A 72,089-nucleotide genomic window follows, 5' to 3' on the forward strand; every position below is an offset into this window, starting at 1 on the left:
GTAAATTCAAAAACACATGCAAAAGTCCAAAACATATTAAAACGCGCTGCAAATAAAAAAACCTGCTGCAAAAAGCAAAAAACAAATACATTAACATCAAACGCGCTGCAAATACAGAAACGATGCAAAGTCAAAAACACACAAACCCAGAAAACACATGCAAAAGAAAAACGCTGCAAATACAGCCCTCACGACGGAAGTGCTCCAGGCCTGTAGGGGGCGCTCGGTGTGAGAGGTTTATTATTAACGGGAGAGAGAGGGAGACGAGACAGTGAATGTATTACTTCTCAGACTTTCTGTTAGATGCTGCTGGAGTAGAGTGTCTCTGTTGGTCATGTACTACTGACAACTTTAAAGAGCAAAGAATTCACAACTTTTGTTGAGACACGGCCCCTGATCAACTGATAGCTTTGCTAAAGTAACCGCTGCTATTGTAGCTTCTGTTAGCCGTGCAGCTAGCGGTCGTTTCTGTATTTGCAGCGCGTTTGATGTTAATATATTTGTTTTGGCTTTTTGCAGCAGGTTTGCAGCGCGTGTCTGTCGCTGCATTTGTTTTGTACTTTTGCATGTGTTTTTTAATTTACATCATTTCTGAATTTCCAGCTCGTTTCTTCTAATCAAATTCGTTTGGGCTGTTGCAGCGCGTTTGCCCTTGCCGGCCACCTTAATTTTCAACTGCTGTGGCGGGGTCGGTGTCAGACAAGGAGATTAACAGCTTGTGGGTGAAATACAAAAATGCCCAATTAGTGATGTTTAAATGATAAAATAAAGCAGGAGATTTTTTTTAACCAGAAAACACAACTTACACATGTACAGGACACGATCAACGAAGAGATAATAGGTCCTTCTTTGTCCACAGGGGGCGCCAAAATCGACTTAAGCTGAAAGGTGCTCATAGGAGCTTTGATTAATTATCAATTATTATTATGTGTATGTTTAGGATAAACAAGGTTATTGCTTGCCTCAAGGGCCCCTTGTTGTTCAGCAGGTCATGTTTTACCCTGATACATTACCCAGTCATGAAAACTCTCTCCACACGTCCCCTTGTACCTATGTTGATGTACTTCTACATGTTCTAGGGGTACACCAGCAATACTAAAGCCGATGCGGTACCTTGCAGACCATGGTCTGAAGAGGTTCTGTAAATAGTAAACCTACACATTAGGTAGCCTATATTCACATGATGCCTGTTACCTTGTGTTTATGCAGTTTTACATAGCTTTACTTATTGATGTGTTTCTACCTATGGACCGACTGTGTCAACTTCTCTTTAGGAACATATCATTAAATCACCACTTTGGCTCACAACAACACTTGCACGAGAGGCAAGAATGATGCTCCAAACAACAAAAGCAAAGGAGTTTAGTGGGGCGGCTGGAAGAAACAGGCCCTAATCTGCATGATCATCACTATGGCACGCGCCAGTGATCAAATACGGAGGGGGCTAAATAATAGATCACAATGGGGCTGTCACTGCCTTTTGTTTTGATGTGTGCACTGTGATGAGGCAGAGAATGTGCCTTGCAGTTTAACTTACAGACTGCTGCTCATCTACAGTAGTGCGGCACATTTGCCCTGTCACCCAGCGCACATGACTCGATTTGAGAAGAGAAAGGAGCGGGATAAGAGAGAGCTGTCACACCGAGAGAGGATGTGATCGCTACTAAAATTAGAGAGTGATAACATTTTCTGGAAAGAGACTGAATGAAAGTGAGCAAACTGAGGCAAAGGTTGTCTCACCCCATCGCAACTGGTAAGACGACTTTGAAACGGTGACTATGATGTGCACGGAAATGAAAGAGACAAAAATACAGGAGGGAGCAAACGGCTGCTGATTACAATGTTGAGGAAGAAAGAAAGAGGAGGGGAGGGGGGGGGACAAACTCGAGTCATCATCGCTAATCGTGTTATCATACTTTGATGTGTCACTGGCATACACAATGTGTTTCTATCATTTATGACTTTTAGTGCACACATGATGGCAGAGGATTACATTTGTCAGTAGGGGAGGGGGCTTTGAAAAAGATATGCTAATTTAGCCAAGGAGCAAAAGAACAACATCAAATATGTACCAACGAATAGCCAAAGGACTTTCAAGTCTTAATATCCTTCAGAAGTGCTTTATCTTCGCACCACAACCTGCATTTACAGCACAAACAGGAAAAGAGCCAGTTGTAGCTTCAAAGCGCCGCTGGTCCACGAGTTTAATTCCTGATCAGGCTCAATAAAGGTTATCAGCTGGACTGCTAATAAAACAAAGGCGAGTGCACATATGCAAACGTTGTTAGCATGTTTCACACCGCCCCCTCTTTCTCTTCTCCTCTCCCTCTCTTCTCCTTTTCCTCTCTCCTTCTTTCATGCGAGACGTTTGATTTATTTTTTTGCCAGCGTTTTAAGTTCTGCATCAAAGTGACTGGAAACAATACGCGACCCGCCTGACTCTGACTCTCTTCTTGCTCTCCCGCAGTCAGCGTTTGGAATCATAGCAGGGTGGTGCTTGTTTGATAGCTTGATAGTCATTTGTTTTGATCTGCGACTCCTTTGTCTCTGTTTGGGTCTGAAACAATAAGAGATTAGAACCCTAGACTGAGGGTGCAAGCGCAGAAAAAGAACAAATGCTTTCTTTGTTGTTTTACTTTCAAGTTTGCTTCTTTTTTCGCCACGAATCTTGCAATCTTTTCTTGCCTCCGAGTGACTTGCTGTGCTCTTAAAGCCCCCCAAAAAGCCTCTGTCAGAAGGTTGTTATGCGCTCAAGCAATAATTTGAGCTGTTGCATACGCAAAAGGTTTCCTCGCTAACTTTCTAGCACACGCTGACACCAGGCACAATTGGTTCCTGTGGTTCAGTGATGGTATCCCAATTATGAAACCATGAACACAGAGAGAAAGGATGCATGACGGGAGCATCACAGTGAGTAGAGTGGTAATCGAATTGGGACCATATTAAAGATCTTTTTCTCCGTCTTCACCATCAAACATCAAGGCAAGAGACAAAGAAGAAGAGGAGGAGAGAAAGTGCAGTCTACCAGTAGAGGCCTTGACTGAAGATGAAAGCTTTCGAGAAATCAAAGAAGCCCCACCACTCATTATACCTTGGTGGGATGCCTCAATCCCCATTCGCCACAGTCACAGCGAGGGATGCTACACTAGAGGTGGACCAAGGATTCGAGGTGAAGGTCAAAACTTATCTTGATTTCTTGGTCAAACAGAAAGCCTGGACATTTCAAAGATGTTGTTTTTCCAATTTAAAAATACCAGGAATTCCATCCTCACTGGGATGGGAATGGCCGGAATTTGAATCACAATTTCCTAAAGTAACTAAAAATTACTTAATGCGAGAGATTGTCGGCCGCAGCGAGGCTAAAGAGGCACCTTTCTCTCATATAAAAGAATTCAGACACAGATATCTTTGTCTCTTCGAAAGATAAGGCTGTTCGCAGAGACAGAGATCCGCAGTGAGGACAGCAGGAGTTATGGCGGGGTTGGGAGGGAGGTCAGAGATTTTAATAAGCAGGCACACAATCTGATAAGATGCGACTCCACGTTGACACACTTTGTCTCTCCGACAGTCACCTACTCTGCCTCATTTCCTCCCATCATGCCTTCTCTCCCCCTCCCCCCCCCCCCCCCCCCTTGTCCCCTCCCATCCCTCTGTTGTTTCGTTTTATCTCTGTGAAAAATAATGAAAGCAAGCACTTGCAATCGCGTCTCCATTGATGTTCGAATACACAACCAGCAGATTCAAAAACACATTCTGGGATCAAAGTAAAACGGGGGGGGGGGGGGGGGGGTCTTCTTCTTTCCAATGAAATTAGGAGCGCAGTAGAGTCTCGGGTGCAGAGCTCATTTGCTAAGACTGTGAGGCAAATAGTCGTTAAAGAATGGCCCATAAGTAGGCATTAAATGGAAATGCCTGTGATTCCTGTGGATTAGCATAAGAACCTTTTCTTGCCAGGCCAGCTAATAATATTCATTTAAAATAAATACATGAGAAACGAATCTGTTTGAAAAGCGGGGCGATTGCACATATTTACTGAAGGGGCCGTCGGAATGAAAGAATGGAGATTCACCGAGTGCTCGGAGGGATGTGGACTTGCGAATCGTCAGTTCTTTGAAGTTCCAGAGACTGGAAAATTAAAGTCTTTACAAAAAATTAGGGGAGGAGAAAGGTTTCCATTCAGTCAGCGTGTGAGGGAACACAGGGCTAAAGATGTCAAGTACTTAAAGTAATGTTAAATTAACTTATTAATCTTGTTCGTCATAATTCTGCCAAACAGTAACCTTTCATCTATTACCTATGGCAGGAGTGACTTCCTGTTGAACTATGAGGAACTCCACTAACACTGCTGTGAGTTTTGTCCCTGATTCAGCACGCAGCAGTAACAAGAGATGTGAAAGTTTTATTTTGTTAGCAAAGTCTTTAATGTCTGACTTGAAAAAGGGAGTTCTCAGTAGTCCAAACACATCAGGCCTCTGTTGCTCATAGGTTCTCTGTTGCTCGTAAGTTCGTAGGCCAAGCCAATTAAAATGACCTCCCTACCCCCCAAAAAACAAACACACACACACACTCAGGCAGGGCCTTGTTTATATACACTGTGTCAGCAAATGTGTCAATGTGTGTCCTGTGTGTGCCGCCTTCTAATGATGCCGGCCCATCACGATGGCCCAGTCAGACACTGACAGCCAAGCGCTAAAGTGGAGGAACTCCAGCCGTTTCTATAGCTACTGTGGAGTTCAAAGGCAGCCATCTTTTTCTGAGCATAACAAAAGAAGAAAGAGGCCATCACAGAGCAAGAGACCAAAGACGACCTCCAGGGTTACACGTCAAACCTAGCCCCCTCGACCCGCAGACCCTCGCAGCCCCCTTACCCCATGGTGTGCAGGCTTGGTCCCAGGATCTGTAGCTGGACTGTCAGAAGCCTCAGACGAGGTCAACAGAGCCAGGTAAAGATTCTCCTATCAGTATTATATTAGCCCACTTTCTTAAAGTCAAGGCTTTGAAGTGACACCAAAGTCTGTTGCAAGTATCTCTCATCTTATGTCCTTTTTTCTAAAACACTGCAGTGTCGACATTTCAAGCATCTTTCAGCGTTTAATGTTGAGCCTTTGATTTTTTTTAAGACACTAATTTTAACATCTTCAAGGGAGAAGTGAAGTCTCTGCATTTGGGTTCTTTTGTCTGCTGTCTTCTGCCCTTTCTCTCTTTACAATATGAAAAGATCTTAAAAGGAGAACTTGTTAAAAGGCGGATCTCCATCAAAAGTAATGCGGAACGTGCTTTTTGGTGACATCTTTGCTATTTGGCCATTTTAACATGATGCCTGTCATCACACGGCTTCTTCTTCTGCTCTTTAAAGACATTTTTACAAAGCACACAGACAAAGACTGCATTTCAAGAGGCAAACAAACTTAGATTGGGAAACCTTTTATATATTATCCTACAAAGTTCAGCAGCAACCAACGCAGACTAACAACAAATAGCTCAATTGTGTTGTGAAATCTCGGGTATTCAGCATTCTGTTTGAAACATCTGCCACACATCTGGTGGAGAAATTGTTTCAGTGTCTGCTGGGTGAAACTGAAGACATGCTTATTGACGAGGGATGGAGGAGTGAAAACTGGACGAGGGAAAAGGAAAAAAAACTTTCCATCACTCTATCCTTTTACAAAGGAATAACTGGATAAAGGAAAGGTTTAGATTTTAGTTTAGTGTTATTAAAAGAGACATAATCACATGTATGCTGAAATGATGACAGCATATTAGGGCCATTGTGGGTAAATAAAGAGAACGTTACATGGCCTGAATAGGAGAGAGAAACAGTCTCTCTTTAGATTTTAGTGCCAAGTAAAACAGCAGTCTCTGAGATTAAAGTCACAAATTTACGAAACCAAAATGTAAAACAGAGAATAAAACAATGCATCTCCATCTGCTCCCATTGTACGAAAGTGATGCCAAAATAGCCCCTGTGATAGGTGCTGCTATCTTGCGATGGTGACGTCATTTGAAGCCAGAGATTGCGCAGTAGAAATTGACGGGTGCCACTGCCGTAGCCACTTCCGCTAACCCAAACATACACTTACTTACTGAACTTACTGAAAAAACAGCAAGGATCCCGCACGGCGGCGTGTTTAACAGCAGAACAGGTTCTTTGTGTTGGTCTGAGGTTAACGTTCACAGGTATGGAGCTTCAATGACTGTAGTGATTGTTTTTGTTACGTTTCCTCGCCGTTCGTCCTTTGCTCTGCTCACCCTGAACTGATTGGCTGCAGGAGCCGAATTTGTCAACAGAGTTGTCAATCATCATTTTGACAGCATCAAATAACTAATTAAAAGTTACACTTGGATGTTAATCAGCATGCTTATACCTAGCTATAATGACAGAAACCATGTTTGAGAAAAATATATGTGCCGTGTATTTTGATTTTATAGTTAGACTCATGTCCCATCTGTTAACATGGAGGAAGAGGGCTTTATAACCTGTACTGCAGCCAGTCAGCAGGGGGCGCTCGAAATGTTTTGGCTTCACTTTTAGGGAGCTGTCATGTCGTCCATCTTTTATACAGTCTGTGGTACAGCCCCATGTTAATCAAATATATTAACAGTGTGGTTTTAAATAAAGTTTTCTTGTTTTGTATGTAAGCAGTAAGGAGAAAGTTTCAGTGTCTGCACACTGAGCTTAGCTTGTTAGCTCGTCCGAAGGAAGACTGCCATTGTATTTACAAGAAGACGGGTTCTTTCGGTTTGTTTCGTTTGCACACTTCTGTCGGATTACTTTAGAGGTTGAACTCAATATTTCCAAAACATATAAAGTTATTATAATTGGAACCATGATCACTATCCAGAGTTGTAAATTTCTGTCTCAAAGTATTATAAATCACTCTGCAGCTATTTGTCATCTCAAAGACTTCAAAGCAATGGACCTGTTACGCAGACTGGACTTCCTGGCTCGTGTTTCATTGTCACGCTCCGACCAAAGCCTCTGCCTTGTTCAACACAGGGGTATTTTCAATCGGAAACTGATCCTAAGGGAGATCATAACTCATGATATTCATGAGATGTAGCCTTTTTAGTACAAAAATCTGTTTGTCAGTTACTGAGAGATACTCCCCTGTAGTCAGATGTGGGTTTGGTGCAATAAACTACACATGTAAGAATGAAGTCACACTTGATTCGTCTTTGTCAGAGAGCTGAAGACACATATTGAACTTTAAAAAGAAATGTATAAGGGTTGTGTGCCCTTTTCTTCCATGTATTACAGGATCATTTCCAGCCTAGTGTGGACAGAAAGACAAATTCAGGCAACAAAGAACTCTTTCAACATACATCTATCTTTAAGTGTTGTATCTATAGACTTGAAAACATCAAAACCTTTTCATGAATACCTGTTTGCCTTCCTCTCTTGGCTCAACATTAACAACACAGCCTGTAACAGGTGTGTTGCAGTTATAACATCAATCCTGTCCCCTCTACACCTTCCCTTCCCCTCTCTGCTCCTTTCCTCACTCTTTTCCAGCCAAGGGTAGTGGTTTGTATCTATGTATGGAATCATCAAACAAACGTGAGCTTCACATCACATCAGGTAAAGAAGGCATGCCCGGGCACTTCTAACAGCCTCCCTAAGATGCCTGTTTTAAGTCCTCACAAGAAAGTCTGCCTCTCATTGAAGTTCAAATGGATAGCTCTCGGGCACAAGCTTTCCAGGGGGGGAGGGAGGGAAGCTTGCTCACCTCTGTACCAAACTCACACATCCTACCAGGCAGCTACGTGAGGGGAAAAAAGAATTAAAAGTGCAGCTCATGGGCAAAGCAACTGATTCCTTCTTCTCTGTCTCTCAAGTAGCCCCCATCCCCTTTTATCACCCTGCCGCCCCTCACTGCCCCCATCCCCTCGAGCTGCTATTGCAATGTCAACAAAATTGGGGCCGGGAATGTGGCCGTCTGATGAAAATCAGCTTGCTCAATGGGATCCTCACATGAAAAGAACGGCGCCTCAGCGCAGATTTCCGTATCTATCATTACGAGCCTCGTCTATAGTGAAAATGAACCAATTGTCTGGTTATTGGTGCCTTGTTATCCTCAGTATGCCCCAGCTGAATGCTCTTTCGCCACGAGGACCTGCCATTGAATAAAGACAATTAAACTACAAAGGGCTTGATTACAACTCCGCCACTTTGATGATGGAACAATAATTCCTCCAATACCAACCCTTATGAGCTCCTCAGGGTTCAACATTTTGGGAGAAACAGTACTAAGCTGTATCAAATTAAGTCAAAGGGGGGAAGTTCATTTAATAGCTTGGAAGTCCCGATCTCAGACTAAATATCTTTTCCCATGAGCCTTTGCCTGCTGTGCCCCTCCTCCTTCCCTGCGGAGAGGCCTAATTTTCCTGTTTTCACCGAGAAGATTTCACGGTTCACAAGATCAAAAGCTTGCATAAGCTCTGCGTTTGTTTACATCAGCCTACACCCAGGCAAATAAAGCAGTGCTGACTATCTGTCTCTTTCTGGCTTTCGCTCGTCCGCCATCACACATGACCTCCCACCTCCACTCACTGCAAATGTACCACTCTCCTCTTCTTTATAAACTCCCAGGTGGATGACAGGATCCAGAAGCAGGTTACCTTCCTTTGGTCCATATTCATGAAGTGATTACAAAGAGTTTACAACTCAAGTTAATGCCTCACTTGAATCCTCTTAAACTCCCGTCTCAGTCTGAGCGAGCAGACGACTTCTGTCTCCACGTGGTGAATTTTGACACAGCCCAAATGAGGTCCTTTGACATTTGAAATGGAAGTGTGACAAGAGGGACAAAAACAAGCAGCAAATCAACACATGAATAAATAATCTGTTTGCTTTTTCAGTGTCCCATTTCGACAAACCACAGGCCATCCTTCCTGAAAGATGTCTGTGACTCATTTAGTGCTCAACTGTTTTTACTGAGCGTGTCTCTTTGATGTTGGGCTGAGGTTTGACATGTCTTTATAGTTCTATTGTTTCATAATTTTACACTGATTCCCTTGGACAATAAAAATCAAATATCATGTGAGCAAACATCTTGAACAAACTGTTTCAATTTTACATTCTGCAATGATTCGATTGTGTAAAAATACCTTTCAGCACATTATCAACCTCTTCCCTCTTACGGTGGAGTTTTTGCAACCTTTTCGGTTATTATGTCAAACTTTGTTTTTTTTACTTAATGCAATTGTGGAATTTGTGAAGGTCCAAAGAAAGATTTGTTCCACATCGGCCGTGTTTGCCTGCACAAACACAATAAATGCAGAGAATCAAGGAATTGACACAACCAAGTGAATAACAGATGATGGACTCACACGACTCACACTGAGCAGAGTTTAATGTCCAGTCCAAGTTCGGTACACAAGTTATCCAAAGGGGAAGGCAAAAAGGCCGAATCAAAAAACAAGGCTGGTCCGAGGTGACACGAAGGGACACCCAACGAACTGGCAACGAGAGGGAAGACACACAGGGAATAAAAACACAGACAATCAGGGGAAGACGAGACAGGTGAGGCCAATTAGGGCGGGGCTGACTCAGGTGGCAAGAAAACACAGGAAGCAGGAATCTAGGAGAAGCAGTGTCGCAACTCAGGGGCTGCAACCTTCAAAAGACGTATTTCAAGGCTGATGGCGTCGCAAGGGTAGGGGTGGTGACACAAACAGGTAATCCTTTGTAGACCAGACCGTCTCACTTCAGTTTGGCCTTAGCAGCCTACGCAGGCTACAAATGACTCATCCTCTGTACACGGCATCCTTCAAAGGACGCAGCCCCTGAATTAAGACCCTAGTGTTGTGACGTTCGTGAACGATTCTGAACGTTCTTTTTATAGTTGTGCTCAAATTTAACTGCCTGCCCTAGATCCATTCCCCTTTATGCTGGATTACCAAAGGCAGTTTTTTTCAACTGCAACTCCGCTATACTAGGTCATGAAAACATGACCTCAGGTAACCTGACAGAGTGTGTCAGGAATGTAATGAGGAGGACTAAATGTAACCTGCTTACAAAGAGCAAAAAGTCTTTCACTGTCCAGTCGCCAAACCTCATTGGGACTTTGCGTGTTCATGGTTAACAAGTTGTCACTTCCAACTGGTCAAATAAGGCAGCTTGTTCAATGGCCCTGTGCTTCAAATTATGATGATCGAGGTATCCCTCGAGCAGGCCTCCATCATCAATGTCAAGCTTTCCAAATAAAGCTTGTTGAGTAAGAAAAAAAAGACAATTGTTTTCAAGGGAACTGAGCCCTTGTTTCCTGGATGAAAGTTTTGACCCATCCATCACCCCAGACCATCACCCCATGCAGACTTTCACGCTCTTCATACTACGTCACCTGACTTCAAAAACAAAACAAGAGGCTGGAGGAGAGCATCCAAAAGTGATGGTAGAGGAAACCCTATTGTGTCATTATTTGATTGCATTGGGCCATGGTCCAGGAAGCTGCATTTTATCAATGACCCTACGGCAGTGCTACTTTTTGACCTTGTGATGTATGTTTTACCTTGACACAGGGAGAAGGAGATATCAATTTCAATTAAAAAAAAACAATAATGCAAAACACTCTCAGGAGAGGTTTTATTCTAACAGGTTTGGTTTGCTTCACTGGTCTTCAAGCTTAAACCATGACCCAACGACTCGTACTGTGCCGCCACTCCCACCTCCACAAGTGAATTTGACTATCACTGGCTCATGTGGGCATAGGGATGGCACACCTCAGTGACAGAAAAGGAAGAGGGGAGAGCGAAGTACCTGGTTCTGGTTCTCATGAAGGCTTTTTAATGGCCAGAGCAGTGCCAGCAGTGGAGGTGCCGAAGGCGCACAGAGTGAAAGAGTTACAGCAGGGGAGTGTGCACCACTGAGCCTCAGCCAGAGAGAGAGAGACAGAGAATGTGGAAGTTTGAATGCAATTTTTATGAGCAAAGATGTTCACTTTGCAAAACCTTCAATCAATCTAACATGTAAAGCTGATGTCCTTCAGAAGACATTCACTGCAATGCTTCAGCATCAAACGTGAGAGGTTTATATTTCTGTACATGTAAACACTGTATTGTGTATTATGTATGTTTTAATGTAAACAATTCATTTGAACCACTTCACGAAGGGGAGTCAAATTCAATGATGATTACAGAAACGTATTTCCCTCTGCTCATCGCAGGAAACAAACAGTCCGACTCTGAATTTAACTCAACAAACAAGAACCATATGCTTGTCTTTCCTCTCCCGTCATCCCCTTCCACCACCCTCTTTTCCATGAGAAACATGTAAATACAAAGACCCAGAAACACATGTGGTTACTCATAAAGCTGCAAATGTTACCCCCCCCAGCCCCTCCTCGTTTTTCTTCTTCTCTCTGTTCCGCCCCCAGCCTCGACCTCCTCACCCGAGAAACAAACCCACAAGAAGGAGGGAGAGAGGGAGAAGAGCTGAGGAACAGGAAAACAACAAAAAACAAGAACAAAGAATGTTGGAGGGGATCACAGCATTGGGAAACTGACTTAATTGCCTGTGTGTGAAAAGCAAAGGAGAAGAGGGACAAGCTGGCGACAAGGAGCCAGTAGAAAAAAAAAGACTGAGCTGCTGTGGGCTCCTGCAGACTGCAAAGCCATTTCCTCACAATGGTGGCCTCTTGTCATGCCAGGGGGGACACGTTGGCCCATCAGTAAGTGGCATGTGAGATGAGGAACACAAACAAAGAGAGACAGTGCCACTACAGTCCTCAATGAGAGACAATTGAATTATGTAGTTGTCTGCTTGTTTGAAGATGCACAGATTCCCTCGGAGAAAGACGTCCTTCATCCACAACTTTCTACCGTCTCATCCAACTTAGTCCCTTCCCATCATCGAGGCCGATTAGCCTAATCATTTGCGCTTCAGGGGTAGTTATCTTCTTGGGTGTTTGATGAAAATGGCTTGCAGCTGGGTTGTGTACAGCTCAATCTCTAACAGGTGCTGGGCTCTGTGGGTAAAGAGTAAACAATGGCGGCTAAGCCCCGAGCTTTGTCAGGCAGAGCGTCTGCAATGGGAAACAGTCAGGCTTGAGGGCTTACAAACCCACAACCCAGGTGGTTTTTGGAGGTTCACTTAGGCATGTGTAATGTCTTGGTGTTATTAAATGGTGAAAAGTGAAGACACCAACTGATGATGTGATTTCAATCTTAGCTGCAAGCTAAAGACATGAAATAGAAGGCTGTGGTGTTATTGAATCATCCACTAATAGTAGAATAACTCATATATCATTATTCTATAAAAATCAGCTGATCCCCTTTGCCTCTCCTCTCCATAAGACACCAGTTCAGTGAGAGTCACATGACTGCATCACATGACGGAGGCTAGTTTTTATCCCTGTGGTGCCGGGGAGGCCTCCAAACCCAGAGTGGCCTCACCACATTTCCCACAGCCGTCTGGGGAATGGACTGCGGACCTGAAGGTATGTGTGAGGCACAACACTGAAGCACCAAGGCTGTCTTATGTCTAAGGATAAAAGGGAAGAAATTCCCCAGTTTCTAAAAGGGAGCTCAGTTCAATATTGTCTGCGGCAGCCACACCCAAACAAGACAACATGAATGGATGACAATGTCTGATCGCTGCTGCAGGTCCTTTGTGGTTCATGTTGGGGTCTGGGAACATAAACTTCTCTTTGAATCAGCTTGAGCTGTCATTTAGTACATACTGTATACATAAACATGCCACTTTACTAATGCTCTTTTTGTACTGTGCTACTTATTGAAACAGTCTGCTCATCTTAAACAGCTCAACAAAACAAAGAAAAGGGAAAATTGGTGAACATGTGCACAGCAAGAGCAATAGTGATCTACTAAAGTGACAATAATAAAAGTAAATCACAGATTGCATAGCCAGCTCCGTGTTATACATCCAAACCCAGCAGAAGTAAGAACAACCGCAGTAAAAACAATTTAACAAGCCCTGTTCTGCCAGCAATAATCCAACGTCTCCTTCATTTTGGGTTGGTGGTAGCTCAGTCTATGTGAAGTACAGTTCCCAGTTCAAGTCCAAGAGTAGTTAGTATTGAGAGCTTTGACTTTCCTCCATACACTGATGCATGTGTATAGGTCCTGTTTGGGCATGTGTGTACTCAGACCTGTAAGTGTAAAACAACAACGTAGTGAAAAAGCAGAATTTCTCCTAGAGGGAATAATAAAGTTTGTCTTCTTCCTAATTTTGACAAAACATACTTCTTGACACCTGAATGAGAACTATGTTCTACCTTCGCTGCGATCGTCTTTTCAAGTTAGCTCTTGCCCTACTGACAACAACATTTATTCTTTTAAAGGAACTAATCGGCCAGTTTTAACCAGAGGCGACCAAAATGGCAGAAAAGGCCTATATCTTTGTGAATTGTAGTTTCCCCTGCCTGTCTGTGGCACCAACTCATGACTGGACTTTCATGGCTTCAGTGTGGTGCTGGTTTATTGGTCTCATCCATCCCAGATATAACTTTACGACCAGAGTATGTTTAGCTTCAAAGCCTTTTCTGACCCCAAACTCCAAACCAGCTCTGTGTTTGCATACCATGCTGCCCGCAATGTAATGTGGGCCAACGTGTTAACAAGACTCAATGTTGCCATATCTTGACACATTAACATACTTTGTGTGTGTACAATATCCCAAAGGGAGTTTGGTTCGAGCATTCATGTGAAAAACCACAACGCCTTAATCACTGTATTTTTAGAAATGCCTCTCCCAATATTCAGGATCGAGCAAGAAAAGACGAGTCTGATGGATTCAGAATACACCGCACACCCTCCGAACTGAGGCCACAGGCGAAGCCTTTCGAAGGACTGCATTCCATCGGGTCACTGAGGAATGTGGACGAAGTTTCGTGCTTGTGTTATCGAATCATTTGGCTGGTCTGAAGATCTAAACAATGGCGGCCCAAGCGGTCGGCGGCATAGACCAACTTTGGGCCACATGGCATACTTCTATCTCTGTTGCTCCTCTTGAGATCTGAGACAGATACTGTCCTGTGGTGTTTACTGACGAAAGAACACTGCTAAATGGAGCTGTGGTTCACCGATCTGTAAATATGGCCCTTGCCAGCCAAATTGTTCCCCTTGTTGACAGTGGTTTGGGCCCGAAGTTCTATCTTGCCCAAAGAACACAGGCTTCCCTTGGGGGTGGTTTGAGACCCGACAGGGGGTAGTTAGACAAAATAGATAATGCCTATCCACTGCTGACACAGAGCTGGCAAAGGTAGAGAGAAAAGGAAAGAGAGACGGATGGATGCTCTCAAAATAAATGAACAAAAAGGGTCCAAAAAGAGTGCTTCCAAATCAGAGCAGAGAGGGCCGAAAGCTTCTATATGCTTTTTCTCATTTGAGTTTGTGTGGGTAGTCATATAGTTTGGTATTACTGGAGGCAAAGAACTACAATATATGCTACACCATCACTGTCCAATCAGAATTTCTTAATAGAGTAGCTTAGCTAATTCTTTACAAGGAAAAAAATCACGACTCACCTATGATATCTTTTGAGAGCGTTCTAGAGGTGCAAAAAGCAATCTTCAAACAGAGACAGGGGTTGTGCCCTAAGGCTTTAACCACATGTATATGTTTCCATTTTAAAATGCAAAACTTGTCTATCATTTAAGGTGTCATCCACACTTCTCCTGTGTGGTACAGGCCCTAAAAAGGAGACTTTTGGAAATGCTGCTGACCCAGTTTTAGACTGAAACTCCAGGGCTGCGTTTTAGTGTAAGAGCAGAAACTAAAACCTTTGAAAAAGATCATGCAGACACCCACATCTGATTTCTGATTGAGTCTTCAGACGTCGCAACTATGGTCCGGGTATGTGAGAGGTTCTGGAATAGCTGTTTAACTGCTGAATAGTGTGGACAGTGATTAGTTCTTAAATGGCGCTAAGACATTTGTCTGAATGGGGAGCATTAAACATCCTGGGAGCCGACAACATATTTCTCTGAGGTCTCTGTAGTTTCCTAGAAATGTGTATATTTCAGTTGCATTATGGATCATCACTCAATAGCAGGACTTCATTTGGTTGTCAATTTAACATGCACACATCATCGGCAGTTTGATTGAAGTATTGATTGTTACCTGCAGTAAAGTCAAAGTCCTTTTGTCTGTTTTTAACCTCATATCTCGTGAACATAATCTTACAATGCCAGACTTTTTCTGGGTAAAGCCAGTCAAAGGAGGAAAGTTATGTACCTGCTGAACAGGCATGCATGCTAGTCAAGGTTATGTTGAATCTAGATGTTCCCTCCAGATAACAGATACCCCCACAACTCCCTCACACCCACATACACATCACCCCCACAGCAGAATGACAGAGAAACAAGATAGTTCAGGGAAGCTGGAGAGATAAGTAAACTTGACAACACAAGAGAAGGGGAGAGTGGATGAGCGAGCGAGACAGCCAGAATGGAGAGGAGAGAGAGAGAGATATCCAGCAGTGCCAGCCGAAAGAGGATCAAGGTGGTTTTGGATGAGTTTCAGAGGTAAGCTGCAGTTAAAGCCCCCAGCTTGGACCGCTCACACGCAAATGCCAAGCCCCACCGCACACATCATGAAACACGAGACAACATTCAGGTGTTTGGTGACAGGAGAGGGGACAGCATCCTCTGTTTGGGGTTCGCTTGGAGAATGTTAATGCTGTATCAAATGCAGCATCCTTCTGTCCTGTGGAGGAAATATTCTCACATTGCACTTTGTGTCTCTTTCCTCTTGTTGATACTCAAACTGCCTGCTCAGTCAGCGGCATCTAGCTTAGTGATTTCCATTGCCAAAATGTTTCTATGAGAAGAACATGATGGTAATATACTGTACGTGTCAAGACAGGGGACATGGTTGGGATGTTTTTGCACTGGGTATGTATATGTGGAAAAAATGTATTGTTGTACATGAAAATCTTGTTTATTGAGTCCAAACTGTATGTTTACATTTTAATAATATAAAACTCTGTCTCTTCACATATTAATACTGGATGCATTCCTGAAGTGTCATGATAGCAAGATAATGCTGTTTCCTTTTAATCGCAGTGTAAACGTAGGGACGATTGTCTTTTTAAATATGAGGTAAATCTTTTTTGTGAAAGTTAATACATGTAGGAGAACCTTTAAGGGCCCGATCAGACAGAGCGCGTTTCGCAGGCTGTAAAACACAAGGCGCACCACACTGCCTTTTTGTTGAAGCCTACGGTTAAAAAAAGAGCAGCTTGCTGCGCCTTTTTTTTTTTTTGCAACCACCGAATCATAGCTGTCATTAACCTAACCGTTATATTGTCAACTGACAGAAGGCCCGCCTCTCCCTTCATCCGATTGGACAATCACAAAAATCACCAATGATGTCGGGCACCTTTCTGCTTTGAGTTGAAGTTTTTTCAACTCGAGGCGCTCAGACTGTTTCCTCAAAAACGCGAGGCGCACAGAAGACAATGACAAAAAAGCCGCCCCCAGCCGCTGAAACGTGTTCTGTCTGATCGGGTCCTAAGTCTGCTATTAGTCATATTTTTAGTTTACGTTGCTTACAACATGTTTAATTTCACAGGTTTGCTCATCTTGATGAACCCAAACAGAAAAATCTCCCAATTGTGGAGTTTTCTTCAGCTCGACAGAGCATTTTTATCATCTTTAAATTGCCTGCAACTCTCACTGTCTCATCACCCTTGTTTCCAGCTCCAAACACCAGGCCAGTGGTAGCTTGTGACCATAGTTGGGTATTTAGCAGCTAACAAACCAGGTATCTCCATCAGGGACTGGGAGAGGCCCAAACGGAGGTTAAAGGAGACGTTATATTGGACAAGAAACAGGAGTCAGAATGAACGCTACTGATGACAATGAATGGGTAACTGTTTATTGGCATGTGCAAATTTTATAAAATCACTTGTGAATAAGTTATTGTGCTGCCCCTATGTAGCCAAAAGTCAGCCCAGGCTTTTCTTACGTCGTCGATAACAAACTACACATAACACAAGAATTTCAAATTCTCTTCGCTGCTTCCTCAGAAGATTGCCTGCATGTACAGTGTTGTAAAATCAGTTCATGCTGATAATTGTAGCTAATAGTCTGACGTATTGTTCTTTGATGTCTTACAGCTTCAGACATGTTAACACACATTGAATCTTTAAATCTTTAGGACTTTTAACCCAAATGTTTAACATGGCGATGGCTTCCTAATCACTGCCAGCCTCAAACCAGCCGTTTGACCCGTCCGTCTCTGTTACTCGCCCTTCGGTCATTACAGGAAATGAAAGTGAACAATCCAACTAGCTCCTCTCGCTCACACTTTCTTTCTCTCTGTTTGAGCCTCTATCTGGCACCGGGTTCCAATGTTTATGCATTTACTGAGATTGCTGGCGGGATTGTCAGAGAAAAAGGAGGGTTTATTTTTTTTCTTTTCTCTTTTTCTTTTTTTTCCTGTGCAATCTCTTGCCTTCAGAAACCATTAATGCCCATTCAACATCAACATCAAGGCACAGCTTTGATGTCTATTCTGGCAACAGACCTCTTTCTTTCTCTGCTGCCTGCTGCTCTCTCTCTGTCTCTCTCCTTCTCTCTATCCCCCTTTATCCCTTCCTCTTCCCTCCGCTCACTCTTTACGCTTTCTGTACAATCAAATAATTAAACGGATTGTCGACAAAATGATTTTACCTGGCAATTAAATATGCAAAGCAAGTCGGCGAGCGGTGTATGAGAAGGCGATTAAAAAGGGGCCCACTGCAAATCTACAAAGGCTTCAGCAGCACAATAGGCAGCAGCCCCTGCCTGCCTCGCACACTAGCTTAGCCTGGGGAGTGACTGGTGCCTCTTTATACCAGTCTCACACAGCCATGTTTACAATAGCCCAAGCCGTGCTATGCCAATTACCACAATGCAAGGAGAAATGAATGCCAATGTTTGGGGAAAAGACAGGGATGAAGGTAGCGGCGTATGAGACATATGGGGCGTACAAGGTAGTGGGAAAGAAAAGCTGCCAATGAAATCAAAGTTACGCCTCAGAAATGTTCTCCATTGATGAAACGGTTCAGTGAAACAATCGTTTGCTTTGGATTCAAATTTAAGTTTAAGGTGTTGAAAGTCAAGTTTCCGTGAAAGCTGGAACTTCAGAACCAGTGTATAACCTGCATTGCACTTCAACAAAGCACCTATTAGGACTGGAATGCTTCAGAAAGGCTGAGGAGATAGCGGGGGGGCAGGAGAAGCCCAAGCTCCTGATGTGCAAGAGAGGGAATGCAACATTCAATGTCCATCTATCAACGCTTTGGTGGGGAAAAATGCAAGCAATTTTCCTGGATAGGTTTCCCTTCAAAGCCGGAGCCCCAAGAGGCTGTAAAAATAGAGTTGGGGAGAGGCGGGGAAGGTGGGGGTGGAAGGGTGGAGGGTTACACCTGCCCCGTTCCAGACAGTTCAGCAGAAACTAGCTGGTTCAGCCTGATTAAACCCTCCTCATTGTGAAGTTAAAACCATGCAGGAATTGATTTTTCGGGTCTGGGAGTATGCAATGCATTGATTATGTGTTGAAGTTACTGCACTGTGCCTTTGATGAAAAGAGTTCTGGAAATTAATCTGCTATTTGTGGTGTTAAAATACAAACTGTTCAGGGATGACTGCAGTAAAGTTATTAGTGTGTTTATGTGATTTAAAACAGAGAAAACCTACAGGATCTCATAGATGTGACAAGCACTGGCGGCTTGTCTGTTTTTATTCCTTTTTTTTTTTTGCCATATTGCCAGGAACAGCTAGCAGGGGAGAAAGAAATGAGAAAATCATTTTGTGGGAAGTGAAAGCTTGTCAGTAATGACTGTTGTTATCTTTGTTATGTGGCTACCTCTGCTTTTTGCCAATTGCAAGTCTCTTTTTATGTCAACAATTTGAATTGAGCTGCTCAAGCAAGTGTGCGTGCAGCAGACAGCATGCTCCCCCCTACTAAATTATTTCCTTGTATTAACCCCCCCCCCCAACTCACACACACACACACACACTGCTGAAATGAAGCCAGTTAATTGAGGTAAACATGGCTCGGCCCTCTGATAGGGGATGCAGGGTGCTTCATTAATGTTTGTGTTGACTGTCAGAGAGTAGCGCTGGTCCTCATTGCTCTTTAATAGGGCCAATTAGCCCATGCCCCCATTTCCATGCTTAATGTCTCCCATTTAAGTGCTGAATACAGAACGCGCACATTTAACCACCGAGGGGCTGTAACGCATCAAAAGGTTATAGGCTTTTAGTGATTCCTGTTTACGCAGTGAATTAACAGCCTGCATTAATGAATTTAAGCTTCAATTACTTCTCAGCAACAAGACTTGTCAGTGTGAAAGTCCTGGCTGTATCCGCATGACGAGTCTATGAGAATGAATCTATTAAACATTTGGTTCAGAGGAATAGTTACCTCTCCACCCTCAATCTGCACTGTGATGTGATCACAGCTCTGCGCTACTGCGACTCTTTAATGGTGACGACTATAACAACATTTTATGTTCTTCATTACTGAGAGAGACATGAAGGTTATACAGAGGCAGGTAACTGTCAAGAATAATTCTTGCCAGTATTTAACAACAGGTTCCATAGACCTGTCCTGTCATTTCCAGTAAATATCACTGCACTATAGCATGGTGCATTAAATATTTCTTATATTTTAGTCCAAGTGTTGTATTTCTATTGCAACAGCTATGCAGATGTTTTCTTTGTGAGTCTTAACTAACTTTACATTTGCTTAGAAACCTGATATTCTAATGATTTTTCGGCAGCTGCTTAGCAAGAGGGGTATGACATGCAACATAGGCTTCTGTCTAATCATGACAATACTTATATGGTACGTTTTGCACCACACCTCACTGGTTAAATAAATCTGTAGGTGCTACGTTTAAGGTTTTTGACTTTCTATTTTTGCACAACAACAAAAATCTTTGGCTCTAACATATTTGTACATTACAAGACGACCAAGAACCACATATTTGTCAGTTCCCTTAAGTGGAAAAAATATGCTAGTCTACTTTTGTTGCCTTTAAATCACAGTTAGAAAAAAACATTGTCTGTCCTAATGCTCAGACGTTCGCTGTGCAGTATAAACTAACAGTTTTATATAAAATATAAACCTGAACATAAAACATGAAATATATTTTCTTCTGGACAATCAAAAAAGAAGCAGTTCCAGGCACAACAGGTTTCATTTGAAAAATATAAAACTTTAATAAAGGCTACATCTCTCAATAATTACAATAATTATAGGTCCATGTAAATCTTTAAATGAAACTCTTTATATAATGTATAATTTACAGTTTAGATAGAATGAAACAAAACCAAAAAAGGCCGTGGTGTAAAAACAAAACAAAAAAACATGATTACAGGATATTATTAAAAGCATAAAAATATCTTTTCAACATAAAACCCTTCTGAAAACCAAGGGATATATATTAAAACCCTGAAACAGGGTAGCACATGGTATGGCATCCATGTAGGCACAGGTGCTGTACTCATAAAACACCAGCGACAGTGTGTGTGTGTGTGTGTGTGTATTGTTCGTGTGTGTGTGCATCACATGTCAGTATCCATACTTCAGAATGCATAATTACAATGTATACAGGAGCTGTGCTATATACGATGTTACTGTAACAACATTCAAAGGATATCGGAGCCATAGTTCTGTAATGTTCACTTTGTAAAATACTTTTTTTGTGATTTTTGACACGCTAGCTGAATTCATCGAGAAGTCGTTCTCAGTGACCCAAACTGGTTCTTGTTAGCACAAGTTATTTTGGTGTGTGGGCTGTAAACACTGCCATTATTGGATGGTACAACTTGTGCTTCAGGTCTCCTCTCTGTGTGGATCTGCAACTGTTTTAAGACCCCTCCCCATCCCAATCCCTCCCCCTGTGCAATGCCTGGTTTACAAACAAAGGCACAACAAAAAAGAGCTCTGTCGCCGGACTGAGAGAAAAAGAGAGGGAGGGGCAGACAATGAGGGAGAGGAAATACTAGTGTGACAAAGTTATCATTAGAAACTATCAGCAGCATATAAGACTGAGATTGACCATTAGAATAGTGGAGGGAGCGTGCCTCGGTCCAGACCCCTGCTAAGGTTGTTAGTTTGGGTCAGACGGGGCAACAAGGCTATGGGAGGTGCTAGGCTAGCATCACGTCCTTTGTGTGAAGTAAAAACGAAATAAAACATATCACCACAGTATTCTCCCAACATTCAAAGCAGCTTGCCCATTGGCTGGAAACAGGGAAAGGACACAGGTTTAAGAAGAGGAAGGGGGGATGGGGAAAGGAGTGGGTTGTTTTTCAATAAATACTTAATAAAAACTTTCAACTCATGACAAAAAGCATCTCTATATATAATACATGTATATATACATATATGCAGGTATGTATATGCACATGTACAGACGTTTTTGTAACGATGTTGGAGTGTAAGAGCAGGTTGGTGGCATTTTTTCTTCAGCGCCTGCTAGTCCGTCGCACTCGACCCGGAAGCCAGCGTGAATGCACCTTCAGTCTCTCATTACATCACAACAAAACAGTCATCTACATCTTCAGTGGTTATATTCAAGAAGAGGAAGGGTCTCCCCCCTCCCCCACTGGCCTCCAATCATCATCATCATCATCATCATCATCCTTGTATTGGTCTTTAAAAGTCTCTCTTGTCATTCCCTTGTGTTTCTAAGGCTGATTGGTTGATAAAGTCAGAGAGGGGCGACACCTCCTCTGTGTTCGGCATACTTCATTGGCTCGTCTTCCTTCAATCACTCCTTTTGTGCTCGATATATTAACTCTGTTTAGCTTAATATTAAGAAAAAAAAAACTAAGAAAAAAGGAGTCAAGAGTGTTTTTTTTAATTACACGCAGTCTCTCGCTCATGGATTTTAGGGACAGTTCAGCTTTTGGTTGGGCGGGAAAGGGCATCGCTTGGTTGGCAGCAAAGTGGCTTTTAGTCCATCCTCTCCACCTTGCCCAGGACCTTGCCCTCATACATGGGCAACACGGTTGCGTCCTCCCACACTTCCTCGAACACGGCACCGCACTCAAACTCATCACTTGCTTTCTTGAAGTAGTACCTGAGGAGGAAAAACAAAGACAGAGGTCTGTGATTAGAAGATGTTGAGCGTAGGTGTATGTGAAAAAACAAAACAAAAATTGAACTCAAACGAAATCTGACAGAGTGGCAGCAGGAGTGCATCTGATACATTTCATCGTGTTTTAAAACCGCTTTGAGGCACCTACGCGACTACTTCCATATACAGGCTCGCGCACAACTCCCTTTAGTCCAAATCAAACACAAACACACGCACTCTGAGAGCCAGAAATGGATCCTGCTCAAAACAACTTAGTCATAGCCTTCAATGCCATCCCTGCACACTTCAAAGGCAGAGCCTGACTCCACATCACACCGCTGCACAAACAGAGCTGAACCCTCCGTTTAAACACTCCCTGTGATAATTCAAGCTGCTAGAAACAGCCTGTTTGTGTGTGTGTGTGTGTGTGTGTGTGTGTTCATCCATGTGTGCTAGTCTCCTCATCCACTTGTTCATCTTGACTGCTGGCCATTCTACAGATGCCTATCTGTCCTGCAAGGTCTTATTAAAGTTGAAGGGTTAATTAGAGGCTGTCTTGAGCCCCCCCTTCAGCCTCTCTCTGCAGCAGTGCCCCCCTCCCTCTCTTTGTCTCCATGGCTTCTAATTGGACTGGCTGTCAAATGAAGGGCCTTTCTGTCACACAGGTTGACATTCCAGGTGCCTGAGAGTCTGCCTGTGACTGCAAGAGCAAACTCTGCTGCTTGCACATAAACACGCACATGCCCTATGTGTCTCTCTTACACACACTCACTGTCTCAGACACACACACACGCACACTCTTTGGGCAGCTCTCCGATCACCAGCGGAGAACAGAGGGGAAAAGACGGAGCAGGAAGCGAATAAAGCAGGGGGAAGCAGAGTGCAGGCCATCCCCTGCTCTGTGAGTGGGTGTGATAGGTTGGATGTGGGCCGAGCCTGAGGAGCTTTACCCTGGGAGGGGGGCTGGGTGGCGACCGCTCAGACGGTCTCCAGGAGGTCACAGGTCACCTAGCTAGCCCACTCTTCTTCTTCTCTCAAGCAGAGAAAACTCCCAGGGTTAGCTTGGTCCCAGTGACTGTGAAGTCTCCTGGAGCTCCTAATGATTTCTCCTCTCTACTTTAAACCCAGCAAAAGATCAGCAGGAGGGGATTTAATGATAAGCTTTGTAATGGAAAAATGCCTCATTTTGCCCATGTGTGCCTGTGTTCAGAATACAAAAAAAGAAGAAAAAAGGGGAACGCTCTGTGTTTTATGAGCTTGGAGTCATTCAAACAACACATGTAAGGAGGGGCATACAAAAAAAGTACAGTTTTATTTTCCATGTTGATTGTAATTACAAACAAACGGAGGAGGAGGAGAATGCGTTGCCACGGCTACAACACTTTGTAATCGAGTGTGCAGCGACGTTGGGGTTGATGGCATTTCAGCAAAGTTTTTCTCTGTTGTCTAAACTTTGCTGGGCAGGATTTAGCTGTTTGATCTTCATGAGCAGAAAACAGAATAATTGAATTACCCTTCTCAATTTAATTGACTGAATTTTTTCAGTGAAAAAAATGCTACATTTTCACTCACAAATAGTTCAAAGTCATCACTTTGTTTCAGAGAGTGAGAGACAGAAGAAGTATTTCCATTGGAACATGTTTTATGTGGCAGGATTTTTCTCTCTTCGCAACATCTGGCACCAATATCGTCTGGCAGCGCCGCGGCGTACTGTTCTCCACTGTACCGCTGCCATGTCCAAATTAACCAACTCCACACATTCTGCTGCCATTGAAGCCAGACGCTTCATCCCCACCTCCCCCTTCTTTTTGCTTGCTGAAGAGTTATGGGATAGCAGGGGTGCAATGACTTGTTTGCAGGCCTTCTTCTCTCTTGCCTAACAAGCAGATGTGGCTGTAACCTAATGTTGATGTCATGGGCATGCAGGCTTTGTGTCTTTTCAGCGGGACACAACCTACGCAGACCTGGAACAGTTACTTGGTTAGGCAAGCCTGTACTTCCTAATATAAATGTTTTCAAAAGTTACAGGCCATATTTCAAATGACTTAATAAGTCTGAACATTGTTCAGGAATTTGCCCCTCATCATTTGACATTGACAGGAGGTACTTTTGCTGTGTTAACTGCTATCAGACTTTAACAGAAGAAAGTGCTGGCGGCATCTGATTTTAATGCCTGATGCAATAGTGTGGAGGAGGAATCTGAAGGCCTCGCAATGGTCTTTGTGCACAAAATAAAATGTCCCAGGCTTCAAAGCCATATTTATTAAGGCTGCCTTACCATGGAAATCAGTACCAGATGTGAGAAAAAATTCGCTCCAGAACCCCCCTCCTCCTCTGCCTCCTCCTCCTCCCCCCGCTCTCTGTAAGCCCTGAATACAGTGTATCAGCCCAGTTTCTCTTCAACTATCGGCTCCAAAATTTAAGACTCCCACTCAGCAGACAGGCATATACGAGCACAATAACAAACGCACATACACACACTAATTATTATCTCTGCTATAGCCCTAACCATGTGCAGGCAGGGGTGAATAAATATCCATCTAAGTAGGGGCCATTGTACTATGAGTTCTTGTCAGTGGTTCATATTTACCGGTAGTTGCCTTTCTTGCTAAGCTGTTCCTTGAAGTGTCCCAGGGTGAGGCAGTGGGTCTTCATCATGCTGCGATAAGGAATCTCCTCACCACAGAAGAAGTAGGTGACCACTAGTTCCTTGGACCTAAGAATGCAAAATGAAAACAGTTTTAAATGGCTGCACTTGTAGATGAAGGGGTTCCATTGTTATATTAGACTAAAAAATATTGTAATTCTTATTAACAATTACAGCTAAAGCAGGCCTCATAGTCAGGTGGTTGAAGCTTAAAATCAAACTAAAAACAAATGTATGAAGGGGGCTGATACATTTAAGAAACCTACGGCTACTTTACACATCTTTGTTTCGTTTCAGTGGTGATTTTTGGGAGACATGTGGGTAGTCAGGATTTTGTATTAAAGCATGTTTAATCTTAAATGATTAAAAGGCCCGAGAAGAGGAGTTCAAAGACACAGCTATGCTGACTCACAACATCTCTCTTTGAAGGAGAGAGCAAAAAAATCTGTGAGGAAGAGGGTGAAAACACAAGCCAGGAAAGGGAATACTAAAAAAAAACATCTATGTGTATGGGAAATGAATTCTGGTGAGCTAGAGAGCGATTGAGAAAGAAATATAAAAAAGACGCTATAGAAACAAAGACAGGATTTTGTTATTTAAAAGGATAGCAATAAAAGAAGTGATCCATACTCGTCTGCTTGGAGTCCAGGGCTGGCTAGAGGGCTGCCTGCAGTGGGGAAGGCAGCTGCTGGATGGCTCCTGTCTCTCTGAAGGCTGCTGGCTGCTGTAGAATGCCTGTCAAAATCACAGAGATCAATTACTTATTAATGTCCAAATCAATATAAAGTTAAACCACTGGACACCATTCACAGTTTCTTCTGATGTGGTTGATCAAATGTGGATATGTTTTTATTTCAGGTGTAAGGCTTGATGTTTGTCCTGAGTGTTTCGAGTTTGCCTACCTTGGTTTTGGTGGCTTGGAGACCTCCTCTAGTCTACGACAGGCCTCCTCCAGCTGTGCCAGGGTATTGGGCGGGGGCAGGGGCGGCATGGCTGGGTCCTGTATGAATGGGTGACCAGGGTGGTGGCCACGAAGGTGTGCGCCACTGCCGATGCCGCCTCCACCCCAAGAAGAGTTAGTCCGACTAGCCAGAGCCTTTGAGTCGAGTGGGTTAGACTTCTTTAGACCTTGAGTGCTGTTAGAATGAAAGATGAATATATCACATGAGCTGGGAACTGAAGAAATGTGTGTTTTTTGTGCACAGATGAATCCTGACAGCAACACACCTGTGGGGCTTGTGCTTGCCCTGTCTTTCACTCTCCAGGATCCACTGCCAAACATTCTGAGAGCGGTCGGTGGCATCTAGGGGAAGGCGGGGAGAGGACACACCCTCATCGGTGGACTTCACTGGCCGTCTGGACAAAGTGCTGCAGCGACTGAAAAGGAAAAAGGGAGTAGAAGTTTAGACCAGTGACAGAGAAACTTTACCAGTGCAAAAACTTAACAAATTTAGGTACTCTGGGCTACTTTAAAATACTAACAGAGGACTGTTTTCCGAGCAGCTGAGAGGTAACACTTACGCTGGGGTGAAGTCGGAATAATTGGCGCCCCCTGGAGGGCAGAGGCACTGCACACGCTGAGCCGCCTCGGCTTCAATCTGCTCCTTGGTTTTTGGCCCAGCGTGGTGATGGTGGATATAGTGATGGTGGATGTGCTTTGTGGACTGCCTGCCTGTCATCAGAACCTTAGAGGCCCCAGGATAAGCACCAAAGAAGGGCCCGTGGCCAGAGGACACTATTGCACCCGTCCGATCTGGTGAGCTTGAGCGTGGTGAGTGCCGTACGACACCTGGTGACTGGCAGCCGGGTGTCTTCAGGACCCGGGATAGGTGCTCGTCTAGGATAGCCTGGGGGTCTTCCTCGCATTGGCTACCCGTAGGGAGCAGAGAATGATTGAGGGAGGTGCTGCTTGCGAGGTCTGTGCTCTCCTCCCTTTCCTCCTCCTGGACACGCAAAGAAAAAAAATATGTTACAGCATTTGATAAAACATTCATACCCAGTCACATGTGGGGAGCAAGCAGAGAATTTATGTCTCAACTTACAAAAACTTAAATCTATCGTCCTGTGAAGTCAGTGAGAGCAAACGCCTGGATAACTTGATTTGAGTTTCCTTTTTGCTGCACTGTTATCTTCGCTAACAGGCTTTGGGTGCGCTTCATCTATAATGCAGAGTGTGCCTGTGCTTCACAAAGAGACTGGCACTACACATACTCAGCAAACGTGCCACTGGAGAGTAGCTAAGTGCTAACTATTTGAAGGGACTTCAAGTGTGCCTCGAAACATAAGTTTGAAAGTTCCTCTGGATGAAGTAGTTGAGGACAGAGAGGAAAATAGAAATAGTAGCTAAACCAAAACAGACTTTCTAATCCCTTGGTCTTTTCCCCGCTCTTCGACATGCTAAAGCTGCCATGAAGCCTTTTGTACTGTGGTATCATAGTCCTAAGTTTGCTTAGATACAACTTAGAATGTCCGACTGAAGTGTCCGACGGTTTAGAACAGGTTTGTGTACACCCATACCTCCTGAATCTGCTGCAGCCTCTCCTCCAATGAGCTCATGGTGTCCTGCTCTCGCTTCAGCTTCTCCAGCCGGGCGATGAGCTGGGCAGCAAAGGCGGAGGGCTCAACGGGGGTCATCTCCTTAGGCAGCCGGTGTGTCCTCTGCAGGATAAAGAACACAGGGGGAAGACACTTTAGTGAGCGTTAGTGTAACTGAGTAGTGTTTCTGACAGATGCAATATGTTGCATTAATCCACTGCCCTTGCCCTAATCCTGTCTTGTTCCAAAAAGCCTGCTACTATTCCAAAAGCCCTAATCCAGATGCCCTTGCCCTTGAGCTAACCTGAACCTGCTCCTCTGCCCATCCCTCCCCAGATCTTCTCATGCCCAGTGCCCTTGGCAGTGCCAGGCTGCTGGGCGAGGGGGAGAGAAGGGGGTAGCAATGGCGGGGTAGCAGTTGGTCTCGCTCGGAGGGGAGGCCCCCTGCCTGCACCCTCTGTAGCCCGACCAAGCCATCAGCTAGGCTGCCTCTGAAGTCAGTACACTTCAAAGGGCCCTTGTCAAACATCAAACGCACACTAGGGGTGGGAGGGACACGCAGCTTTAAATCTCCGAATAAAAGCCAGATATCGACAGAGAAGAGAAAGTGAGGAGAGGAGAGGGGAAGAAAAAAGGGAGAGGGGGACAAAATTAACAGCATGAAAAAAGAGGAAAAGGATTGAGATGTGCGTTAGTGAAGTGGCAATGGGAGCAGAGAGAGAGAGAGAGAGCGAGACAGAGAAGGAGGGGAAAGAGGGAGGGAGAGGATAGAAGAGTCAAATACTGGGAAGATCTGAGGGGAAGTAGTAATTTATTTCCCGGCTGCATGCAGGGCAGCTCAGAGGTACTCTAGTCACATTATCCTCCTTTTTCTTTAACTATATGCGCCGGCTTCTCTCTCTCCCTTTCTTACTTTTTTGTTATTTGGCACACTGGCTTTCTTGATTTTGACTCTTTTTTTGTTGTTCCTCTCATCTCTTTGTAGACACGATGAAGGGAAGAAGAAGAAAGGCAAGCAGAGCTGCTGGCAAAGGAGCGCCAGCCCTGCACGGGGCCCCCGCTGCCTGGGGCTGGTGCATCATGGGAGACAGAGCCATCTCCAAATCAGGAGGGAGACATTAAAGGAGTGCAAGTGGGAAAGGAAAAGAGAGCGAGATTGAGAGAGAGAGGAAGAGAGAAAAAAGGGGGAACAGACAACACTGTCAAATGCACACACACACACAAACACAGCACTCCCACATATACATACCTGTGTTTGGATATGAAGACAAAAGAATTTCACATTTCTGTTCTTGCCTCAAACAGACCCACCCCCTAACCCGTGTCAATCTGTTCTAACCCACTTCTTTAAACCTTTCTACAACGACTTCAGCAGGTCAACATGATTTGGATTTAAAGCACATTCACCGTATGACCGAAATACTAATTTGAGCAGATATGAGGCTGGGAGCCGTGGGAAGTGGAATTGAATAGTAATGTGCCTTCTCTTCCTCTGTGGAGATATAAACTGTAGTTTTGGTGATTATTTAGCCGGTTCACAGAGTATCTTAACCCTGTTATCACTATTGTCATTTACCTGTCAATTACCTGTGCTTTAACTGCAGCTATTGTTGATTAATAAAACATATGAAGCTTTGACGCTTCATGGCATACTACAGTTTCTGAGGAAGAATACGGAGATAACAACAAAAGTTTATATTTACAGCCCTACAGAAGCTACTGGGATGGGGGAAGAAGGTGGGAGGGGGGCTTGAAACAGCAGAAGAAAAAGTGAAGTGATATGCAAATCCTGCCTTTCATTTACCCCGACTTTTATATGAAAACGAGCGGGGGGAATGAAATATAGTATTCTGTCACAACAGGAGCTCTGAAAAAAATAAAATAAAGTAAAGCACAACTCCTCGAGGGAATCAAGACCCAGTTGTCTGTCAGCGTTGTAAAAGTTTGAGTTTAGCGGAATCCAAAAAAGGAAACACTGAGACAGGAAGTAGAAGTTAAGGAAGTAGGACTTACAGGAAAGTGGGGTAGCGTTATCTGGCCATTGATCTTGACACTACGATGCATCTCCCGCTGGAGCTGCTTCTTGGTGCCCAGCTTGTATGGAGGGATTCCATCTCTATGGAAAACAAAGATATTACACATTTAAATTTTGCCAAAGAAAGAGAGTCTTCAAATAGCTTTTATAAACTTTCTTTGTCGGTGATAACTAACAATCCAATGGATTTTAGTTTTGATCGTTTCCTTCTGCTCATCATGCAGGTCACAATACCTACACACCAACTGTTGGTGCGTTAGTGCCATTAATCAATCTTTGTGGAGAAAGAGCCCTTAGGAGGCAGTTCATCATTGAAGTTCCCGACACAACACCACCCAGTTACCACCCACCAGGCACATTACAGCTGAATCAAAAGGTTGCAGAGCCCTTGAAGCCAAGGCAACAAAAACACACATAACAAAAACACACCGGGACAATGGGAAAGATATGCTAAACATCCCACTGTGGGCTTCAAAAGAAGAGCCCCACTGATAAGATTACATCAGTCTTTGTCAACTCTGACAGTAGTTGTTTGAAAGGCAGAAGAACCAGCGCTAACCTTAGAAGCTGGTTAGTGTAGGAAACTACAACAGGCTAAAGCAGGCTAGCAAAAGCTGCTTAAGTGGTGCCGGCTTTGTAGCTCTGATATATTAATATGAAAATAGAGATGTAGCTAGGAATATCAGTAGTCTCTGGACAATTAAGCATTTATTCTGGGGATCTTATTCTCCGTTTTTCATTCTGTCTGCTAGCCTTTCCAGTCAGCTGCCACTTAAGCTGGGCCAATTATCTTGGCCGTTTTGGCTGCTCAGAAGTGTCTGACCTAGCCCAAACGCTACTTTTTCTGCTGCCTCTTTGAAATCTCACACTCATGCACATATGCACCCGCTGCCATCTTCGTTTGGCAAGCGCTGTGCTGTGAGCCTCTGATCTCAGCAACATCAAAAGGCTGGTTTGTAAGATAAGGTAATGTTTGAAGTTGGTGCAGCAGCATTCCCCAGCGTCCAAGTAAATCCATAAATAAGATATAAGCAAAAAGAGAAAAAAATCCCCCCCCCACCCCTTCTTCCACCCCCCTTCCCAAATCCTCCTCTTCTTGTTCTTTATCTGGGAAATGAGATTCAAATTCGCAGTGTGCCTTTTAACCACTGTAAAAGGACACACTAATCAAATTGTTCTCTCCAATGATAGAAGAAGCAGTTGCGTTCTTTTTTTTTTTATAAAATCAGTTAGGGGTGGAGACATGAGAGCTGGGGACAAGGGCAGGAGAGATCTCTGTGTCAAAGACCTTGGCGAGTGTATTAAGACAATCTGACTTTGACACATGATTTTGTTCAGTAGAGAATCTGTTTTTCTTTATTTATTTATATAAACAAGTTTTACAAGCCACATTTCAGAGTGACATTGCTGAGAAGAATCAGATAATGCAGCCAAGCTGCCGACATCACCCGGTGTTGCAGCGAGCTTCTTGTGAGTGAGACCTACTACTAAAATCGATGCTTCACAAACTGTACCCTTGAGACTACAAGCCATCATCCCTCAAGGCACAGGGAGAAACACAGGAAACTCTTCAAAAGTAAAACTCAACAGCCCAGAGGAACTTGTGCGCTAACAAGCAACCCCAAACTTAGCGGCAAAACATAATTCCCGCACAACTCTCGTCAACTTCCCTTATCACTCAATATGTGTTTATCAATCCAAACTGTCCCTACCCCGGGAAAACCATGTGACGGCTGGATGCTTTGTCCAGGTTGGGGAAGAGAAAACAGCCATAGACCCTTTCATGGTTTCATGGGCCCTTATTTTATGGGGATCTCCTATTCAGTTGTGCAAGTCATTTTCAAAGCAGCCAGCCACCCTCTTATCCCCCTAAGCTCCCCTCACCTAACAATAGGCTGAAAGCGATTCAGTTAAGCCCTTTATACTCCATGCACTTTATTTTCTCACTCCCTTGCACTTCGAGCCTAACCACTCCTGCTATTGGCTCGAGAAGGTGGAGGAGAGAAGCTGTGGAGGGCTGGGTGGGTGGAGGTGATTTTTTTGGGGGTGCCCTAGTCTGGCCAGGGGGAGTTCCTCATGCCTCGTCCCGAGGTCTAGAAATGAGTAACCCCTGTGAAAGCCTCACAGACACATGATCTCAGCACGCCGCAGAGGCCAGTGGCAGGAAACCGACCCACCATGTGAGTAAGCCTCCTTTCATTTGGTGCCAACATTTTTCAATGAGTTTGTCTTGAGGCCCGAATGGCCATTTCCCTCCCCCTCTCCTTCAGCTCTTCAAAGGGAAAAAGCGATTAGATAATATGAAAAAAACAAGTCTGTTGTGGCAGAAGGGTGGGTGGGATGGATACATTTCAACTTTGAGGAAAATGAGGCAACGCCCCCACCCACATCAAGACGTTCTCTTTTTTCTCCCTTCTCTGTAGCCTGTAACGCATCAGAATAAACTTCAAAAGGTCTTCAGACATAATGACTTTCCCAGAGTTATCTCCCTCTAGGCCACAGTAACAACTACACATTAATAGAATTACCTGGAGTCAATCATAGAGGATAATTAAAATACATTACCAACCATTATTTCGCAACCGTTTATCCCCCTGGCCCCAAGAAAAGCTGAGTCTGTTGAACTACAAGGCCAAATATTTTCCTTCACACCCCTAGACTTTTTCCTGGAAAGGTGTTGACTGAACTCTGTTCCAGGCACGTTTAGACCCTCGGGAAACAATAAAATTCACAGTGCTTTGGTCAGGAGTTGAAGTAAAACCGACCAACCAAGTTATTGATTTCAATAAAAACACTTACACGCTACTGTCCGTCATGGACATGGAATCATCTGTTGTTGCATCGCTGGAGATCTCACTGTCGTTGGCACTGGTGGCAGGGGCAAAAATGTAGCCGGAGTTGACAAAGTAGGGGCTGGCGGGGTCTCCTCGACGATGGGACCTGTGAAAAACCCAGGAAAATATTTGCCAAGTTTAAACGTGAGGTCTCCATCGGTTGAAGTGAAGACAGAGGAGAATTGGACACAGCACGGTAAAGTTTATTTGTTCTCTTTGCGTCTGGTGTTCATTTCAACAGATTTCAACAGAAAATGTGACAGCTTAAAGTTAATGTTGTTCTCTGCAGATTCTTGTAATTAGAATCACTTTGGGGCCCAAGAAATATGAGAACAATTTTAGAGATGGAAGTATGGGGTCTCTTCTTTTTCACTTCCTCTATCATGGTCCTCCTCTGTAAAATACACGGGTGGTGTTTTTGAGTTGTGATGGTTTGAGTTGGTGAAGTAAGCAGCCTTTCTGTGCGTAAATAAAGAGCATTTTCCCTTCTACTATCTCTCCACCTTTTTCTTTGGGGCATACATATACTCCTGCACTTTTCCACTCAGAAACTCTCTCTTTTCTTCCTCTCCAACTTCTATCTCTCCTTCTCGCTATCATCCTGTCTGGGGGCCCCTCCTTTACCCACTCTCCCCTGCTTTCCTTTCTAAAGTCTCTCTCTGTGTCTCTCTACTCTCTCCTGCTGTGTTGCATTCCTGTTTCAGTAGTGAAGGGGGTGGACAAGGAAGAGGGAGGGAAGAAGAGGAAGGGGGAACTTGAGCTTTAGAGAGGGAGGGAGAGGGTGAGAGGGAAAGGGGGAAGGAGGGCCCCTTTCTTTATGAGAATGCCTTCTGCCGGGAGTGCTGAGAGGAGAACCCCAGCATGACTAAAGCCGTAGGCCCCAAGCACAAACCTGACCTTTGGAAGGTCCGCGCAAAGAGTCAGGTATTTAGCACAGCTGGGCTCTCCGCACTCCCCCCCCCTTCTTTCTCCATCTCTTTTCTTTCTTTCATGATCCCCCCCTTCCTGTCTTTCCCCCTTCCCCTCCTCTTGTCTCTCCCTGTCTCCCTCCAAAGCATGCTTAGTCTCTGTCAGATTTTTTTGAAAAAGGAGAGATAAAAGTGCTGGATAGAAAGGAAAGAGGAAGGAAAACACTGACACAATCTATGGCAAAGTGGGATTGGTGGTTGAAGCTGCGGAACTGAGCTGAGGATGTTTTGTTGTTGTGTTTTTGTATCACTTTGGAGTTGAGTATTTTCTCAAAAAAGAGGGGAAAAAGGAATCCGTGCAGCGGCAAAATTAGTTCCACATGTTTGAGATGGAAATTGGTTGACCTAAAGAGATGGTGAGGGGCAGGGGGAGAGCGCGGGTGACGGAAGGGAGAGAAAAGGGGCTCTCGCCCCCCCTCTCGCTGTTTTTGTGAAAAACAAGAATGCAGAGGATCACACCGGGAAGCCAGGAGATGCCCACATGTCAACAAACCATGTGCTTATTGGTTCCTGACTCAACATGGTCACTGCAAATGAGTAACTGTGCTATGATGTTATCTGACATCTGCTTACATGAAGGAAGAAATCCTCAAGGGAGTGTGTAAGCCAATCTCATCTTTTTTGCACTGAAAATCCAATCTTTTTTATTTCTAGTCTTCCTAAATGTTTGGTAAAATTGACAGGGAAAGTATAAATTATATATATAATAAGCACTTTTCCTGCTAAGAAAAAGTATCATGACAATGTCAAACCTTTAGGTAACAATTGCGTGCAGATGTGAGGACAAAGCAGTTGTGCAAAAAACTTTTTAAGCACCCTTTGATGCAGGCTCATGCATAAAATCCAGTTTTTGAAAATGTTCCTGGCTTGAAAAGATTTCAGCTGTTGGACAATGTGTGGGACGAGCTCTTAAGATAAAAGCCCAAATGCTTTCCACAAACAGTTCTGCTTTCATCTCTGACCAAGGGAACAATATCTCCGCCTGGCATAAGACTGACTGCACATGTTCTTTTAACTCTGTATTAGCATTTCTTTTGCTTCGAGAGATTTTGTGACAGTATGCACTAACTACATAGATTAGCGAGCAGGAATAAGGGAAATACAGCATAACTTTACAAAAGGATCATACTGTTTTATGTCACTGTAACAGTTATGAGGCTTGGTGTCTGAATTCATGCCTGAACCGGAGGAAGGGTTTCAAAGCACAGGAAACTTGGGCAAGCCAGCAGAGGGCTGCCTGCAAGACACCATTTACTTAAAAGGAAGGCTCAGATCCATTGATGTTTTGTACCCACCCCGCCCCTCCACCCCTCCACCCCTCCAACCCCTTGACTAACTGCAAGGCAGGAGGGCACAAATATACAGGCATGTTCCTCTGAGACCCTTTGATCAAGTGCCTTTATCTCTCTTTTAGGCATTTGTGAAATAACTGCCAACTGCCACATATTCACTGTAGTTTAACTAATGAAGGAAGGGTGATCAGGAGGGGGGTAAGCCAGGCTAGAGAAACCAGAAAATGTAATAACACAAACATGCATGTTCTAGGTGAGCGCTGGTCTTACCTGCAACTATTCTCCAGCACTTCAGCTGCAGTTCGGATGGTAGCAGTAGCCCTCAGGGTTTTTGCAGACAGTCCAACCACAGACCCTAACGTTTTTGCCTTCAGGTCATTACAACTCCACTCCTCTTCCTCCATGAGAGGAGGAAGGTATCCGCACATCAGTTTGAGGCTGCCGAGACCGCCGTGGTTCATGTACGCAGCGTTCTCGCAGCCGGTGCGCACGTATTCGAGGTATATGTCAGAGGTCAGAAACATCTGGTATGCATTCTCTTCCATGTTGGACTGAATTTCCGTCTGTGCCTGGTCAAACATGGCAGAGTCTATTTGTTGTTTCTTAATACTATCCCTTATGAAGGTCTTGGTGGCGGGTTTCAGCTGCTTGGCGACAATGCTGTTGTTCTCGATGTACCGCTTGAAAATAACTTTGGCAACTCGCAACGTTTTGGTATCCTTTAAGTCCATTTGCCTGAAGCCATTGCAGGCGAACCAAAAGTCCAAAGTGTCCACGCAATTCTCCCGCTCCAAAAAGGTCCTAAAGAGGTGAGCGCCGTCTTGGTCACCCAGGAGAAAATGCAGAGACTTTGTCCACCGGACTAGGGGCGAGTCCGGGGACGCGCTGCCCTCTGGCTCCCCGAGACCATCCTCGTTCCTCCGCGGTGTGGAGCCGGGAGGCGCGGCGGCGGGGGTATCTTTAACCTTGCTCTGGGCTCTCATTTTGGCAGATCTGCTGGGGTTGAAGCATGACGCCTCTCCCTCCTCCCCCGGTACCGGAGGACGAGGAGCATCTTCTCGGAAGCTACTGCTGATGTGCTCCGTAAGCGCCCTGCTCATGGCTCCAGCTCCGGTTGCCGTGTGAGAGTGCCGTCGTGCCTCCACTGAGCTCCTGCCTAATCCTCCTCACTCTCTAAAAGCAGCGGGGGAGCTTCTCAGCTCCTCTTCACTCTGAAACACAAAGTATTGATCTAATCAAAGCCAGATCCTGCTGAACTTCAAAGAAAGACATCAAGTAAACAGTCCCTTTCAAAAACCCTCGCCGGGTTCACAGAGAAAGGAAATATGAAAGGCTTTTTTTCGTTTCATTTATCTATTTATAATCTAAATGAGAGATCAACTGCAGCCTACATTCTCAACGCGCATTGATCTGTCACATCAAAAACACATTTTACAAGAATAATCATCTCACACAGCCTCACTCTTCACCAAAACCGTAGTCTAACAACTGTGGCTTACACGTGTTTTCCTAACGAGTCCATGTCACAGGCTTCAACTCCAATTAATTCCCAATCTGTTTCGGACGACCGTACCCTACCCCTGTCTGCATCACACACGCACACACACACTGACACACAAACACATACAGACTCGTTTCCACTCAGATCCCACACGTGTCCTCGCCATCCCAGAAATGTACAGACGAGTGGAAATGCATCTTATCTGCACCACAATAACCTTAAACGTAGTAATGTACGAGGGGTAAGAAAGCCCCGCGGGAAAAGCCAGTTGCTCATGCGTAAATGTAAGCGATCAATCGCCTTAATATCTACCCAAGAAGGCTATTACAGCACATTATTAAAGCCACAGTCTGGCAACGTGTGTGAACTACCAAAGCGACAGAAAGACTTGATATAAAACCCTCATTCACAATCTGAGCGATTTTAATCGGAGCCGGAGCGCCAAAGAGAGACATGTAAACTTAATCAATAAACAGCTGAAACTACACAATCTGCGTTGTTTGCTGTAACAAATCCCACAAAATCATTATACTCACTCGGGCAGTGTAACTCTATAGCGTAATATAAGCGATTCGAAAATCAAAAACATACCATCGCAGAGTAGATCCAGCCAAAGTTAAACCCGATAAAAGTTGAACAATTACTCCATTGATGGTATAGCCTAATACAGTCCAAAACTCTCCAAACAGTAATCCAGTACAAAAAGCGAAAACGGACTATTTAGAGCCTGTGCTGTGCCACATGTGCCCTAAGTCGCTGCAAAACAAGCGCTGTAGTTTGCTGTACCCTGTCCCATTCAACAACTGACCTCAGAGTAGGCAGGCTCAGTCTCTATGTAGATCACTGGGGGTGTCAAAATCTGGAGGAGGTAAAAGAGGAGGTAGAGGGGGGCTCTGATAGAAGAATACATCCCACTTTTTTCCCAGCGAGAAGACGCACCACCCGACAAATATTCGGTTTTATCTGGGCTACACATTCATACGCACACATACACAAAAACACACACACCACACATAAGCTTCTTATCTATCTCACCGTATTTCTCGCCCACAAACAAGAAACATAGCCCGCATTTCTCAACTTCAAAGCTCAGCAGCAGCACATCAAAGCGGCCAAGAGAGGGGGCCTGTGGAACAGCTTTCCTACAACTTACCATCCATGTACCCGAGTAGCCTCCCTTTCAGAAAACGTGAAAGCAAAGTAGTCCAACAACAGGCTGTGCCTTCAGCCGCGCAGTTCTCTGTCCTGTACTGTCCTACCACACCGGACAATTTGAATACAGCGGCGAATAAAAGAGAGAAGCGTTTCCCCTCGACTTTTCTCCCCAGGTAGTGTTTCAAGAAGTCATGGCAGGCGGTAGAAATCCTCCAGGCTGTTTCTAAACCAACTGGGCTGAAGGTTTAACTGCGGACTTCAAAGTAAGGAACCGCTGGCCTGGTCCCGGAAGATACATAAAAACAACGTGTCTTATCTTCGCAGTAATCAATGAAACACCACAAAATAAAATGAACTATTAAAAGAACGGATGAACAAAAACAACTGCAAATTACAGTATATCGTCTGTTCAACAGTTTATCGTTGCAAACTCATGTGCATAGACGATCATGAACGTATAATAAACTTTTCTAGACAGGGAGAGGATTTACATATATGCCAGGACCTTATCAAAGACAGGCAATCTAGCCAACTCCCCGAGGGTTTGGAGCGTCAGAAGTAAGCGATCTACCGCGCCAATAGCATTATTCTAACAGTCTGTCAGTTACTACACAGTCTCAACAGGAAAATAGAGCAAACAAAACACTTGTGTTGCCTTTGGCTTCGTCAAGTGACAGTCGCGAGATCAGTGCGTTCACCTAGTAAAGGTGAAGCCAGCCATAATAGGGTTTACTACTTTACAGATCCTTGTGGGTTTTGCTTAACTCCTGTTGAACATCAAGATATGTCTGCATTATTACAATACTGGTTATCAATGTCTAGAGAGTATGGGCGTATTATCCCTATGTAATTTCACCATTATTCACACTTAATTACAGATTTACAAGAGCAAGGGGAATGAGAATACAGTATATCTGGTTAAATACAAGTTAAGACAACGTCTAGAAATATTTGTAATATTCTTGAAGTTATAGCCTTGATTTGATAATCCTATAGAATGTAAGTGTCAAATAATTTGCATATTAGTCACAGGCTTTTAGCCACAAAGATGTCAACCTAACACACATGCCAGTTCCACATTCAGAGAAAATGGCACAGCATGACATTTTGATTGAAATTGGACAGAGAGCAAAGGCACGAGCTGTTCTCTAGTCTTTTAATTCACATGACTTCCCTAATGTCATTGTGACAGAATCTTAAAGAGTGGGTTAGACAGTGATCCAATCCCATGGTACTTCAAAGGCTATATTGTCCCTTTGATGTTGGAAATCAACTTTAAAGGAGAATATAATTATTTAAGTCAGAGCATTCAAATTCACAAAACTCAAATGGTACAGGACAAGGAAACTAATGAAATACAACTTGTCTGAGGTCCTCAGTTGGTGGTTAATTCATGTTGAGTTATACATGGATAAATAAGCATGCTGTGCATCGGCTCCCATGTGGATTTAAAGTTGTGTCAGCATACATATATGTGTGTGTGTGTGTATATATGTATAAATATATACACAAACATTACATTTCTTTCAGTCTAGTTCTGACATATGCATTCAGACATATGAGTAATTTTAGTATAACCCAGCTTTCTTACAAATGTCTGCAATTAAAAGCCTTTCTTGTTGTAAAGGTAAAGCAGAGGAGTCCAGTTGAATACATTGACATCTTGCCAATCTTTTTGCCAGCTGAAGCTGATTTCAAGTTTGATCCTTAAAGACATTTTACTACAAGGTGTTATCACAAAGCCGCATGATAGTAGAAAATCTTGTTCTTTCTCAGGCAGTCTGTCTGTGTTTGTGTGCATATCTGTGAGTGTGAGAGCGTGAATGTGATGAGGTCATTCATAGCCACTGTTTATACTGAAGGGGTTTGTAAAACAAACATTTCTGCCACAAATTCAAACAATCCATCACCCAAAAAGGTTCCAACACTTTGCAATGGGAAGTGTCTGCTCTCTGTGAGATGGAACACAAAATCACAAAATGGGTCATCAGCGTTCAAGGGGCACTTGGCTGATCAGCAATGCCCAAATTAAAGCCATGAAATATGTAGCCATACTGTTATCTGCGCACTAACTTCTTTAAAGTCTGCTTTGAAAGGAGAAGTGAGATATTGTGGAGTTATAAAATGTAATTTTTGAAGTGCAGGACACTCATAAAAGTGGGATATTCACATTTGGGATAAGATGTTATCACTCAAATTAAATTAGGCCGCACATATCACTGCACAAGAAAAAAAAAAAAAAGAGTCTACAGACAGCTTGATTTTTGCTGACAGGCCGGAAGCTTCGTTCATACTTTGCTCGCACAGTCGGCTTTTAATGACAAGTTCAGGCTACTCAACTATTCAGGATGTGTTTGTTTTTAATACTTTTCTGCAAACACAACTGCTGTGATCACCAAAGATGCAGCCAAAATAAAAGTTGCTGTCTTTTTTAATTCATTTGGGAAGTGTCATGAGACGCTAAACCCATGAGACCACACCTGTTGACCCTTGAATGCCCACTCTTGTGTTTAGCAGTGACAAAAGAGGGAAAGGGTGCTGTAAAGTAGCCCCAAGAAGCCCCTTTTTGATGTTGACCCTGCCCTGACCCCTTTGTTGGGGCCCTAACCATTTCGCAGGAAGATCCAAACGCTTTAAAAGCACAATACAGGACGAGAGTGCTGCCACTGACTTGCTATGAAGCCCCAATAAAATGGGGTGACCTGAAGGCTAATTGAGAGCTTGTGGTTGGGAAGAAATTAAAGGCATCTGGTGTATCACCGCAGATTGGAAATGAAGCGACTCTTTAATTAGAGCTTGCATTAAAGGTGTCGAGAAAGTGTGCATTTTCACTGCTGTACAGGTGTCACATCAGGATACATGGAAACAGACAGGGCTTTTAATTCAGTAGGTAGCAATAGTTTGTTAGAAAAAAAACTTTCTTAGTTTCCTTCTTTCTTTTTGTACTGTTCTGGAGATCTCTTTGATGATATATCATTAGTTGCATCAGTAGGCCTGTTCTCCCTTTTTTTGTCATTTTTCTAAAGAACTTTTGGATTTGCATCATATCACAGCCCACGGTATAGCCTACGTTCCCACAATGCGAACAGTAAATTCTGTACAGCCCGTTTTATCTCAGTTCTCTTCGCTCAAATCCTACACTTGTGCTAAAATAGCTCAGAAAAACAGAGGAGAGGGTGGCTAATTGCAAATAACCCAATATTTTGGAGTTCAAAGGCTGTGGTGGGTTTGAGTGATAATTTTGGCTCAAGCATCACCATAAACACTAATAAAATTAAGTGCGTCGGAGGGAGGAGGGGGCGTGGCCAGGCGTCCCTTTGAACAGACCCTGTGATCAGTTCCCCCTCTCAATTAGCGTATTGTCCACTTGTCCTTTCAGCTGCGAGGGAGGGGGCAGTCTCCCCCCCTAGCTTCCCTTTGAAGTGATTATCCCTTTATCTCAAGCCTGAGCGAGGAATATCTTGGGGGACAATGGCAAATTAAAGCCCATATGGAGAGAAGCGTGAATGTCTGTTTGTAAGCTCAGAGAGAAATAGAAAAAAAAGGAGCAATAGAGAAATAAATAGAGTGAGAGAGAGAGAGAGAGAGAGAGGAAAAGAGGGGCAAATTGTATCATTCTGTTTGCACGAGCTGAAGGGTGAGTGGTAGATGTCAACACTCATCCAAAAAAGTAATTTAGGGCTCGTGCCTGAGTTGACACTTGTAGCAGAGTGACTACAGAAGAGCTAAAGGAAAGAAGGAGCGAGGAGGGGAGGGGGAGTATCTGTCATGACAAATGGAAAAAGACGAAGAGGGAGGAATGGAGAGATAGAAGGATGAGCATGAAAAAGAGAGAAGAGGAGTGCAGTTGTCAGCAGAATCAGATGGCGGTCAGGCAGACAGGCTTGAAGAAGATACAATTAAAGTGTGGAGTTAAGACGGGCTTTGAAGTTGGACATGGTGCATAACACCCTTAAAGTTTGAGAAGCCAGCCATTCATCTGCTTGTTATGGCTTGTTAAGACCATTCCTTTAAAAAGACCCAATTTGAGAAAATAAAACTAAATTTCAACTTTGGGAAACTAAATCAAGAGTGACTAAAATCAGGTAAGGTCTTCAACAAGACTTAAAAAAAGAAACCACACTGAACGGTCATCTTTTAAACTTGAGTGAGGGATTTGCTAAAGAAGGTGTGGGGGTGCGTGTGAGCGCTGAGGATGAATAATTACTTTCTCTTCCCACTCTCCCTCTTTTTTCTTACAATCCTGTTTTTCGGTGGCTTAAAAGTTTAATAATGTATAGAAACAATGTCTGTGATGCTAGGCCTAATCCGTTTGGGCTTGGCAAACCTTTGTGGTAACCGAAACCCTATCAGATGTGAGCAAATGTTTGCCAAGCCAGCATGTACAGACGGACTTAGTGTGAGTCTGACTTTGCTCAGTGTAAGATGATATGGAGAGCAAAAAACTAATATAAAAGAAAACTCATTGCATGAATGTAAAGAACACTGGAAAAGATCTGTCAGAAATGTATTTATTTATAGTGATTTATAGTGAAATTATACATTAAACCCTAATCTACACTACTCTATCTGCTGCACTGCATGCCCTGTTTAACTCTGTCAATTGTTCCTATAGTGATTCTACAATATTTCATATGTATTCATTATGTTTGTCAATGTCTCCTGATCAACAATTAAGTGATTTTTCTTCTGATTGTGAAAGTCAGAGAGTGTCAGTTGGACAAATGAGACAAACGAAGAAAAACGCTTAATATGAAGCAACAGTCCGGCCTCTTAGAGGCTGAACACAACCTGTTACCAGCAACACTGGTTTAAACTGACAACTGCTAACTGGATGATGCTAAGCCTGACAGCAAATCCATGCCCTTATAAGAAAAACCAAATGGCCCTATTGATCAAAAGATCCAGTGTTCAATTGGACAAGACAGCAGCAAAAGATATAAACTCCACAAAACCTACAGATAGTCACTTATTGTTTCATTTATAATCTTTACAGCCAGTTGTTCAGTTTGTCCTCTCCATCTCCAACCTCTCACCCAATTACAGTGAAGCAAAACTCAAGTCCACAAACCAATGGGTCATGTCACTGTGGCTACTGACACTAATTATACACAGTCTATTAACATGTCGAAATTCTGCCAATTAAGACCTACTCCAACAGAAAGTTTAGGTAAATGTTCTCACACACAGTGTCACATTCGGTGGTAAAGAGCACCATTCAGTGTGTGGTAAGCACCAACCAGTAAAGTATTATGCCACCTTTGTGAGCTGATACACAGGCCTCAATCCACATGTAGCCCTGCTTGCCTCAAGCTGCTTCCTACTGTTTCTCTCAAAGCATTTCACACAGCCCAGCAACAAACCTCACAATCTTAGAAGTCAATGATAGCATGAATACCAACGTTTGGAAAAAATAAGTCAAACCCAACACCAAAAGGGACCCCGACTTTGAAGTATGTGAACCAGCATTACAAAGCCTAACTAAACATGCAAATTAAGCTGAGTGCCAATTAGCAGTACGCGTCGGCTTTAAAAGAGGACTTATGAATGACACTTTCATATTTGAACTTTCAAAGCAACTATTCGGGCAAAATAGTTGGCCTTAGGATCAAAAATGCAACTTTTAAAACAGAAAAAATGTAGAAAAAAGACAGAGAGGCTGGAAGGTTGACAAATATATATATATATATATATGATCTTTCTGTATGAGGGTGCTGTATCATCCTATGGCTGGACAAGACTGTTGATAGTTGTGGAGCAAAGACTGAAAGAAAGAGTGTAAACGCTTTGCTACTCCTCTTTCCAGGTCCACAGGTTTCCTTGGCGACGACATTTTAATCAAGGTAAGCCACACACTAAAGCATACCCTGCTTTATGGTATATTTCACTCATTAATAGGAACATCATTTACCAAATTAGCATCCTGCGTTATTGAAGAAGACTAGAAAAATAGGATTAGAGACCTTAAACTCATAATAGATAATAAATCAACTGAGACGATATATACAATTACACTTTGCAACCAGTGGAGTCGCCCACTGCTGGTCAGTAGGAGGAATGTGGTTTGAGACTCTTTCGTATAAGCCCTTTTTACACTGCACTTCCCCCACAGCACCGTAATGAAGCCCCGTCTTTACACTGCCTTTTCTATTTTACATTGTTACGTTACCCAGAATGGGCTAGGGTATGAGAGGAGTAACAATAAAACTAAAACCAAGGAAAAAGGAGGAAGGAACAAAGTATAAGCAGATTAAAAAGGAAACACAAAGCAAGCTTCTTTCAAAACGAACAAAAGCGAAGCTGTTACTATTAAACCCCAAATTACGACTAACAAACACGAAGGCCTCGAAGACAGAACTCCTTCTTCTCACAAAAGGAGTATACACAAGCTGACGTCCGACACACATTGGCCACTGGCACTGGCTGTCTACTCTCTGCTGCCCTTTATACTCTCTCCTGATTGCTGAAGTGGTAACAGGTGAGCCTGATCACCTGCTGCAGCAAGGGGAGATCAGCACCTGAGGAGCACACAGGAGAGAGACACACACAAAACTACAGCACGTTACATACATTAGAGCCTTGTACAGCCCATGTAAAAGGGGGAGTTGTTTCATGTTTGAAACCGAGAGGCCTTTTCAAATTATTTTGTACAGTCTATCAGCTGGACTTGCTTGAAGCCATCCACCTGGCATCGTACTTAAATTGTGATGTGCAGAATTGTTCAACGCGAACAAAATTCCGCAGGGAACTTCCTGAAAAACTTAAAACGAGAGTTTTCAAATATTAAAAGAAATGTTTTGGTATTTTCTACGCCACCTGTTTTCGGAGCTTTATACCATGGCTGATAAAAGCAGAAACATAAGAAGGAAAAATACTCAACTTTAACAGCTACTCTTCATCTTCAGCTAGCAATTATTCCCAGCTTTCCAGGGCAAATTTCATTAGGTGTACATTGGTGCCTAAGAGAGTGTTAAAACTGAAATATGATGATTTATCAGAGCCCAGAGTTTTGGAAACACAATTCTCTAGCTGCTGTTACACAAAGACGGCACAGTCATGCCTCTTGTTACGCTTCACCGTTTGTGTAAAGGTCACGGAGGCAGAACGGTGGGGCAGAGTCGTTCCGGCGGAGCTTGGTTACAGTGCTGTTGCAGAATCTTTGTTTAAAAAGAGCTTCTGATTATCATGCAAAACGCCTCAATAAAACAAAAAGAGAGATAATATACTTGTCATAGAGATGCATAAAAATTGAAGCTGTCAACTGCATGTTTTGGCGTATGAAATGATTACCTGTCAATCATGTGTGGTGATGGCGGGCTGTGTTTACGTATCCTAAATGTTACAGCATGTGGATGGCTCGCTCTGCTCCGCCAGCTGATCCTTTACAACATGATTCGTTTCCATAAGCATGCTTGCTCATACACATTACACATACACTCTGTTTGTGCATGTCTGTATTATGGTGAGTTTGTTCTATGTTAGTCTATACAGTAAATCAAGTGTTAACTTAAGAAACCTAACAGTAATTTAAAGTGAAGAAACACAACAAAAACAGGTTTGCCAGAATTTTGCAACAAAGTAAACTCGTACTTATGCAGCCTCTCATGGTTTGTGTGTGAGTCATACACTTTTAAAGCTGTGCCTCACACTCTGACGGTCCTTACAAGTATCTCATACTGAAGCAGGAACTAGAATTACCAAAGCAGCCTTGTCATTTTTTATTTTGTGCAATCTTTTCTGGAAAACACTAAATGGTGTGATTTGTAGCAAACATGTTACCATGTTTATGGTTTCAGACAGCATTTCTTGTAAGACTTTAAAGACTGTTCTTAACATTAGTAATACGAACCATGTTTGTTTAGCAAGAGTCACACACTGGAAGATGTTGAGAAAGATCACTTTTTGGCTTTGTGTGTCTGCAGATCTGTTTTACTGTACGTGAAATGATCGCCATGAGACTTAAACATAGTTTCTGCAGGCAGGAGCACAGTTTCTATAAAGGGTGTGCGTGCATGTTGCTGTATAATGTGCACCACAGTGCTCAAGCGCAAACCCACAAATATGCAATGTGCATTTAAACAACCTTCTTCTGTTTGCCTTTAGGAAACATATATTTGTGTTTTCTTGGATTAACTCTGTGAGGTTATAATGTTATTACGAGACGGAGAGTTAAACCCTCCCACTGAGAAGTCCTGGATGCAGCAAAAGAGAGCCATCATCCCGGCCCTAAGCTCTGGCCAGCTGCATATTGTTCGTTTATTCCTGTGAGAGTTTCTAAATCCATAACTAAAACTAAGATAAAAGTGTTTTGACCCTGTTGTGGGATGTTTCCCAGTGTCATGCAGCTACTCAGCAGGTGTGCAGAGGGAGGGAGAGTTTCAAAACACACTGCACAGCAGATAGGCAAAGAGGAACATCAACAAAGCACTGCCGCTATGCACCTCACTGACTGCTCTGACAACCGACAGGGAAAACATTCCCACAGAGAGAAAAAAAGATGGAGACAGGGTAAAGAGAAAGAGAAGAGAGATGTAAAGAGAAAGACAGAAAGAGAGGAGCGATGTGAAGTAAAGGACAGAAAGAGAAGAGAGGGGAGGAGGGTCAAAGAAGAGAGGAAGACAGACAGACAATGAAAATGGATGAGAAACAGAAAGAATAAATGTATCTACTTCTTGTATTCATGTATTATTTCTTGTCTTTATGCTTTAACAACACCGAATCCAGGATCAGGATTTACATGTCATGTTAGAAAAAAGGCAGGTGAAATATGAGTTCTTATAAGAAGGAAGCAGAGAGAGAGAGGGAGGAGAAATACAGACAGAGACACAAAGATGTGTCTGATGGCTGCAACAATAATGGAGACACCTGTACAATCAACAGTTTCCAGATACACGTTCTCTATAACAAACACCACATTTGTAAAGCCTGTGTGCTCTCTGTGTCAGGTTGCTTCAGCTCAGTTTAACATTTGATGCTGTTGTTTTTCTTTTACATTTTGCAGTGTATTGTAAATGTAGCCTCTAATAAAGTGTACAACTTAAAACCCCTGACAACTTTAATTCAAACATATACATTAGTATTTATTGAATATTCATTACTAAAACAGCAATATTAATGTAAAAAAAAACCCATGCTAAAGATTACTTTATATATATATATATATAAACCTTGTTTTGTGAAGGCTGTGGCCATTTTTACGTTGCAATTTCACCACAGCGCCGTTACACCACCTTGGCCAACACAGACTTAAAGCCGCCCCAGTGTGCGTTTTTACACAGCGTTCTGGCATTGCAGATGCAAAACGTGCGCTAGGTGTAAACAAACGGCGCCTGCTTCATACACACACACAGCGCTGTTCCTCCCTGCCAGCTCCGCCGTTTACACAGACGCCGTTTCGCCTCTGTCTCTATCTCTGATGCTGGCTCAGAGGCCGAACTACTTCGCCTCACCATTCCGCCTCCGTGTGCTTCACATTGAAGACGAGGCACAGGAGAGGTGCAATAGTCCTGCTTTGTAAAAGGAGCTTGTGTTCGAGTGGTTTAAGTTTTGTTGATAGTGATGAAAAAATACAGCTGATTGGTGCTCAGAGGTACGCATTACACTTTTTTCAATTGAGCCCTGGTCACTGTAAAAAAAAATGACAAGAACTGTTGCAAAAACAAAAACAGAAATCTGTCATACAAAAAAATTATGAATACTTATCTGTTTTATGGCTGAAATGTATGTGTTTAAACTGGACACCAATGTTCCCAGTAAAAAACGGATTGTTTACACATCCTTAGTGTGGACGCAACACAATCTATGACCTCAAACATTCCTGTAGCGTTGAATGTAACTCCTCTGACACAGTTTAATTGTTGCAGAAATCGTTGCATGGTTGCTGCAACACCCTGTTCACAAATGAACACTCAAACACTGGTCAGAGAACATGAGAATATTGTTTCTTAAACCTGCAATCTTATTAATGGCCAGCAGGCGGCCCCTACACCGGTTATTAAAGAATTGAAGAACATGGTAAAAGAATCAGATTCTATCAAAGTAGATGAGAAAATAGTTGTGCTTTAAACATTGGCTTAATGAATTAAGGGTCTTAATGGCTAGTTTCAAGTATTCTTCAACACAACATGATTGTGCTTTTATTTTGTTGTGAGAAAAATAGAAGACAAAGAGGGTTTTTTCAGATCGTGAATACCTTGTGATTACCAAGTTCCCACCACGACAAACTGTCATCCAGGATCTTAATAAGACCCTCGTATCCAAATATGGTCACTTCATGCTCCAAACAACTAAATGGCTCCTGCCAAACCGCCAGATTTAAGGATACAAAATAATATTCCTTAAACTAACAAGTGTAAATCTGCCTCTTATATACAGTTAATAACTAAACCTTGAAGAAAATGACTCAGCGAAGACTCAAAAGTGGTCAGGTCTCTGAAAATCATTATCAGAAAAGAGCGTGTAGCTTCACTTTTGTAATTGCTCTGATCAATGTTTGTATCTTTCATATATCTAAAACATTATATGACCTCCTTTTTGGATGTAAGAACATGTTGTAGAGTGTACATGTAACCATACCTTTATAAGAGACGAGAGACTGCCTGCTTCTCTCTTTCGATATGAACGTGAAGATAGGGACTATTTCATTCTGCAAGATTGTGTACTCTTCCTGTTCAGCATAATTGGAAACACTCCTTAACCTTCTACTACAATCAGTCAGTAACACATCTTGTCCGAAACTAACTGTTAGGAAATCCTAACAGTGTGGAGAGTGACACTGTGACTGTGGGAGTTAAAAGGTCAACAGAGTTCACCGGGCCTCGTATAAATGAGCAGAGGCAAAGGCCGGCAATCATCACTGCTCCTCCTGCACTGCTGAAATGTGTCAACAGAGCAGTGTGAGAGGAGCATGCTCCACTGTTTGCCCTCCCACACCTGATGATGATGGGATGGGTGGGAGCAAAGAAAAAGAGTGCAGAAGAAGAGAGGTGGCAGATAGCAGGAGTAGGAGCCCCCCTCCCTCTCCATATCAGCCTCCCCCTCCTCCCTCTCAAAATAAAATCCGGTGCCATAAAATGTAAGCGCGGGCAAACAGCTCCTCCCCTGCTTGTCGGGGAGTTTGTTTTAAAGTGGAAATGAGGCTGATGGCGCACTTGGCGATTAGCCCCGCGGCTAACATGAAAGGAGAGGAAAAGACAGCTGCTAATTTTCTCCTTTGACCTTTGGCTCCCGCTGGTATTTCATACAAACGCTGATTTATGGAGGAGCCTAACAGCTCACTGCTACTGGAGGGATTACCGTAAGAGAAGGAGGGAGAGGAGGGGAAGGAGAAAAGAGAAGCTGACCCCAAGGACTCACACTATCTCAATTCATTCATTTCATCTTTTTGTTTCTATCCGTCCTTTTTACTTCATATGTCCTTCTCCTCTCTCCCATATCTCTTTGTCGATATTCCTTTGTTTCTCTGTCTGTCTGCCGCAGTGGATTTCTAACTCTTTATCTTTTACCATCTTTATTTGTAGTCTGTTTCTGTCTGCATTCGTCCTTCATCCTGTCCAGCCTTTCACTCCTGCTTCTTCTGCTTTTTCTATATCCACTGTGAAATAAGTAATTACAGCACATTAGGTATATATGAGACTTATCTCAGACTATTATTAAAAACTGGTCTTGTAAAAACCAACGTAGACATCCTGACGCCCTTTGGTGCATAAATAAGAAAGATGACACCCTTTTCTGAGATCTTGTTCAGTGTCCAGTCGTGAATATGAACACGTATTGCGTCCCGGCGCGTCAGCTGCAGGGACATCCCATCAAAGTCAGTTTTATGCAAATCCCATGTAAGGACGGCTCCCATGTAGTAGGCCCTGAAACGCCTCTGGGCCAGCGGAGACCCAGGAAGTGTGGATCCGGCCGCACATTCCCTTATTCCCCTCCTGACTCTCTACTATTGCCCCTCTATTGACCAAAGGGGGAGGGAGCCGACCAGTAGAAAACCCCCTTTAAACATTCAGTTTGAATATTTGCTTTTATCCCAGCCTGATTATTACAATATGATAATTTTGTCCACATAAGTTAAAAGTAAAAAGTAAGTTATATACTTCATATAAGAAATAAAACTTGGATTAAAGTGTTCTACCTGCTAAAGACAAAGGAAATGTATTTTGGGTGAACAGGTGGGATACATGAATTCTCAAATTTTGGTCAACAGAGAGGCAAGACTACAGCCCATTTTTACACAGCCTGTTCAAGACAGGACTGTTGCGCTTCGCCTTCTGTGTAAACGTCCCAGAGGTGTAACGGTGGACTGAAGTCACCCTGTGTGTGTGTGTGTGTGTGTGTGTCTGCAAAGCTTGTGCTGTTTGTTTACATGTCACGCCTGTTCTGCTTCCGTAACACCATAAAGCTGTGTAAAATCACACACTGGGACACCAACATGTGTAAAATTAAAGTATAAAGGCATTGCAACAACAAAGCTTTGTTGCGTTTGTCGTGTTTATTGAACAGAAGAAACATTTCATGGGGTCACTAAGGAACATTCAATGAGCGATTCTGAACTGATATGCTACATTCCATTGCAAAGAAGTAAGGCTAAGTCAACACTGCTACATTTAAATGCTTAACTTTTGCTCAGTCTCCACACTACTCCATTGTTTTATAGCAGAGACTTTTGGAAACAGTGCTGACCAGGACTTTGTAATATGATGCCATGCATATCATTATGAGTAACCGCTGGCAACCACTTCAGCGATGCACAAGCCAGCTGTAACCAACATCGTCATTTTTGCAAACTCACTACTGACTACTACCGTTGATGTCACTGCTACTAATCACTACATTTCAAGCTAGCTAAGTTTCAACAAGTTGCCAAGAAACAATGGCAGAGACGTGGCCTGCTATCTTACGAAGAGAGAAATGTAGTACATAGTGAGTGGAGAAGGAGGAGATGCCTTGGGAGGATTTTTACAAGGTAATGAACATATTTTGCAGAAAAAAACATATCAGACACAATTTATTATGTCAAGCAGAGCTTTTTACATGTCTTAAAACATGACTGGAGCTGCTCTTTAACATACTTGCCAATAAGGTCTTATCAGTCACGATTCCCTGATGTGTCAGCCCCTTCGACAAGTCTCTTTTTCAGGAGACATTGTTGTAATTCTAGCAGCTGTTAAATCTTCTCATGCCTCTGCCTAAATGCACAGAGGGGAAGCTATTTTGTGAGTGATTCATGTAATAAGTGGTGTTTTCAGCCCTTCATGCAGCCTGGTTGTTTTGGGTGAAAGAACCAGTGTCCGTGTTGTGTGTGCCCGTTTACACCAGCACCTGTACGCCCAGTTTACATGCATTTAGTGTGACCAGAGATAATGTCATTGTAAAAAGAAAGTGCTTCCAGAGGGTTGTTTCTATTAAGGTTACTACAGATATTACTCTTCCATGTCTGCTTTACAGCAGACAATTCTCTCAGAATTATTTGTAACGTTATATTTATGGAGAATTTAGTTTTCGGGTGGAATATGATCCTCTAGAGAAAACGGGCATCATTTTAATCCTCAAAATCAATAATATCAATAAAATTCAAATCAATTAAAAAGCTACTAACATAACTTAAAACCTCAGCACATTATCATCTATATATCAGGGTTATAACAGTGGGCCATAATTAATCTTTGCAGCCATGTTCACACACTCTGCATGTTCTCTCTCTCTGTCTCCACCTTTTGTTCTCACCCTCTGGGCAGAGTTCAAGCAGGTCATTAGCAGAGTGATTACAGTGGGAGAGAGGGCGTCCATTAAGAAATGTGTGTGTGTGTGCATGTGCCTGTCTGTGATCACCATGTGAATGTGAGCATGCATGTGTGTGCCTAACTGTGATCACAATGTGTGGGTTTGCATGTGTGTATGTGTGTGTGTGTGTGTGTGTGTGTGTGTGTGTGTGTGTGTGTGTGTGTGTGTGTGTGTGTATCAATCACTCCAGTGTGGGTGACGACGAGGAGCTGTTTGTGTTTCTCATAAAAGGGAAAGGGATCAAAAGGGCTGCTCTACCAGCTGGACCTTCAATCACACTGGGACAACATGACTTTAGAGCCCTGGGCAGCTGGAGCTTTGGGGACTAATGGCGTGTGTGTGAGTATGTGTGTGTGTGTGTGTGTGTGTGTGTGTGTGTGTGTTTGTTGAACTCTTTTAATCAGGGACCATGCACATTTTCCATCATCAAATTCCATGTTTATCCATTACTTTAAAGTGATGATTCCTGCTTATTACAACTTGTGTCTTATATTTGTACTTCTGGCCGACATTCCCATCAGTAATGATGAGGTTGTAAAAACGGAGATCTGGAAACATCGCCTCTACAGACGAGTCAAGCAAAATTAAATCTTTATCAAGTGATGAACATGAAAAGTGAGTGCACTTATAGGACGCTGAAACCTGACGCCATTTAATTTACTATCATATATGAGGAAAAAAACGTCAGATCCTCACAGCATCCTTCACTTGAAACAGAAAGCTTTGCTGGAAACTGATTTACTGATTTTACTTACACCTACAAAAGTTACACACTATAATGTGTACACAGTATATCGTATGTAATGCAGAGCCAATTTGGACCAATATATAGTGACATTAGACGCCTTGAGCAACTACTGTGTCTGTCAGCATGTTGGAAGAGAGGTAAATAAAGACAGATAAAATCCACTTTAGGGGGTGGTATGGGGTGATTGATGGGTCAAACATCTCAGGATTTTCTCCTCAAATTAAAGTTCATGGGAGATATTATTTACAGCCACCATAACTTATAACTTGGAATTTCGCCCAATTGGGCTTCTTTTGATCACCTTGGGCTGGGAAAAATAGTGTTGGGCTGGTAGAACACCAAATAAGCAATTTTATGGTCAAAGCAAAGATTTCATGGTTTCCACTTACTCATTGTTTACCCATTTTATTGACATGAGTTCCATTCAATCCTATGAATAAAGGGATGAATAATAAATGAAATAATGCCTTATTTTCTAATATTTTTGGTGCATTCAATGGCATATTCATGAATGCGTATGAAATGGTTTTACACGGGTTTCTGGCAACGTTATGATTTGGCCTGTTTTTTGTTGAATTGGGCTGGAAACTGTCAACCTGATCTGGCAACACTAACTGTTTTAAGTTAATCATATGTTTGAGAAGAAGAAAACAGACCTTGAAACTGCCTCTAAAGAGCACCATTAATATTACAAAGATTATAATATAGACATACTTTTTATGTAAAGTGTCATGAGAAGACTAAAAATTGTCATTTGGTGCTTAATAAGTATAAAGTGATTGATTTCTTGATTGATTGATTGATTGAAATAGAAGCTAAAAGGTGAAACAGCCTGAAACAGCAGTTAAACCATCATTACCCTGTGTGTCTGTGAGAGAGGAAAAGGGAGGAGAGCAGATCTGTTGAGCAGATTACACACATTAAATTGTCCACATCTTTACATTGTTTAAGCAAAGTTGAGCTGACTGCAATGAATGTTTACAATTAACAATACACAGGATGACCTGAAGCATGAACATATATCCTTATTCTAAATAAACTGAACATATCCTTTTTATTATATAGACACTCTAGAGAGTGGCTGAACAGCAGGAGTTTGATACTAATTGGATATTTTTCTCACAATAGCAAACATGACAACGTCATCACAGCGTCTGTTTACACAACTTTACTTGAAAATCCCATCTTTCTCTCGTCAATCAGCTCCTGTCACTTCTCTTCTGTTTGCTATCTAATGAAGGCAAAAAAAAAAAGCCAGCTAAAAATACTCGACACAAAAAGGATCATTATATTACTAAAACTGAAGTCAAAGGTTTTAAGCAATTCAGTTTGAAGTGGGGAAGAAACATTGATTTTTGTCACTACATCTATAAATATAACTGCATCATTCAAGTACTACAAACAAACTATTGAGGGAATCATGCTGCAGATGAATGACGGACAGCAGCAGCTTTATATTTTAATCAATTGATAACAAACTCACGAAACTTTCACTTCAATCTTCTTACTGGACTTTAAAGCCATGAACATGAACTTACCCGCTGCATCATGTCATCATCAGCTTTATTCTTAAGAAGTTTCCTCCATATCGTTAGCTGTCACCTGTAAGAAACAACACACAAAAAGAAATCTAAATTATTTCCAACTAAGCAAACAACACATTAAAACACCTCTAATTTTGTAAAACTTTTAGCAAGGTGTATAATCTAGTCCTTCCAACGTAGTGTGTTCTAAAGTTCATTTTTCGCTGGCTCTATGGAATTGAGTCGTGGGATTGTCTGTCATATGGTGCATGTTTAAAAACGCACTAGTTGCATGTTGTCAAATGAACAGGGACAACCAGACTGCAACTAAAGTTGAGAAGCTACACAGCTCAAAATCCTTCCACATTCTTGTCAAGACATTCAACAAACATAACTAAATATATTCCCTCTCAAAGCCTCCTCAGAGCTCCGAGATCCGACATGTCCCTTTACTTGCTTGTGTGCCCCGTATTAATCACAGAGAAGAAACGATGTTACATAGGTGTGTGTATATTTGAGCACATGTTAGAGTGTATCAGTGTGTGTATTGTGAAGGTGATAACATCAATGCTGCCAGCGATGCACACATGCTGAGCTTTAAGATGGACCTGCCGTGCTTCAGGTTTTTTGTCTGGGAGCCTCGGCATGACTGTTCCCTGTCAGAGCAATTCAGGCTCTGAGTCTGTAACCTTGTCTCTTGGAAGTAATGCAAGAACAGAACTAATGTGCAAAACTAAATATGTTAATGGGAACTGTAATGCCGACCAAATGACATTGTCTATTGACATAAGGAGGAAATGCTGTTAATCATTAAAATGCTCTCTCTCCAAACTAGTCAAACATGACAGCTTGTCTGTGGCCCTCAGCTTCAAAATATGACAATCAAGGTACCACTTTTGCATCACTTCATATAAAACTAGCTATAATACATGTGCAAATGCTGATTAGATTTTCAAAATAAAGCAATGTAGTTAGCTATAATATACATATATGCAGCACATTGTTAACCTTTTCAAAATAAAACATGATGACAAAGTTGACTTTTGGAGGTGCAACAATCAGACATGTGTTTTACATTGCAAAATGGTTGCTGTTTGTTTAGGTTTGGGCAGAAAAAATATATGTATGAATTTATGTGATATGTGATATATACTCTACAAACATACCCATATATGAAAAATGTATTGGTTACATATGTTTTTAGAAAAGATCATGGTTGGGGGTTAGATAAGTGCTAACATAAGTTAAGTCCCTACTAACACTGTATAAGATGTTGCTCATGTATTTTGTGCGTTACACATTGAACATATGTTACATTAGTTGAGTACATGAGTTGTTCACGCCCAAATGGAACCTGGGGGTTCTATTTACACGGCGTAATGCGCAAAGTCTAAAGCGCATGGTGCTAAGTGACTTAGGGCGTGTCCGATCCACTTTTGCTAGTTAGACGGCGCACAATCTGGGCGCAAACCGAGGTGCAAAGAGGTTGGCACAGTGTAACATTTATTACTTACATCTCCAGACACGCCGTCAGGATCGGACAGGACCACACAGCCATGGGCGCCAACATGGGCACAAAATCACTTACATAACGTGGGCACTGGGGGTGTAAAAATGACCACTACGTCGGGTGGAAAATAGCAATGACACTTGCGCTGCGCACTTTGCGCTGCATGTACGATAGGGCCCTGGGTCTCTAACGTGAAAGTCCCATTTTTGTTTTTTGACACATCCATCATATGTTTTGTAAATTACAGAACATTGTGCGTCTTTGTCCTGAAAGAATGCTTTATTTTTGCAGTTTGTTGGGGTAAGATTGTGATTTAAATCTGTTTCAAACTGATATTTAATGTCTTTCATTAATACAGACTTTTTTCCCGTTCATGTGGCACATTACACACAAAGAGTTTAGTTCTTAACCTGCGCAGGGTGTACCCTGCCTCTCGCTGGGACAGCTGGGATTGGCTCCAGCACCCAAAGCTAACCATAGAGTGTGGCTGCATACCCTTCACTATAGTGCAACGTTCTGCACCCCTGCCAACAATTCAAACCATCTCCTTTGTGAATTCGGCACCGTACATAAACAAGTGTTACAATGAACAACTAACATTGTCTATCAACATAATCCTGGCAGCAATTACATTATCACACGTAATTAGGGATTCAGTTCAGTATAATACCATCAAAATGTCCAGGAGACAGGGTTAGTGTTGGACATTGATCGCATGTTTATTACACACACTCATGAGTTAAAGTCCAGTGTGCTCCCTGGTGCTGCTAGAATGATGACTGTTCACTCGTAGCTATGACAGCACATGGGCTGGTTTCTCACACTGTGTTTGTTTCTCACATTTTGTCAGCCAAATCAACAGAACTGGTCAAATCTAAGAACTTTTCTCACTGGAGATGTGAGGAACGGATGATTTCAGTCTTTGATGCACTGATTTCAATACAACTATTTGGAGAAAACAACACATATTTGCAATATAGATGGAAGAGTAAAAAGCAGTATACAAGCTGTCCCACAAAAGTGAGTGCTTCAGATTTGCTTCCAAAATCTGAACGTATGTCACTTTTCTTCTTTCAGTTATGTAGGCCATTTGGGAATCACCTTGGAAATGTTTCCATCTCAACAGAACAACTTGAAACCAGCTGAACTAATAAGTAAAGTTACAACTAACAAATCTTTGAGAACTCTTTTTTTTCAGCCTGTGCCACGCTGGAGCTAATATAACCAGTTGAGGATACAAGGAGTGGGTGCATCTTTGTGTGTGTGTGTCATGACATCACCTGGTCTGTTCCCAGTCTTTTTCAAGGACTCAGTGGGTAAACAGGTTGTGAGACAAGGTTTCAAAACGGCAGATCAAAGGAGGAGGTGTGTTACAAATGAGATGAATTACAGTGTAGGAAGGAGATAACCGGTGTGGCGACTGCACTCCTGCCAAAAACTCTTCTTATAAACTCCTTCAAAGGTGAAAAAGAGGTTGACGCAACATCTAAATATGTTCTACTGAGTGTTTATATAAGCAGCTCTGTTGTTACCTTGTATGTCCAGTTTTAGTGGAGGATTGAAGGATTATAATGTCTTCTATGGATTTAGAATGCTTTTGAAGTCAAGACTCAGACAAACCTCTCAAAGCCTGCTGTGTAATTTAAAAAATGCACGGTCACCAAAGCAGAACTTAGAATAGTGAGAAGTTGGTGGAAGGTTTTGACCCTGCAGCAGTGATAGCTAAATGCATGGAGGCTGCTTGGGAACGGATTCAGACACATTCTTTAGGCAGCCTTTTTTTAGTCCCTTTGGAATCTGAGCGATATTTCAGTCAAAAGGCGAGAGCAAAAGCCTGTGGTTGTGTGGGTGAAATCCGGATACCATCCAACGTTCAAAGCCTTGAAATACATACGCCACACAATGTTAAAGCATTCCTTTTCACAATTTACAATGCATAAACATGATGGTTTACAGACGCCCAGGGTGATTATTTGCACAGAGGTCTAGTTTCAGCTATTTCAGGTTTTCTCGGGGCTGCCCCACGAAGCCGCCCCACAAAGTGATTCTTGAAAGTGTTAAACCACGGGCCCCCCAGCCTCGCTGCACACCAAACACTGACTGTTTAGACTTCAAATATCTAACGCAGATTGTCCAGACAGCACAAGCTACAAAGAGCAACTCGCACCTGTAAGGAAGAAAAAATAAACTTTATGGGCATTTACACCTAAAATGCCTTCGTCCATTCCTCTAATACGACAGCATTTCACACATTTCTGACTTTTATGAATGAGAGAGGTCTGCTCAGTGTGTAAAGGTAAGCACCTCTAATGTGACTTCATGACAGCAATACATTGTGTGCACAAGTGGAAAAAGCACACACATTCTTTACTCAAGTAGAGGTACAGATACGTGTGTAAAAAAGACGCTGGTATAGGAAGAAGTCATGATTCAACTTATTTAATGAGTACAGTCAGTACTCATTAAATAATGATAAAATAATGATAAATAATAATTTACGTTGTTAATGTCATGTTATGCCTGTTGTTGCTTGATACCCAACAATGAATACGCCAACTGTGCCAACTATGATTGTCAAACACTGCAATAAGACTAGAGCCCTTTCACACATGCACTCATGACATCTTCCTGACAATTTCAGGGCCGCCCCTGTTATTCTTTCACACGTCCCTCACAGCAGGAGATTTTTCCCTGTCTGGGGTTGGGGTGGAGGGTTCAAGTATATTTGGCGATTAATTCAATCATGTTTCGATTAACTTACTGAACGCTCTCACCACGCGTTCTGTCTCTCCCATACCTTGAGCAGCGTCTCCACACCAAAGAAGAAGAAACACACACACATACATCCACTAATACATCCCTCCTGTTAATGCATTGATGGAAGTGCGATGTCTTCTGTTAAATATTGACCTTATTATTCTGTAAAAGATTTTAAAGATATAATCGTGAAGGTATCACTTTTGTTCTATTCGGTGGGACCTGGTGGTAAAAGGCACTTGTGGGAGCATATGTCAGATAACCAGACGTCCACGGTTGGCTCCCTTTGTTACGGTTGTAACTTTTGATTTTCCTCGCTGACGGTCGCTTTCCTTTTTACACTGTTTGCCTCATCTGAGCGTCAAATTTGTTTCTTTTTCTTTAGATTTGCACTTAGTTTCTGTCGTTTCTGTAGTCATCTTTTCTTTGTTTGTTCAGCCATAGTAGATTACTGTTTACTCCCAACACTTGAGACCGGAAAAGCAGCCGCTTAGCTCCGCCTACCCTCTCTGGCAGACCAACCACTGCTGGCTGATGAAAACGCGTCACTAACTGGGTGCTGCTTGTGATTTTTTCCGCGAATGTCGCCACAGACCCCCAGTCTGTAATAATACTATATACTGCAAAGGCTTTCATCAGTGGGCCATAGGCTCAATCACCATTGTGCTCAATCACCTCATTCAGTGATAGACAGTGACCTAACAGACATTTATTTAAATGATTATAACTTTAAGAGCAGCTGTGTAGTGTTGGACCGATTCGTCTGTTTTGATCGTTACACTACGTCTTTAACGACAAGCCTCCTTCACGTGCGGCTCACCTGCTGCTGTGGAAATGAGATCACTGAAGAAAAAATTAAAAAACGAGTTGTTCTTAGGCAACTTTGTAAAACGTGCAGCTCATAATGAATGTCAACAGAGCAGAAACGTACAGGACACAGAATGAGTATTTCCTGCTGCGTTCACACATCGGCTGACCCCGAAATTTACAATCATGATAAAATGATCGCTGAAACAAATACTGATTAAAGTATTTTATGTTGTTTTTTCACAACTACTAAACACAACTAAAAATGTTGAAAGCTTGAATGCTGTCTTTGTGTCCTTTGTTCGGGTCGAATGTGCCCCCATCTGGCCCGAGCCTGGCCCCCTCACGAAAATTGGTCTAGAACCGCCACTGGATGCGTCCGAACACAAAACATACAACTTGAAGTCCAGAAGCGTTTAAGTGTTTAATTGCAAAAACTGACAAAATGTTGGTATACAAAAGAAAGCAAAACATAATGCGGCAGGAAAATGTCGCAGCCTTACTCACTCTCTTTGTCGAACTCACGCCACACAACCAATCATGTAGGTGAAACCACACCCAGGTGCCAATTACTGGGAGTGATTATGGAGTCCATGCATTGTGGTAGAAATCATTCTTGATGTTGGTGTTGCAGAAAGCAAAATAAAAACATGGACAATTCTCCTCAAACGCATGATAGCTGTTTTGGAAAATGCTAGGAATAGGGAGGATATTTTTGGTAAAATGTAGTGAGATTAAGTAAAAAGTTGTCCGATTAAAGATACCTGAAAACTCGACTTCAGGTAAGTAAGTCTCTGTTACTTCCACCTCGGATTGTGTCTCATAAAGGAGGACATGTAAATCACACTCTGTGTTAGATGAAGTCTGACAAGTTGCACTTTAAAACACGTCTTTACTCTGGGTCATGTATTCACGGTACCGTCTTCCTGCACATACAGAACATGAACTTACTGTCAGCAGCTCTGATAACACAAGAGAGAATGCACCAATTTCTCATTTTTCAAAAGTTGTGAAAAACCTAAGCAGAGCAGCATCTCCACAAGGGCCCCACTGATGTATCATGAAAGCCTGCAACTTCTCAGTTTGCATTTGATACGGTGTCTTTTTAGCAGCCACGCGAGAAAGCCAGTTATGGGAAAACTGCAAAAGGGAGAGACAGGACGAGCTCCTGGGCCTTCAGAAGTCTCGTCAAAAGCCTTTCCTTTCTCTGCTTTGTCCCACCGATATTCATCTTGCCAGTTGAAAAGTGAAGACGGCAAAAACTTCAGGCATGAAAAGGACTTTTCAACTTCTAAGAGACACCTCGCAACAGGACTGAGTATTTGAAAAAAGAAAAAAAAAACACCTGAAACAGTAGGAATGGAAGGGACTTCCAGACGGAGAGGCATGTTAAAGAATCACATACCGCGTTTGGAAAAGGGAGCAGAGATGAAGATGGCATTGTCCTCTGGTGAAAAGGAAGCCGGCTCATACAGAATGTGTTGACTCTGGCTAGCTCTGTTTGCCCACACCCTTAAAATCAATTGGACATATTCCACAAAACATATACTTAAGCTTTCTATATATTCTGATCTTGCGGCAGTATGCATCTGTACAAACCAGACTAACAGACAAAGAGAGAGTGTGTGTGTGTGTGGTGATGTGCACATGTCTGTGTATTAGCCACATCCATCAGTAACACCTTGTTAGACAGATTTCTTCTCAGAACTGTCGTCCTGCAGCGTGCCGTTAAAAGAAAAGTTTAATAAAGTTTGATCACCATTTATTTCATCTCAAACATCAGTGGGGCCTTTCAAAATTTGCAGAGCAAAAACTTTCACTCCACATCTCTTTACCTCGACTCTTCTCGTCGCTCAAAAGAAAGCTGACTTCATCAGCGCACCTCGAGAGTTTGACGAAAATGAACGCTAAGCTCTTGAATCCTTTCTTTCTTTCGCTCAATGGCAAAATGAATAAATGATATTCCTCCCTTTAATCGACGCACTCAGCGATAACAAAGAGACTTTGAGACACTTTGAGGACACCTAACGATCAGAAGCATCAGGAGGTGCTCTTCGTTTTCGTTGACGGACAGGCAGATCAAAAAGCGAGCCCCTTAAACGATTCTACCCACTTTAGAATAATCTCGCCTTCTCCCTCTTTCAAGCACAAAGTGGGAAGCGAGAACAATCGTTTCATCTTTTCTCTCTTCTCCTGTTTCAAAGTTATTTTGCTCGTGATAAAGCGCTCCGTATTGACGACTTCGAAGGTGCCTTGTCTCTTGAAAGAAGTGACATTTTATCTATATATAGTGTTAGAGTGTGCTTCAATTTAACTTCGTCTGGCGCGGAGCGTGTCTGCTGTTGATGTGGCTGACAGCTGCTGGTTGAAAGACACGGGGAAAGTACTGAAGATTCAAATGAAGTTTTGCCATGACGACAGGAGCTTGATGTATTCTAATCAATCGATGGGGTAAAAAAAATGCTTGCTGGTTGAGGGAGAAAAAGGAAAAAGTGTGAGTGACAGAAAGTTGTCAGACAGCGCTCACAGAGATATCAAAAAGTCACAAAGTTTGCGTCGCCACACAAGAGCCCAAATCGCATGTGGTATATGCTACAAAAGGTTCGACTTGAAACGCGTTGCATTTGATATAAAGGAAAAGAAATTGGGACAATTCTCCATATGCTGTGGCGGCAAGCGAGATTCTTCTTTCTTTTTGACAAGGGAGGGGGGCAGGCTTTGTCTCTGTGACACCTACAGTGAATTCCTGAGAAAATTCTCTGTCTGAGCCTCTTCCATCCATCAAAGGACGCGGGGCCATAGGATGTGGAATTTACATCACAAAAGACCCTGGACTGTCTCAGCAAGTAAAGGTATAACAGATGATCAAACAGAGACATCAGATCGAGTACATCAAACATCAGTGTCTAATGGAACAGATTGTGAAAGATGGACAAGACATCTGCTCTAAAAGACACTCAGAAGAGGCTAAAAATATTCAATGGCTTTAGTTTATCAGAGTTGTTTAGCAGCCTAGTTATATTGTAGCCAGATGCTCACAGGTTTACCACCGTGAAGCTGCTCTCCAGGCTACCTGACCAGGAGAGTTTGGGTAAAAAAACCACAACATCTGAGCCGCTGCTGCGCATTTCAGCTTTACACTAGGCAGCCGGGGCTTTCATAAGGCAGTAAAAAATCCATTCCAGATGTGGATCCCTGTGGAATTCCAGGAAACACACACTACCTCCACTTATCTGTTCATCCACATGTATGTCTTTAATGTGTCAAAAACAACAGGTTAAGATGACGGAGACGGCAAATTCAATAGTGACCCTCGTTTCTCATTTCATCTCTTAAATGTTCATTTATCAGATGATTTCAGGGTTCTTCTCTGTACGGAGGCTCTTAACTGCATGTTGTTAAGCCACTTCACGTGAAGATTTAATCACGGGGCCTCTGTGTTAACCGGAGGAGACCCACATCATTAAGACAAAACAAACATGGGAGTGTCATAAAATGTTACGCCTTCAGGGCAGAGTGAGGACGCACACTTCAGAGCCACACAGACTCTTCCCAAACTCAATGTTAGAACAGTAAAACCTCACACACTAACAGCCATGCTCATGTAAACAATATTTTACTCAGATTAAACGTATAGAAGATACGTGTGAGACACATACACATTCACAAAGACACACACTGGGAGCTATGTTATCACCAAATGTGATTAACGCTGTAAAACGATTAACATCAGGGTATTTATTCAAATCTAGACATCAAACACATTCTTTCTTCTTTTTTATCTCCACAGATCACAGAAGTTTCTGTCAGGGGAGAAAGGCGCCTTCCGATCAGCTCAGCGGCCAGCGCGGTTGGCCAAACAGGACCCGCGCTTTCAGCACGACCCTCTTGCTCGCTTTCATCATTTACAGAGGGAGCGTGCCGCGCCAGCGCCGCCCTGCACCGGGACAAGGCCGCTCACTGTCAGGGGGACAATGGACAGTGGAGCTGGAGGTGGCAGTGGACTCATTGTGATGATGATGTCATCGACATCAGACCCCGACACTGCCAGGCACCAAGCAGCGGGTCAGCAGGTCGAGAGTGAGGGTGGACGGCAAACTGGTAACAGTGACACAGGGCGGTGGGGTCGAGGGGCCGGGGGTGTAAATGTAGTCTGTGTTCATGGTTCAGCTGAAAGAAACACACACTCCAAGTAAAATACATACAGTCATGCATAGACGGAACAAAAAGACAAAGGAGAGCAAGACCAGAGACACAAAAGACGAGTTTTTGAACATCTGACAGAGCAGTCATGTGACAGGCCTGAGTACACGGCAACAACTCAGTCACCCTGATTAAATCTTACATCAAAGAAAGACAGTTAAGAGTTCCTACCAATATTTATTCATTGATGTTATCTTTCAGAACACAATCGATCAAATCTACTGATTAATTATCATATTTTTCTTTGCCAGCTCTACCATGACCTATCAGGTGTTATAAATGTGTGTATATACACCAGGAGGCAGGATGAATTCAGAATGTATTTTTACTTTACTGAGTTTGTCTCAGTAAAATTAAATCATCATTTTGAAGGTTTGATTTCTTAGTTTGGGAGATTTAAAGTGTGAGCAGAGCGGGGTAAAATGAGTGTCAGATACTCTGGAGGACCACAAACAGCATTTTAAATCAGTCTATTAGGGGCCATGCTTCAGATGCGGCCCCCTAGTGGCACTTAGCCGTACTTTAACTGTGATATTTGGAGGCAGTGGAGCTACTGACCTAAAATCATTTAACACTGGATGTTTCACTTCAACTTACATGAGTGATGTGAGAGTTTTCCTGGTTACTCTTTGCAGCCGAGGGTGGTGCAAACAAATAAAAGCAGTGATGCAACATTGATGCTATGCTTAACAAGGATGGATCCTCGTTGTGTATGTGTGGGAACATCAAACAGTTTAATTGTGGCTAATCCTGGACTAAGATTATTTCTAATGGGAAATCTTCAGTGGAGATGCTCCGACTCAATTTCCATCTGGGATTATTGAACTTTCATTCACAGGCTTATATCTCAGTGTGGATAATCAGCCTTTAGTGTCTTGGCTCGCCATTAAAAAGAAAAACATGGAAATATGATATATAGGGTGTAAACACACATGCTGTTAGTGCACCCCCACATGCAAAGACACACATGCACTTGCTGTAATGTGGTGATACTGTAACCTTGCTGGATGTAGCCTTGTGTGAATTTGAGATGTGTTCTTTGCTTTTTTGCTTTTTGGAAGGGAACATGAGGCCTAGGACGCCCATGTAGGTCAAAAACAAATCCTGCGCCTCAAGCTGGGAAGCCAGAAACTTCTTTGAGCATCTGAGGGAACGGAGCAGGAGCACTGAGTTTCTTCCAGGTGCTGCTTTTCACAGTGGTAATCCTGCCACGGCGTGACTGTGATTTTTACAGAAAATCTCTCCAAACAGGGCCCAGATGGTGGGAGGGAAACGCACACATACGCCGAAAAAACACATTCATTCACAGGCGCGCACACACACGCACACACACACACACACACACACACACACACACACACACACACACACACAGGAGCGTATACAGACACAGGCGTACACTCGTGCCTCTTAAGTACAAAGCTCGTGCACACACACACTCAGACTAAAGGTGAGAACTGACTTGTTGCTCCTGGGTGGTCTCTGTGTAAAGATAAGGGCAGGCAGGCATAAAGCCGGTTGGTTACGTCGAGGCACAAGTTTGGGACTTTTTCTGTTAAGTTCTTCTTTTATACACATGTGGAATGTGGAAGCATCCACATGGAAGAGCAAAAGCTCGTTCCTTTCTAAGTTTAGCTCCGATTACAGAGAGCTTTCTTAATGACAATGAGTCAGGACCACCGCTGCATAAACCTCCTCCTCGGCTCTATTTCTCCTCTCATCAGCTCTGTTTGTGGAGGAGGGATATGTGTCCCGATACAGGAGACACCTCTGCTTTGAAGTGGTGCTGGTCAGGCATGAAGATCCTGACAGTGGTAAGCATGTGAAGGATGTGGATATACGGAGGACGTTTGAAATGAAGAGATAAAAGAGTTAATCTTCTACCGTTCCTAAACCGATTCCCTCCATAGCTGCCTATTTATGTACAAGGAGAGAAAGGAAGAAAAAAAGTTGCTCCATCTCTCCCAGCCTTTCTCCATCTCTCCCTTTTCTGTTTCATGTGGTTACTGGAACAACAATGTACATTCTGAGTGCTAGGCCTTTGATGTTGTTGCATTCAGCGAGCCGTCTTAAACCGGAGGAGAAAAGAGAGGGCGAAAAAGACGCAGGACAGATTCTGTGGTGTGCTTTTTCTCTCCCTCTTTCCATCGCTCTCTCTCACTGGCAAGGCATCTGACATCTCCAGGCAAAAGACAAATTCGGTTTCGCCTGTTAAGTCGTCAGTCAAAGCTGCGCAAGAGTTTTTTTTTTCTCTTTCTTGCTCTCTCTCTCTCTGCCTCTTTCTCTCCCTCTCTGTCTTTGCTTCATTTCTGTGGATGCGGTGTTGTGAAGGCCGCTTACACGCTTTTCAAACAATAACAGTTCACCCCCCCACCGCAAGTTTCCTCTCTGCCAGAACCCTACACATGCCAGCACATCCTTTAGAGAGCCTTGAACCGACAACAAACGCTAAGCATTTTCACCGCCGAGAGAAAAGAGGGGCCCATCCGCAAGCCCCTGTGTAATTAAACTAGATCTAATACTGTTATATGTTTCTCTTAGTGGAGGGAGCGTTTCAGGGGCCTCTTTCTCACAGAGCTGAATAGCAGTTTCCAGGTCGACACAATGCTCTGCACAGGGATGAATAAAGCTATAGCAAAGGGACACTGCAGGTTTTAAACTTGCTTCTTCAGGCCTCTGAGTGTGAGACATGTGCGAAAGTATTGCCCTCAGAGAAAAACTTCTGATGATGAGATTTATTAATGATTCATACTGTTAATAAACACTAACCAACATGTAAGTAAAGTTCTCAATACTTTCCTACTTCCTTCATTCCAACCGTGGATAATATAAATGATGTGAATGCAGCCATTTGGCTTGAAAAGTGATTTCAAAGAGCTGCCCTTAAACCTGCATTCTCTCTAATGGCCAGCAGGTGGCCTCTCCACTGGTTGCAAAAACAAGTCGGATTGTATGGATTTCTCTGCTTTATTGCTTTAACTGTCTTTCAAGATCTTCCTGTTTTACCACTTTTATTGATGTAATTGCATTTACTCTTGTTGACCTTTTGCGTTTGCATTGTGTTCTTCCCTTTTGTTGAATTTTCTAGTCTGACAGACTCTGTTTGGCCTCACTATTGACTGATTATTCGAGTTCTTGCCTTTGCTTTGTAAACATCTGTTTTTAAATGTGCTATATAAATAAAAAGATTGTTATTATAATGCTGATGAAGGAAAAACCGTGCTCTAAATATGGCACAGATGGAGGCTTTGGATGCACAGACACACTGTTAATATAGAGTCAACTCATTGTTGGCTTTAATTCTACATGGCACTTTATGAGCACAAGAAAAACATTGACTATGATCAGATTTTTTTTCAGAAGTTATGAGATTATTTGAGGATTTGAGCAGTAACCTCGTGTCTGAAACATTACGAGACCAGAAACTAGCTTCCTCTCAGAGGTTAAAGGTTAAAAACATCCCTCAAAGTGAGACAGCTCTCTTTTTCCCAGCACATACTGTATCCCTTCACAGTTATAGATCCTTGTAAAGATGATAATTGTACTGGACGTAGTTTTACCACCGGGGCCTTTAACAACTCTGTTATATATAAGAGACAGCCTGGAGTGTCTGGAAACCAACATCCTTCCAGTGCCTCTGTCCATGACCTCGGCAGAAACACATCACATCTCAATCCCTCTCTGCTGCGGTTGTCCGCTCGCCATCCGCTCACCTCCACCGCGGCCGTGCTGCTTATACTGAAGGCGGGAGAACATGAAAGAGACAATCAAACACGAGGCATCAGAGCTGTCACTGGTGCCTGCAGAATGCAAAGTGTTATCAGAAATACAGCTGAACCTGATCCTCTGCTGCGCTGTCCTTCCCACAGGCAAAGTTATCCTTTCAACTCACTGTGGCTTTCAATAACACACAAACAAAAAAATAACGCCGGCGTCGTCTATTTCAGAGATGGCTTGGTGTTTAAATATTCAGACAACATCAGAATACTGTTAATGGTGTGATGTCTAATATCTGTTCTGAGCAAAGCTGCGAAAGGAAAAGAAAACTGAAGTTCTGATAAGATAACTTATGTGATTGTATTTTACTTTAAAGCATCCCTACATGCTTGTATTTTTAGTGAATCCTTGTTAATTTCGTTTCTAAGAAGCATCAAAGTCACGGTGCCACATGACAATCGACTGAGCTGGAGTTTTTTCACGGTGCAGTAGGCCTTTAGCGTCTTTAAGACGTTTAACACAGTGGCACTATTGTCACAATAAGGGGAGGTGAGAGGATGTGCACAGAGAATACCCAGAAGCCTCAAATACCCCTCTGTCGGTGCAGATGAAAGGACCCCACCAAGCCAAATCACTTTATCAGCCCAAACAGCCTCGCTTATTGTGGGACGCCTCTCAGACGTTGGGTGCTGAGATGTCACACCACTAATTGAGAGTCACAACAAGGACCCTTGTTTGGCCTGCTCCACTGGTTGTGTACAGCTTCTGTAATCACCACAATAATTTGGCTCACCCAAACATCAAATGGCAGTGTGGAAGCTGCAGGAATTTGCATTGCAGCCTTTGATCTGTGAGATTTACACAAAGCGAGCTCTCACTCTGCGAGGGCCGTGAAGGTTACGATGTCCTGGCCTTCCTCGTCTGCCTGTCAGTCCCGTACCTGACTAAACCACCTCTATTGTCGTTATTATTTTGGCTACAAAAGCAACCGAGTGATAAAAATCACACGTTAAAGATAAATACAACCTGCGTTGACCAAGAGGCTTGTTTATCCCTTACACAAACAGAGACATTTGGGCGACACACCAGCAACAATATGTGGTTTATATTTCACAGGAGTGGGAACCTTCTGAGCTGTTAGTCAGCAGGAGTTTCGTCAACATCAGTGCATCAGGTGGCTTCAGATAAAGATGTTTATGTATTGTTTGGACATACACATGTTTACAATATGGACAGTTTACAACAGTAATCTACATCTGTGCTTGAGCCTTAAGGCTGTGTTAAGTGTTGGGGAAGATACTTTGAAAGCAAACATTAGCAAGCTACTAATTAGTTCACACTGGAAAAAAGTTGAATTACAGGAAAGACAGACATATCTATTTTTGTTAAGTCAGGGGCTCTCAAACTTTTTGGGGGCAGGGACCCCTTACAGGGGAGAACATTTCCCAAGGACCCCCTCTTAATCGTAACACCGATTGAACATATGCTTACTACCACTTGCTCTCTTAGATGCCATTGGAACTATTTGTACTGTAAAACTTTCAACCTAAATACTTCAGACCTGTCTCATAGTGATAAACAGTTCAATTAAAATCATGTTAATTATATACTTTAAAACAGAGGGTCATTTTATTCAAACTGCTTGTGGACGCAACTTTACAGCATTTATACTTTTCAAGTCATTGATCTTAAAAGCTTTCAGAAAATGAACAGCAGCAAGACAGCCGCAGGAACAGTTCGCTGAGTGAGTTGAGTGATTCATGACAAATTGACGCGATGTGATTTTTATTTTTATTATTATTATTATTATTATTATACATTTATTGTAATTATTTCGTGGACCCCCAAGTTATGGTTTGCGGACCCCACTTTGAGAATCACTGGGTTAAGTTACTTAGAAAGAGTAGTTTAAACAACACAGTAAAAAGATGTATGTGTGTTAAGACAACTACATTTAATACAAACATGATAAATTCCAACAGGAAATGCCAGTCATGTTAATTATATTGGGAAAAATGCCCACTTGTTAGCAATTCAACTTAAAAAACAACACTTCACTATTCCAACTATTCCCTTTTAAGGTCTAAAATTGTTTGTAGTTTCATCAGTAAAATGCACAGAAATGGCAAAATACAATAATTAGCATGCTAATATTACCGTGCTAACATGCTTGCAATGACAAAACATGGTGATTTCAAGCAGTTACTTTGTTTAGCACGCTTGTCTTTTCATGATAACGGGATAATTTTCCGGTGACCTAGAACATGAAACGAGAGGCTTGTGATATTACAGACCAGGACATGCCATGCTGCCATTGCTCACTCTAATCAGGGAAGTTAAGCCTGTTCCCATGTTTGTTTTGTGCTTATGCAACTCTGGGGATACAAGTTATGATCACCTGATGATTCAGTGGTGAGGCATTGTTATCTCGAGATAAATAAATCGAGATTTCGAGAAAACAACCAGAAATAACTCGTTATCACTGGGAAACGGAATAAATAAAATGCATGGATTCATGTCTGCTTATGGTTTCTGTAGAAATCTATCAAATACATGTTAAGAAACTAAAAACCACAAACTAATCATGATGGCGCTGAAGGGGATCACTGGAGTCTGTAAGTCTCTGGGAACAATAAATGTCTGTGCCAATTCATTTAGTAGATGTTGAGATACAGCACAGGTTAAGTAGAAACTCTGACCTGGTGGTTGGGCGAGAGGGAAAGTCAAACTCATTAGACTTCATCCTCTGGGCTCCATGGAGAGCTGTACAAACTGTAACTGCAATCCATTTAACAGTTGATGCAATATTTCAGTCTGGACCAACCTATGGACATACTGAGAGACCAGGAGACCAATGTCCCTGAAAAGATATTCATCTATAAATAAATTATTTGCTGAGATACAACAACTATAATCTACCTGGTTAAAGTATTATCTTATCATTTATTTGCTTTTCTCTTTTCCAACCTCGATTATGTTCACAACTCCTCATTCATGCACCGAAACAACAAGCTAACAGGGCTACAGCAATCCCACACAGAGGCAGATAAAATACATGTTGCATCATCTACACTCCTTATCTGCTGCCCAGCCAGCTGAACCCACAGAGGAAGAACACTTGACACTGATTTCACATCATTGTCTGTGAGCGATCTCATCCTCTCCTCTTCTCCCTTTGTGGCCCCCCTCAGTGAGATCTGTGAGCTCACTCAGCCATGCGGACTGACGTCTAATCAACAGCAATTAACCCCGGCCTCGTTCGCGGGCCGCACAGCTACGAGATAATGAAGACAGCACTGTGTGTTTTATTTATTTTTTTCACACCCTGCTTGTGTCGCCCGGGCGCCTCCCTCATGGCTGACTGACAATGGAATGTGATCGGCCAACTCGGGGAAATTGTACACTCGATATCGCTGTGTCTGCTGGGTCACTGAGTGAAGATGCGATGTAGGAAATAAGATACTGTACAAAGTGGGAGGCAGCTTTGATTTTTAGAGTGGATTTTGTGTTGCATAAGGCTTGGATAAGGATATATACATTGGAAAATATAAGCCAGTGCTGCTGATGTGTGACAGACCTTGTTTTGGGTGTTTTTAATTCCATTTCACATTCCTTGTTGCTGAGATAATGGAGTTCCTGGCCAATCCTTCCGCTGCATCTTTGGTCTCGCTCCAATCTCGCTGCAAGACTTGAGCCGACCTATACGACACATAGACACAAGACACATCCGCACAGTGTTATAGTCTTCTGGTCGAGACTAAGGTATTTTGCATAACAGAGAAGCAGATCTCAGCAGATGGAGTTTTGGAAAGCACCTTGTAATCTTGAGCAGAAGGGCGATTCAAGTGTCAGTCAATCTCCCCTGTGAGAAGCAGACAGGCTGGTTGGAGCCTTGGATGCAAAAATAGCTTGGGAGATAGAGGACACCCCTGCTCTACCCCCACAACTGACCTTTGAAGAAAAATGTCTACATCAAATACTCTGAATTATCTATTCAAATGCCTGGAAACAATCTTTAGACAATGACACATCAATCAAATGCTCCCTGAACCGGGGAAGGTTGTTTATATAAATGCTGTCCATCTGGGGGAGAGATCTCAGCAGCGTTACATCTCCTTTTCTGTGGGGAGATGGCAGAAAAAAGAAAGAAGGAAGTTCATAGAAAAACTTAAAATTCTGCTTCTTTTTTTTCTCCTCTGCTTTTTTTTTCTCAAATCCCAGCGTGAATGTGTCGGCGAGCTCGTGGTATGCACCAAGATGAAAAGTAGAGGCCATCCCTTTGAAATCCTCCTCAAGTCAAAATTACCATTTCATTTCAACTCCAGCCAGGAAACGGAGAGCGGGGCCACTGCTAACTGCTTTGGGCATATCGTTATTTATTGTGTGTAAACTTTGGAGGAACATTGTTGCCTGGGAAAATGTGTTGTGTGGGTGGTGGTAGTGAGCAGTTGGAGCAACCACAAAGGGAGAGATCAGGCCTATTTTCTCTGTAGGAGGAACACATAAAAGTGAAAATAATGCCCATTATTACAGAAAAACAACATCAGACTTCTTCTCTCATAATTTTCTAACAGCCTAGAAGTTACCACTGAAGCTAAACAGCCAATCAGTTGACCCCATTTAGGCACCAGCATTATCATTTTTTCCCTGCTCTTTTAATTAGTGTGCTTTAAGTGTTAAGTGGGCCATTATCTGAGCTGGAACTAACTGCTTTTTCCATAATGGTCACATTAAGTCTGTCATGTTGTTTTATTTAGTTGGCTTTATTTACCTCTGCGCAGCAGGGGTTAGCATTACGTGAACTATACAGTGGACTTACTTACAGAAACCTATGCTTCTAACAGTGTGAAACTTTGATCCAACCTTTAGTAAGCAACTAGATAGTCAACGTGTTTTGAACTCTGTGAAATAACAGAGAATAATTATCTTATCACTGGTAGCTCTTTCAGAATAACCTCATTATATTACATGTATTTGTTGCGGATAAGTTGCCCAGTTACAAACAGATTACTGCTGTGGCTGAAGGCTTACTTTGTGAGACAGTTTACAATGAGCTTCAACACTCAATGTGAGCTTGTAAAGGTGAGAGTCATACTTTTTCATGTTGAGGCAGTCAGCTTTGATTTATGTTTGCTCAAATAGGTTCTTTTAGAGACACGTTTTAAATATGTAATAACAAATCTGAACGATTGTGAAAACCTTTAATTTCCCCATTTTCTATATATGATCTCAAATCTCACATGTCATACTTTCAAGCTTGAGTGGGTGTTTGCATGGCCTTCGCTGCCCTGGACAAGACCATGGCCTCTTGTCCACTGCATAGTTCAGCCTCTACTCAACCTGACTTGTTGATATTTGGTTCCATTAGTACCTGGTACTTTTATGGTATCATCTCTGTTTCAATTCCTGAGCCAATACTGAGTTTAAACATTGGTCAGACAGAACTGTCAGTATAGCTGATCCACATTATTTCATGTGGCGACACTAATACCCCTTTTCCCAACGAAATTACTGTGTACACAGGTTTTTTTAGAACCGGGAAGACCCGCTTATAGATGCTCTTTTCCCATTTTCCCCAGGGTCTACTGCAGAGTCATTTGACCTGGGTCTGAATGCCGATTGTAGCCTTTCCAACTAAGCAAAAAATGTGAGCGGGTGTTAGTGGGTTTTTTGACCAATGGAAAAGCGGCTTAAGACAACAGCTAAGAATCCTGCAAAACGCTGAGGGAGTTCTATCTTCACTGCAAGACTGCATTGAGAAAAGTTCTAGGTAGGTATAGGGAAGTCAAGATGAGCTTAGATGTACCATGCAGTGAGAATTAGGCTTTAGAGTCTACAGCCCCCCCTCTGTGAGAGGGCTGCAACAGGCTTGTCATGGGGAAGACAGACAGAAAGGTTGTGACCAATCATAGGCAGGGGTCATGTTTCAAGTGTGCTAACAAATGCACAAATTTGAAAAGTCATACCTGTGGATTGAAGCAGTATAAAAGACCATAATACTAGTTGAGTCGAGTTGGATTATGCTGCTGGGACATC

The 72,089-nt window shown here is 42.7% G+C and overlaps 1 protein-coding gene across 2 annotated transcripts; it reads right to left on the minus strand.

Annotated features, from left to right (window-relative positions):
* Window positions 1–20,187: 20,187 nt before the first annotated feature.
* Window positions 20,188–37,187, minus strand: LOC138604951 (axin-2-like). Of its 2 annotated transcripts, none has more exons than XM_069676992.1 (11): window positions 37,005–37,187; window positions 34,621–35,561; window positions 32,056–32,196; window positions 29,235–29,337; window positions 27,204–27,344; window positions 26,208–26,629; window positions 25,914–26,063; window positions 25,589–25,822; window positions 25,317–25,421; window positions 24,630–24,755; window positions 20,188–22,042 (listed from the first exon to the last, which is right to left on the minus strand). In XM_069676992.1, exons 2-11 carry the CDS (start codon window positions 35,448–35,450, stop codon window positions 21,916–21,918), a joined length of 2,379 nt encoding a protein of 792 aa, XP_069533093.1. In that variant the 5' UTR covers window positions 35,451–35,561; window positions 37,005–37,187; the 3' UTR covers window positions 20,188–21,915. The 2 variants fall into 2 exon arrangements, with proteins under 2 accessions (XP_069533093.1, XP_069533092.1); XM_069676991.1 differs by lacking the exon at window positions 37,005–37,187 and adding an exon at window positions 36,443–36,638.
* Between the last annotated feature and the right edge of the window lie 34,902 nt (window positions 37,188–72,089).

Source organism: Semicossyphus pulcher, unplaced genomic scaffold, assembly GCF_022749685.1.
Source record: "Semicossyphus pulcher isolate SPU_LCO1_2020_fin unplaced genomic scaffold, fSemPul1.0.p SCAF_27, whole genome shotgun sequence".
NCBI lineage: Eukaryota > Metazoa > Chordata > Actinopteri > Labriformes > Labridae > Semicossyphus > Semicossyphus pulcher.

Excerpts from the sequence above, each read along its gene's own strand:
- LOC138604951 (XM_069676992.1), bottom strand. The coding sequence starts at position 35,450 with ATGAGCAGGGCGCTTACGGAGCACATCAGCAGTAGCTTCCGAGAAGAT. Across the intron at positions 26,064-26,207 it reads TATTCCGACTTCACCCCAGC|TCGCTGCAGCACTTTGTCCA; the intron begins GTAAGTGTTACC and ends TTTCCTTTTCAG. Across the intron at positions 22,043-24,629 it reads AGCAAGAAAGGCAACTACCG|GTACTACTTCAAGAAAGCAA; the intron begins GTAAATATGAAC and ends TTTCCTCCTCAG.